Source organism: Pygocentrus nattereri, chromosome 1 (genome assembly GCF_015220715.1).
Source record: "Pygocentrus nattereri isolate fPygNat1 chromosome 1, fPygNat1.pri, whole genome shotgun sequence".
Lineage (NCBI taxonomy): Eukaryota > Metazoa > Chordata > Actinopteri > Characiformes > Serrasalmidae > Pygocentrus > Pygocentrus nattereri.
The window spans coordinates 44,020,078-44,081,025 of record NC_051211.1 but is presented as its reverse complement, the minus strand read 5'-3'; the positions used below and the strand labels follow the sequence as shown (position 1 = coordinate 44,081,025).

The following is a 60,948-nucleotide window of genomic DNA, read 5'->3' as shown; positions in this document are numbered from 1 at the left end:
AACAATCATATCCAGACTGTAGCACTAGCACTTCAAAACTAAAGATTGGTTTACTTAACATAAGATCTCTAAATTCAAAAGCAGTTATAGTGAATGAAATCATAACTGATCAGAAATTTGATGTGTTGTGCCTCACTGAAACCTGGATTAGACCCAATGAATATTTAGCATTAAACGAAGCCACCCCTGCAGGCTATAATTATATACACAACCCCAGATCGTCCGGTAGAGGAGGCGGGGTCTGCATAATTTTTAGAAATTCCCTAGCTGTCAATCAGAAACACTATGATAATTTCACTTCTTTTGAGCTTCTTTACATCAATATAATTAATCCAATTACAAAACAGAATGCATTTTCTTTAATTAATATTTACAGACCACCAGGACCCTATGTAGAATTTTTAAAAGAATTTAGTGATTTCGCTGCAGATTTAGCAGTTTGTAGTGATAAAGTAATTATAGTAGGAGACTTCAACATTCATTTTGAAAAAGTTGATGACTCATTAAAAAAGGCTTTTGCATCAATTCTAGACTCAGTTGGTATTGCTCAAAATGTAACCGGACCTACGCATTACTGTAATCATACTCTGGATCTGGTTTTGACCCTGGGTGTTAGCATAGATAACCTAGATATTCTTTCTCAAACCTCAGTAATCTCAGATCATTATCTTATTTCTTTTAAACTTCATCTTAGTCATAATATACGTACATCCCCCAGCTACTCTATGAAACGTTCAATAACGCCCTTTACCGCTCAACAATTTACTGATAACCTTCCTGATTTATCAACCATAGTGTACTCTCCAGGTAACCCAGCAGAACTAGACAAACTAACTGATTGTTTAGAAAATACCTTCCGGTCTACTTTAGATGGTGTAGCACCACTTAAACACAAAAAAGAGAGACAGAAAAAACTTGCGCTGTGGTATAACGACCAAACTCGTACTTTAAAGCAATTAGTACGAAATTTTGAGCGAAAATGGCGATCAACCAAACTGGAAGTATTCCACTCTGCTTGGAAAGACAGTATTGTTGAATATAGAAGAGAAATTAATAAAGCCCGCTCAGAGTATCTGGCCTCTCAGATCGAGATTAATAAAAACAACCCTAGAGTTCTCTTTAGTGTTATTTCTAAACTGACTAAAAATCAGGCAGGTACTGATCCTCAGATTCCAGCAATCCACACTAGCAATGCTTTTATGGACTATTTTGATAATAAAATCGAAAATATTCGGGACAAAATTCAACAGATAAATAGCACATCTTGTCTGTCATCTGGTGTGGCTGATATAGAACAAAATCCAGCTACCGAAGTCAGGTTGGAAGTTTTTAACCCACTACATCAGTTAGAACTGGAGAAAATTATCTCCTCATCAAACTGCACAACCTGTACACTTGATGCAGTTCCCACAAAACTATTAAAACAGGTATTACCAGACATAATTAAACCACTATTAACAATAGTAAACTCATCATTAAACCTGGGGTATGTTCCCAAAGCCTTTAAACTAGCAGTAATTAAACCTTTGATCAAGAAACCAAATCTTGATCCTAGTGTACTATCTAACTATAGACCTATTTCAAATTTACCATTTATTTCTAAGATTTTAGAAAAGGCCGTGGCCCAACAACTTGGCTCTTATCTGCAAAGAAACCAGATCTATGAAAAATTCCAATCTGGATTTAGGCCTCATCATAGCACTGAGACAGCTCTAGTTAAGATAACAAATGATCTGCTTCTTGCCGCTGACCAAGGCTGCGTTTCTTTACTGGTACTTCTTGATCTGAGCGCAGCTTTTGATACAATAGATCATAATATCCTCCTAGAAAGATTAGAGAAAATGGTCGGTATAACTGGAACTGCCTTATCGTGGTTCAAATCATACTTGACCGATCGTTTTCAGTTTGTGAGGGTAAATAATATACCCTCCAATTATACAAAGGTTAGATATGGAGTTCCACAAGGCTCTATCTTAGGACCGTTATTATTTACGTTATACATGCTCCCCCTGGGCAAAGTTATTAGAAAACATAATGTTAATTTTCATTGTTATGCAGACGACACGCAGCTCTTCATATCAGCCAAACCTGATGACAAACAGAGAATAAAGAAAATGGAGGATTGCGTAAAAGATGTGAAATCATGGATGTCACACAACTTTCTTCTATTAAATAGTGATAAAACAGAAGTTCTTCTATTAGGCCCTAAAGCTGCTAGAAATAAATTATCACACCTAATGTTGAATCTGGCCGACTTCTCAGTCACACCTGGTTCAACAGCTAAAAATCTTGGCGTTATCATAGATTCAGATCTAGCATTTGATAAACACATATCTAATGTTACTAAAACAGCTTTTCTACATCTCCGTAACATCGCCAAGCTAAGAAATGCTTTATCCTTACATGACGCAGAAAAATTAGTACATGCCTTCATTACGTCAAGGCTAGACTACTGTAATGCGCTACTGTCAGGATGTTCTAGCAGTAACTTAAATAAACTTCAGCTAGTTCAAAATGCTGCAGCCAGGGTCCTTACTAAAACTAGAAAATTTGACCATATTAGTCCAGTCCTATCAGCTCTTCACTGGCTTCCAGTCAAATTCCGCATAGACTATAAAATTCTCCTGTTAACGTATAAAGCCCTACATGGGCTCGCTCCTGAGTATCTGAGAGACCTTATCTCCTATTATGAACCACCACGATTACTTAGATCACAGGGTGCTGGCTTCCTAGTAGTTCCCAAAATTCAGAGAAGCTCTGCAGGAGGAAGAGCTTTCTCTTATAAAGCGCCCCAACTCTGGAATAATCTCCCCGATAATGTTCGGGACTCAGACACAGTCTCAATCTTTAAGTCTAGACTAAAAACTTACTTGTTTAGTTTAGCTTTTGGTAGTTAATGTTAATTCCCTTTAGATAAGGCTGCAGATCCAGGGGTTCATGGACATAGTGAATTGTGGGTAAACTGAGATGCTGGTGCTGCTGTCACTCACTACATGCAGTCACTCAGGTTTGTGGACGGTGGAGTGGGTGAATGCCAGTGTCTCAGGGAGCCTCCGTGTCTATGTTACCTTCTGGCTCTCTCCCTTTAGTTAGGCTGTCATAATCAGACCTGCCGGAGTCATTAGTCACACTCTGATCATTTTTTACATTTTCTGTTCTTCATAAATACAGTCTAAACTAATTCCTAAATCTTTCCTTCCTCCGAGTTACTGACTGTCCACCGGTCCGGCCCAATACTGATGGATGTCCCACCCTCAAGTCCCCCTGTCCCCCTGATTGACCAGACTGATGGAAGTTTCTGGAACGCAGCTTCTCCACTACAGATCACATCCAAATCTATATGAACTCTAATTGTTTCCACTGTTGATTATACACACCTGAATATATTAGAACTGCGTGGATGTAAAATTGACTTTTCAATGTTTAACTTATAAGTTGTCTGACCAGTGGTAGGATGGTCCCCCCTTTAGATGTGAGTCTTGGTCCTCCCGAGGTTTCTTCCTCCTCCAGCTCTGAGGGAGTTTTTCCTTGCCTCAGCGCTCACGGGGGTTCTGTATATTCTGTATATTCTGTATATTATGTTCAGTGTTTTGTCTGATTCTCTGTGCTGTGATTCCCATTTTTGTAAAGCTGCTTTGTGACAACATCAGTTGTAAAAAGCGCTATATAAATAAATTTGATTTGATTTGATTATATTTCTGATTCTTTAATACCATTGAATAACATATAGTTGGATGGGTAAGATCCCCAAATCTCTTTTTTTAACCCGTTTTTTTAATCTCCCTTTTGATTGGTTGTAACAATGCAGCCAAAAGTTTAGACACCCCTGGCCAAATTACATATTTATTTCCACCCCCAATTAACAATTGGCAAGGTGAACTTTTCATCAAATGCTTCTCCTTTTTTTCTCTGAACATATTAATATTAATATTTCTCAAATATTTAAAACATGTTAGCAAAAATTAAAATGTGTGCTTTCTCATACTGACATTTCAGGATTATTTTTTTAAATGCTTTGAATAAAAAGGCTGCACAGAATAACATTCATGACGAAAGCATTTAGGCTGCATTACAAAACTTATCATATTGCTTACTCTTATACATGTGTTCATCAGAAATACAGAGCCCATAAACCCCTCTGACCCAGAAATAGTGCAAGCTGCAGAAGAGGTCTAAGGGCTTCTTTACTTTGCACCTCATCAGCAAACACTGAGGAGATGAATACACTTGGCTGTTTAAACTATGAAGCAGACAGACGCTGCCTTCTGAGATTACTTTAGACTAATTGGTTCTTCTGGTCTCTTTTAATAAGAGCCATTGCTAAACAGTGAGAGGCTGTTGCCACGGGGAACATTTGAACAGGTGTGTGATGACATATTGTAGAACAGTGAGTGGATGTCACATCTACAAAACAAAGCAACAGAGCAGCTGTGATGGAAAATCTTCCTACTTCCCTTCTGCAGCAGGGATCCCAGAGTCTCACAGTGATAATCCCACAGAACGACACATTTGTCTGCATGTTCTTTTAATGACTGCTGTAATGTGTGGGAGCGATGAGACGGCTGCATACGCTGAGATGAGCAAGATTTATCAAGGGCAAATCCATAATCAGCGTCAAAACGGTCCAGGGTCAGAGAGCCAACATGGATGGAATGGGGGACAGACATGACGAAAAAGGAAAACGGAAAAAACACAACGGAGGCCGGAATAAACAAACACCAAATAATATCAAACACTTCAAACAATACAAAGACCAGCAAACACACAGAAGAAAGCACAGGGCTTAAATACAACAGGGATAACAATGGTTAACAAGACACAGGTGGAAAACAGGTAGTTACAATGAGGGGCAAGGTCTAGAAACAATGGGGCAGGACCGGGAAGAAACAAAACAAAAGCACGTGGAGGACTGGGAGGGGCCAATCGTGACAACTGTTTTGTTATGCTTTTACATTTCACTACCTCAGTGACAGGGCTGGGTATCAAAATTCAACACTTTTATGATATCGACCAAATTACTTCAATACTAGGAATATAGAAAAATTCTGGCATTCAATCCCAAGCTTCAGTTCCTAAGTAGTTAGTCTTACCACTGTCAGTGAAGTAATATGTACGTTTATTCCAACATCTAGACTGGTGATTGGCTGACTAAGTAATGCTGTAAGCACATCATAGATCTTGCAGTGAATATTTTCTCTTTAAGCACCTCAAACTTTATGGCTGAAGCCACACCCACTTTCAGTTTGATTGCAGATGGAAAATAAATAAAAAATAACTACTTCAAAATTCAAAACTGATGCATACAACTCTATGACAATTTTTTTTAAACTATTTTTTTGCTAAAAATATAGAGATAAGTGTTTATATATAATATTCATTCTAAAAAAGAATCAGCATTGAAGCCAAAGTACTGGTATTGGTTACTGCTGCTGAAACATTTTAAATGGTACCCCAGCATTCTCTCTCTGGCTCTCAACGAAGGCGGTCGCACTTTCCTCCTCTCCTCTCCCTTATCTCTCCTGCTTTGCTTCTGTGTCTAGTCTAGTCTGAGCTCTTTACTGAGAGACTCTCTCCGCGCTGTTCTTCAAACCTCTCCAGAGGAACACTGCTGCGAGACCCTCTCTTATCCTCCTCCCCCTCTTCCCTGGATCTGCTGATTGTTGACTCTGCCTGGGCCCGATCAAGGTTGTCTCCATGGCGTTTGCTGTGTTATCGCCATTCCACCCTGCGAACTGTGAGATACCTGGACTGGGATGCCGAGCAGGGCGCCTTCTTCAGGCCCTTCCTCCTACCCCCTCCCCTTTCCAACGCCTTCGCCGCTTTACCCCCCTGGTATGGTATGACGGGTCTGTTGATCAGCGCCGGATTATGGCTGCAGATCCGGATGGCCGCTTACTACGCTGGATTTGTCTGCACCCCCCGCCCCCATCCCCGTGGCAAGTTATGGACTTTGTGTGTGTGGAACTGTGTGCTAATGCTGAGGTGTTTTTTCTCTGTTCCTAGACTGAGTTCCCTTAGGAACTCAGTCTGGGGGGGGGGGTTTGTCTCCTCCCTTACCCAATGTATTCTGTTTCTCTGTTTCTCATGCCGTCTTCCTGTCCTGTCTCCCCCCTTGTCATATTGTATGTGCTCGGACGGGTTGATCATAATTTCGCTGTTTACTTTGGTGACTATGTGACAATAAAGGCTTCATTCATCATCATCATCATCATTCATCCCACTCATTCACAGAGTAATTTTCTCTTACTTAAAGCCAAAAATACAGAAACTATGGAAAACTGAATGTTCCTCACTTTTTTGATTGAAAAGACTTTGATGTAGTTTGTGAAAATTATTACCATTCCAATGTGTAATATGTGTGTAATGTGTCCATACAGTTTGCATATGCCATGGCTGAAAAAAAATGGTTTAAACTAGTTTTAATCAATTGTTTTTGTGATGGCATGAAGAAACAACATGTTTGCATTTATCCTCCTATTCAGTCTACAGCATTTTGAAGTTCAAAAGACTGTTTAAGTTTAAAGGGTTGCAGTTTGGACTGCTTTTTGACTGAGGCACAATACTGAGCAGCCATTTAAAAAATAGCTCATTTATGTATATATCAGTCATAACACAGCAATAAAAACACAACAGCCTATTTAATGTTAAGGGATAAAGAGAGGTTGGAAATGGTCATATGAAATTAATTATGACTGCTTTTTATACATAAAACCACACAAATATTAGAAGTGAACCTCTCTCTCTCTCTCTCTCTCTCTCACACACACACACACACACACACACACACACACACACACACACACACACACACACACACACACACACACACACAGACACACACACACACACACTTAAACATGTATGTATACTACATCTTGCCACTTTATAAGAAACACCATGCATAAGTTGTGTTAGCCCTACTTTCCTAAAAAAGGTGTTCGTTGATTGTTTTTGCTTCCCTAAAAAATCTTTCATTGATAGTTCTTTAAAAAAACATTTTAAGAAAGAACATGTGTGAATGTAAAGAGTGTAGTGAACCTTCACATGATGTAAAGGTTCTAGGAAACCTGCTTAAATTGTTATCTTTACATCCAGTGAAGGTTCTTCACACAATTTACACTGTTCTTACCTTAAAAAGTTTCTTCCCACTCACAAATCTCTTTTACAAGCAAGTTTCTACAGATCTTCTACTGCATTGCTCAAAGAAGCCATTATAGCATCTTTTTTAAAAGAGTGTGGCTCTTTCTCAACAGCGAGTTTAAGATCTCACCACCCAAATAACACAACTCCAGCATTCAGAAACTGACCAGTGATTTTTGTTTCTGAAGAGATACAAAGGCATAGCAAAAGCACGGACCTCTAAAGCAGTTGGAAATAGCATTCCATAATAATAATAATAATAATAATAATAATAATAAAAAATGTGATATTGTTTTGATTGATTTGTTCATTCATATTCAACAGCAGTATTCAAACTTTTGCATTTATGCATAACTGTACACACAGTACGGAACCAGTCTGTCCTTATGGACAACAACAGTCCGCCACCATGCCTGGACCTGATACTCTATATTGCTTCAGTGCTCTTTCACCATGCAGGGGCCCTCCCATGGCAACTAAAGCTTGTGGCAATGTCCCTTCCTGCAGTGCGAGTTTTATAGCAACATCCCAGATGAAAGGGACCGCTCTTGCCAGCGTGAGTTGGACACCTGTTTCTGGCCCACATGGTTCCTAGAGCTTGGGGCATGGAGACAAACCCCACTCTGGGTGCACTTTCCACCTCTGACTCCAGTAGGTGGGCAAAGACTAACTCGCTGAGTGCCCTGAGCATGTGGCCAAATATCAGGAGAGCTCAGGTTCCCCCAGCGGGACCAGAGGTAGGTGTTGATCCCAATCGTGCTGGTGCTTGGCTGCAACAATGGCAAGCTGAGTAGTGACCATTTGATTGAACTGCTCTACAAGGTTGTTGCTCTGAGTATTGAACAGCATACTCAGAGTTTTGTGAACACCCAGCTGACTACATACCTCTGCCATGACTGCTGACTCTAACTTGAACCCCTGGTAGCTGTGGAGCTCCTTACCATGAAAATAGGATGCATGGATGAGTACGTTGTAGAGGCAGAGGATGAGAGACTGGTTCTTGGAGACAACATTGAGCATTTGCTCCATAAATGTCACATGTGCTTTTCGGAGGCTGAATGCCATTACTGTTAATTGCTGTAGCCTGTAGTGTGAATGCTGTCTTCTCCCGGGTACCCAGAGCGAGTACCATCTGCCATTACTGGTTTTGCAGGTCCAAAGAGCTTAATATCATGAAGCCATCTAGCTGATCCAAGATGTGGTCGATGCACAGCACCGGATATGAGTTGGGCTGATTGTCGACACGGAAATGCCAGCTGCAATCCATATTTCTTGGCTAGGACCACTGGTGGCTACTCGATGGTTCAATGACCCCTGCTGCCATCATCTCCTTTATTTTCTGCTCTACAGTTTTTTGTCTGCCAGCAGAAGCCAGAACCCAGTGAGAGCTGAGCTGAAATGTAACCATGCTGCACTAACTCTGTCCATGTACAGTCCTTTTCTGCAGCTGTGAAGATGTCACTGTAATGGTTGATGCTACTTTTATTTGCTGTCCATGACCCCCAGGGAGGCACATCTGCACCAGGCACTGGCTGGGCTCTGCCACAGGCCACTGTCACAACACCTTGCGATATTTGGCAGTCAGCCACTGCCACGATGTCTCTTTCGCTGCAGACCATTGCTGCACTGTCTTTTTCGCTGTCTTCTTTTTCATTGGTTTCTTTTCTGCCAGCTTCTCATCCGATTCTCTGTCAATCAGTGAGTTTGTTGATCTTCCACTTGGCCTCTTCTAGCTCAGTGGCAAGATCCCACTTTCTGACACCATTGTAGCGTCTGGCAGAAGAAAAATCACAGGAGGTTATATATCTGCTTAAAGATTTGCTCTTTTACTAGTAAAGGAGAAAAAGCATCTGAAAAGCAACCAGAACAGCAGGCAGGTCACTTCTAGCCATACACATTATCTTTAGGGTTAACATACAATTACATACACTGTCCAACGCAATAAAACACACACACGCATCTTACCCAGAGATAAACAACATTTACAACAACACAAACAATAAACATGTTGATACACCGTTATACCGTCGTCCTAAAGCCCTTTAAGTAAACCGAGTGAGTGGGAGCTGCCACATTATTTTCAATTGTGAAATTTATATTTTCATATTTTACCTAATTTATTTATTTAATTCTCACCTTTTCTGTTTTGCTAGTCGTTAGATTACATTGCTCTTTGTGTCATTGTTTAGCGTTATGTATGTTTATGTCAAACAAATAATCAAACAAAAAATGAAGAAAGAAATAAGCAAGCGTTTCTCATGTACTGAAAGCGATCCTCTGTCGCCCCCTGGCGGTGAGAGCTGCTCGGTGTTTCCGAGAAGCCTCCGCTCCGGAGCGCGGCTCGCCGGAACATCCGGCTGCTGGGCTTCAACATAAACAGCAATGGCGGAGGCAGCGGCGGCACCTACAGCGGCTCCAACAGCGGCGGGAGGCTGGACGAAACACGTAACCTGCAGGTCGGTTAAACCCTTCGAAATACAGGTGTTGTCTTAATTTTAAAATGGCCGTGTATTTTATGTGGAGTCGTCGTGTCTTCGCCGTAGAGAGACGCCGACAACATCGTCTTTTGTCAGGGGAAGAGAAGTGGATGTGTTTGTTGTTGTGATAACCCGATAGTCAGCGAGGCTCACCGGAGCAACACAGCGCCGCGAAGTAAACAAGGCTTCTGCAGTGTGTGGACTGCCGAAGCAGTGGAGGGAACACGGCTGAGTGCGGTTTCCTTCTCACTCCGAGCGCCAGTAGACCATAACAGACGACACTGAAACCGTTTTAGTCGTCGTCGTCGTCAGTCGGTTCGTTTACAGAAATTTGCATACGACTAAGTTTTTAGTCTTAGTCCTCGCTTAGCAGAACCCTATTGTCTATAGCTGTTCCACCACCGGCTAACAGTTGTAGCAACCAATGATGTTTGTCGAGTCTTTGCAGCGTCTTTTGTTGGCCAGAATCAGTCATTTTCTCATTTCTGGTAGAAGTATTTATTTATTTACCCACTAACACATTTAACAACGGCACTACTTGTGTCTAAGTGTCTCGCTAGAATGTCCATCGACGTTGTAGCAGTGAAGATAGAAATAAGGTGGTTTTTTTTTGGTGGTCTAAAGATCCAGAAGATTCATTAAGTCGAAACATACCAGCTTAAACCGCAAAGCATCTCTGATTCATTTACAGTACGCTAGCTTTCTTCTACTGGACTCAGCAGACTGTGGGCTGTAGTCTTGCATGTTAACATGGATGTACAGTAGGAGATTAAAACCAGATCCCAGTTTCTTGTGGTTGTCACACACGCGTCTTGTTTTTTTAAAAGGTATTTCATGCATGGTCTTTGCAAAGAGGGAGACAACTGTCGGTACTCTCATGACCGTAGCAGCAGCAAGCCAGCCATGATCTGCAAGTTCTTTCAGAAGGGTTGCTGTGCGTTTGGAGACCGTTGCAGGTAAGATGTGATATTTTGAATGTAGATTACAAAAGGAACAATGTTTTCTGTGAACTGTTTTGGTACATTTGGCAAATATTGAGCACCATTTACATTTTAATGAGGTTAATCTGAAAGGAAGTTGAGTTTCTAGTGTTTGTTGCTATGGTAATGACAATATGCTGGATTGTATCCGTTGACTTGGTAGTATTCATGTTGTGTCCTGTTTAAAATGAGTCCTATGGGATCCTTTTGCAAGACGTCACCCTGGATTCAGGTCTTTGTATCATTTTGTGGATGCTGGCTGAAAGCTGCTCAGATGGCATCATTTATATTGTGTTGTAATTAGTTATCCTGGACAAACTGATGAAAAATCAAATCTAACATACTCATGTATCAGAGTTCTGCCAGCACTGTCCTGCATACTGATGATCAGGAGTGAATTGCTTGTGAGGTTTCTGCGAACTGTTGCTTCACAGCCTGTGACATCTGAGATGCTTTCTTTTACTGTCAACATGTTTTTCGGGGTTATGTGTCCATACTTACCAATAAGGATTGGTTGATGTTGCTGGCCTGCACAAGTTTACACCCTGACTTTGGTCTACTGTGATAGAGGGCTTTGCCTTAAGTGATGACCCTGTATTACAGGTTGCCTAGGAAAACATTTTAGTTTCCATTTTTTATGTCCAGTTAATGTGATCCTCTATCTTGGAATGCATGGTCAACCTGGCCTTTGTTGTTGACGGCAGAGATACAAGAGCGCCGCGCTATTTTTGATAAATCCCAATGTCGAAGAGTTGCATCTGCTATGTTGCTGAGACACAAAGTGTACAGATAGTGTCTCTTGCTGGAAAGCAATTACTAAAAAGTGGATGGATGTAGAAACTGAGAATTAGCCTGCCAGCCAGACAGCGGCGGCAGTGTTTGCCTCGTATCCGTCTGCGGTCAAGTGCATCCCCATAGTAACTGCTGCTAGCAGCTTTGCAGCAGGGGAATGCCTTTGTGTGCTGTGGCCCGCTCTATGACAGCATCGCATAATGTCAACCCACTCTCTCTCTGTCTCTCTCTCCACATCCCCCCACTCAGTGGAGGTTGTGTTTTGGGTCGTCTGACGACGTCTGCTTGTGTCTGATGGGGCTTTGTTGTTAGGGTAGGTAGGCATTCCACTGCTCAGCTGCAGTCAGCACCCCCCCCCTCCCTCTTCATATGGAGTCTGTCCTCATTATTGTCTTGGTGGGAGGGAGTCTACCAGCTTGCATTAAAGGGGGCCGTAGAAACAGCGGCCATGTAGACTATGCCTGACTTCATTATGGATGAATTCTGTCTTTATTTTTCTCTTTTGTCTCTCTCTGTTTGTGGGTCTCTGTACCCCTACCCCCACCCTTTAAAACCCTGGGGGCCAGACAGCGCATACTGCAGCCTGCATTGAAATTACATAACCCTATGTGTTAACATGTTCTTTTCCTCTCTCTCTCACTCTCTCACTCTCCCCCTCCCGTCCCTTCACTACTGCTGTTGCTGGGTTCACCCAGTTCACTCCGCCATTCTGCAGTAGCTGCCTCCACCAGTCCGTCATGTATTTTTACCCTTTCCCCCTCCTCCAACAACACCACAACCATCACATACACATATAGGGATGGAGTTTCATTAGAAGTTTAAGGGAAATGTTGGTTGTTTTGTAAAAGGAGGAAGGAAGAAGCACATCTACATTGGTTACACTAGTGCCGTCACCGTTGTGCAGCTTGCATCAGTGCATCGTGTCCGCTTCTGTTATCCTGTATATTTGCTGTATTTTGATTGTGATGGTCATCATATTTTTGTGCCCTGATTACTGAATGAAGAATCAGATGTAAACTACCATTGCCAGTGCTACATTCAGGATGTTGGTAATATGATGTCCTGTGTTTTGGAATAGAAATGCTCACAGCATAGGTTGTGCATGCAATGTAATTTGTATGCAACAATGCAAGTTTTGCGAAAATGCAAGTCAGAGTACAGAGTTTTTGCTGTTGTCCTGGATTCTCATTTAATGCGGTTTTTGAAGTTGGGGCCAACGTTGGAGCCTCCTTTGTTTAAATCATTCACATCCTGACTCCTTCCTTGAGTGCTGTAATAAATAGCCTGGCTCAAACAAGTGAATGAATAAAAACAATCAATGTGAATTCTGCATATATAGGGAAAATATATATAGGCATCTAAATCCATGTTGTTAAAAACATCAGAGTTCATTACTGAGCTAAAATCAGCCATAAACATTTTAGCTGAGCCTTTCACAAAAAAACATTCAACTAAGTTGTGTACTTGTTTCTGCTGTATGAGCTGAAATAAGCATCTGGTGAACATTTTATCAGAACTGAGGTGTACTATTGTGTGCAATGCTGATTCAGAATTAGAGAGGATATTCAGAATAAGAGAAATGTTCTTCTCTAACAGTCACAGTGAATGAAGTGGAAGGGACTAAGAACTTGGTTTGAAATGAGTGGTTCCACTTGCAGAACTGTTGATCCCCTGTACTGTTAGCAGTGTTGGCATTCCGTGTTATTTACCTAGTCATATCTTTATCACAGTCTTTATCATTTAGCAAACGGTCACACTTGGCAGCTCCTATTATTAACTGTAGTTTTAAGATTGTCACGACAAGGCCTTGCCCTCCAATGCAACCACAAGTGCAAACGGTTTCTCTCTCAGGTCTGTGTAAGCGAACTTGATGGCATTTCAACAAAATATATCCAACCCAGAGGCGCACACACAATGCACAGTCAGTTAATTAATTAATTTATTTTAAATTGATACAAGTTAAATTTTCACAGTGCTTCTTGTGCGTGCATAAAATCAAAAACAAGTCCGATCCAGTTTAGCTTTGTTTGTATTGTGGGATAGCAGGAGAGCTCTCAACTTATGTGTGCTGTATCCCCTTTTTGTGTTATTGTCTAGTATTGTCCAGTATTGGCCCTGCTTTACTGAATCAGAATAGTTCACAGTGGTAATGATATGAACCATGTGTCATTCGGTGCCCTTTAAAAAGGTGTCTCGCAAAGTTATTACACAAAATGGTTATGAAAACATTACCTGATGCACACTGTTTTATGACTGGTTGAAAGGTTTGGTTATTTTGGTTGAAAAGCCATTGCTGGTGCGGAGGTGCATGCAGAGTGTTGTAAGGAGAAATAGTACTAAACGAAAGTTTTTTATTTATATATATATATATATTATAGCATACACCTACAAACTTGTGTAGTTCCACTCTTCATTTAGGATGGCCAATAAAATGTCTTTTTCATTGTGTACAGTGCAACCCCTGGTTCCTATTATCCATTCTGAGGAAAACGGAGTGGGTAGTTTCTCTAGAAAGTAGTGTTTCACATCAAAACAAGATAAAATAACTTTCATGATTGAATAATGCAGAGATGTTTAAAATGTTTCATGCTATTAGTGCTCTTTCTTTTTTGTCCTCATAAATTTATATTTTGACATTTTATTTCTTCTATCTACTGCCTTCCAATGAAAACAGCTCATCTATAAAATATGAAGATGACTATACAGTGTCTGAATGTAAACCCATGGACAACAGTGGTTTTTGTTATGTGTCCTAAGGCTAAGTATTTCATGGCAGGGACAGTAATATAAATCTACTATTCGACTATAATCTTTGCTTAACGTTTGCTGTAGGTATGAACACACCAAACCGGCCAAACAAGAGGAACTCCCTGGCCCCATGCCTTCGGTGCCGCTTCCTGCTGCCCTCCTTGCCCTTGCTGGTGCCCCTGATTCTGTGCCCAGTGGACCAGGTGGCATGCCCGATGCCCAGGAAAGGCCCCACAGCTCCGGGGCGGTGGACTGGGTCAATGCCGCTGAGTTCGTGCCAGGCCAGCCCTACTGTGGGAGGGGTGAGTGTGGCATTGCAGACTCTGTAATCACTAACTGGGTACTTGGTTGAGTTAAACGTGCTTTTTTGGCTAACCTTGATGCGTAGGTGATTACACCATCAGGAAGGTATTTTACAAGGGAAGGTTTCTCAGTAAAGCTGGATAACTTGAGACACAGTGAGGATGGTCCAGTAGGATGTTTCTTAGCTCTCCTCCTGTGAGACAGACTAGACTTTTGGCTTAAGTTTTCTGGTTGACTGCTTTTTGTCAAATAACCACCTGAAAAAATAACACTGCAGTGGAACTGTAGTGTCATATTTCAAATACAAGTAACCCCTGTACCTTTCCTGTATTGACTCAGATAATTGGAGAACAGTGAGAAGTTCTTTACTGTCTCCTTTTGTAGTGTTTCATATTGAAAGTGCAGCTTTTACATGTACATTAAGGTCCCTTATCCTGCTTATGATTGTCTTCCTTAATTATCCATAATAGGCAATAAAAATGTTTTTGCTTATGTAGACTAGGGCCATGAATATGCATCAGTGGTATTGTTTATTAAACATGCTTTCTCGGGTGCTTCTTGATAATGACTGCAGAAATTGGCTTGTTTACTCAGTTAAAGGAATGATTCAGCAAACACTGTACAGTTTCAGTAAATGATCTAAGATGTGTTTGGAGTCCTGCGTTTATCGGTGATAACAAACATTAGAAGCTGAAAGTCACTCAAATCTTTTCTGTACTTAGGTTTTGTGAATATATCTCAACCCACTTAAACAACATCATGTCTTCGTTAAGGATTTGCAGACTTGGTTACTGTGGTTTAAGACACAGTATGATTTACTGTGAACTACAAAAATGTACAAATGTTATGGTGTAGCTGAATGCAGCTGTCGGCCAGTTTAGACAGCAGGGTGTGCGTGTAGGCAGGTGTATAAACGCTACAGATTGTTTGCGATTTGTCTTTTAATTTTTAAAACTGTTAATGTTGAATTTTGACTTGAAGATGTATGTTGATGAAATTAAACCGATATTAGCAACAGATATAGCAAATGTCATCTAGAGTGACAACACTTTCTAAAGTGGCTGCCTGCTGTGTTCAGCTACACAGTGAAGTTTTGTTAAGTTTTATAGCTCACAGTAAATCATGCTGTGTCATAAACTACATTGACAAGTCTGCAGGACCTTAGTGGAGACCTGGATGTGGTTTGTGTGGGTTGGGACGTTTGGAGGATGTATGTATTGAAAAGATATGGCTGGCAGTTGCCTTTTAGTGTTTTGATAGTAATATTATCCTCGTAGCTCTAGTTTTAACTTGTAGGAGAAGCATGTGGACACCAAAGATCTCGGCTAATCGACTGTATCTAGGGTAAGTTGGGAAGTTGCAGCTCTACTAGATGTACAACAGCCCATAGGCAGATACTGAAATACAGTGCTTTATGACGCTCCCTAAAGTTCTTAATAGTAAATCTATTGTGATGGACATGCCTGTGACCATTATAATGGTTACCAAATTCAGTGGTAATGTGTAACTTAACTGCTGGTTGCATCAGGATTAATGCTCTAAGTCAGCCAAAGACTGTTAGGCTTTGGTTCTGTAATGCCTAACCTTTTAAATGTTTAACTGCGCAAAGGATAGTAAATGTTTATAACATCTAAATGAGGAATTCATTCAAGATGTGGGTTTGCAGTGTTTAGAAAAGCTACCACGTTGGATTATATCTGTGTCACTTTTCCACAACCTGGCTCCCCAGTGTGTATAGACCCGTAACTCCAATAAATCACATTGCTGTATGTTGCTCTCTGGCCTAGCTTTCTTACTAGCCTCAGCACATTGTTCACTGCAACATAGAAGGAGATGCTGTATGTTCAGAAGAAATTTGTCTGAACATTTTAGTTTCTAAAGCACTCTTTTTCTGCAAGGATACAGAGTAAATTAGTTGCCACTTTCTGTTCTGAAACTGCAGCCAATTGTTTTTTTTGTTGTTGTTTATTATTTTTCATTCTTGTTGGAAAATGAAATGTGTGCTTCAAATGGCTGTTCTGACTGTAAATTAAATAAATGAAAGGGTGGTCTCTGAATTTGCACAATATTGTATCATGATTTGTTTCCTGAGATTGAACACGGTGCAAGCCATGAGAAATGGTAAAATGAGATGACATTAAATCAAGTGCTTGTTTCTGTGCAGTTAATTTGCACTCATTGTTGATGTTTATAGCCTTTCTTTAATTTATCCTTTTTTATGATCCAAGCAGTTCCTTGATGTTATACAAGTACTGATTGTACTCATTATACACTCAAATGTCTGTGACGTAACGTAGTCACAGTTACAGTAATATCATAATCCGAATTCAACTGCGTGTTCTATGTTAGAGCTCACAAAAGGAAACCTTTAGAAGTTATGTTTGGAAATCGCTATTCTTAAGTTCACACCACTTGTACTATGTGGTGTATATACTGACACACTTCTCCCGAAGCGCAAATCGTTAGGCCGTGTAACCTAATTGTTAAATTGTAAATGCATTGTGATTCACTGGCCTCGTATTGAAATGGTTTTGAACTCTCACAGTGTGGTGCCCTTGGCTGGAGTCCACCAGAGTGTTCTCTTGTTCTTGTTGGCGAAGACTAAAGTTTTCCCCGCTCATACAGTGACCTCATCAGTGAAGAACTGAAAGCTCAATGCTCTTCTCCTTGCATCGGTGTTGGGTAGCAGCCAGATGCTCTTGCACTGTTAGGAAGTGCAGGTTGGCTCATTGGCTTAGCAATTCCTAGGAAAACGAATGCTTAAAGAGCCACTAAAGACTGTCAATAGTTTGGAACATGGTGATTTATCATACCTCATGTCTTGCCAGCAATACATTGAGAGGCTCAATGACTTTGTTGCATAGTTTCTGAGCGAGCATGCAGACACATTCAGAGCAGGATTCAGATCGCTAAGGGCTTGATTTGTTTCTTCAGACTAACTATGAAAGGTGTATGGTATATTTATATATATCGCTGTTGTTGGAAGAAAACCTCGTACCTCCAAAATGGTTACTTTACATTAGAAGGAAAAAAATCTACCTTTAGAATATTTTCCAAGTGATTTTGAGCGATTTTCTTTTCGTCCGTTTATCATGAAATTTACGTACAACATAAAGGGCAACAGGCACTTTCAAATTATGTCAAAAACTGAAAAACGGTGAAAATGGAGATGCAAAGTTTTCTTCTGACAACAGTGATATTAGTATTTATATTTAGTATTTCCTTACATATTAAAATTTAAATGCTGTAGTAGCAGTGCAAAATCACATTATTAGTGGAGGAGAGCGCTTTTTAAGTTTTTGGTTTAGTATGAAGTTTAAAACTACTCTGCATGAATGTTCTACAAGCTTATGAGTTTGAGTTATACAAACTTATAGAGACTTGGGAGCTTCTCAAAATTTTCATGTTTAATATTGTTCCCTGCAAATAGAGGTTCTATTTTCTGTCTAATTGAAGGAGAGATGTTGCTGTGTTTTTTTTTTTTTTTTTGTTTTTTTTTTTTTTTTTTAAATAGCAGTCTGTTTTAAAAGCACGTATGATTTAAAAAAAAATTCTGTGTGTGTCTGCAGCTATGAACTAATCATGGCTCATAAGATTAATCTATTTGGAAGCACTGCTGTGGGTGTGATTGTTCACAGTTAGGTATTATTTTGCACATCCAGCTGTGCAGCAGTGTGTTATACAACCTTTGATGAAACTCTTCGTATTCTAGGTATGATGACATGCAGTGTGACCTGTTTTGAATGTTAATGTAAATGTGGTGTAACACGTGTGTCCGATCAATAGAGCTAAACAGTCTGGTTTCTTTCACAATCGCCATAAGGAACAGCAATAATACTTTTAAAGGCTATGGTAGATTACTGTGAGATGATGGGATGTGCTTCTGTTGGAACCACAAGTCTGATTTAAGCTTTGTTTTCTGGCCTCTAGAAAAGGTCAGTTAAAAAAAAAAAAAAGTAAACATCACAGGAACTCACTCATTTAATGACCTGGCATTTAACAAACATTATGGCACATTTTCTATGATATGGTTTATTTTTTCCCAATATGTTTAACTCAGCAAATGAATAGCAATTGTGCACTAAAATTTGCAGAACACCACCATATTTATTATTGTTCTCTGTATAGGATGTGTTTATCATTGGACTGTTAGTGTCCAAGCCTTTTCATGCAACTGTATATCACTGAGCTAAATGCAAAGAACCAGACATTCAGTAAAAAGTAAATATCTTGTTTTCAAAAAAGTAGTTGATATTTTGGGAGAGATTTTGGTGCCTGATTTCACCTGGAAGCTCAACAGTTGCATAGATTTTAATTTTTTTAAATTATGTCAGTAGCACACCTGATTCAGATTCAGTGCTGATTGGCCAAACTAGGTATTGGATGTCAACTACAATTCTTACCGGGCCTGCAATTTTGGAAAGGGTTAAATGAACACATTGGTATATATGAAATCTACTATCTGTCTCAATTATGTTTTTGTTATTCTAATATTATAATTTTTCTGAGAGAATAATATTTTACTTTGTTATTAAATCATTGCTAAATTAAATAGCTTTTTAAATCTCATTTTTTGCACAGTACTGTATATGCACAAAAAAGTGACTTACAAAAATTGGCTGAAAACTGTTTGGAATAGATGGAAAGTGATTGGTTGATGTCATTTAGCAGTGCTTTGTAGGAATAAGTATGTTGTAAATTTAGGCTTTTTTGCCTTTTAATCAGTTTTTCAAAACTTTTTTTCTTCAGAATCATTTAACAATCTTATGTTTTGTCTCATTGTTTGGGTCACTTGGGTGCTTAAGTTTCCTTATATAATGATTTTACAAAATGCTTATGGAGACAATGATTTTTACTTTCCGACCCAGGACTGCTGAAAGCGTGCAGCTTTGTAATTGTCAAAATGATGAATTTTTAATTGTGTAATTGCAACAGACGAAAGGTAACAGTCTATATACCCTCTTTCCCCTCATCTCTTCCTGTGGTGCTCTCAGCAGACACTGTGTTTGTGGAAGGTCCAGGACCACTCATTGAGGATGAGTATGAGAAAGAACAAGCTGACAAGGAGCTGAAGAAGCAGCTGTGCCCGTATGCCGCAGTGGGTGAGTGCCGCTATGGCCTCAACTGTGCCTATCTGCACGGCGATGCGTGTGACATGTGTGGCCTGCAGGTGCTCCATCCGTCCGACACTGCTCAACGCTCTCAGCACATCAGAGTGAGTTGGGGCTTCACACTATTTAGTGTATGCAGGACAAGTTTTATTCTTTTAACATGTATTGTAAGCTACCAGGGATTGACGTGAGAACGTATACAAATCAGTACTGAAGTATTTTTGCCCCTTTATTATTGATTATTAGGCAGCACAGTGCACAGAAAAGTTGAGAATGCCATCATAAAATGGCTTAATGTAGCCTATACTGGTTCATTACAATGTGCCTGGACTTTTCAGATTGGTATGAAAAACATAGGTCTTCAGTAGGGATGGACATTTACTATCATTGTCTATCAGTAATTAAATAGTATTCATTGGTTTAATTAGGATTCAAGTACTTGAATGTCATTTCACCATGATCAGCTAGCAGCTAATAGCAAAACAGGCATAATAGACCAAGTAATAATACTACTAGTAATTAATATTTATAAATTAATTAAGATTAATATAATTAACTAGCATTGGAACTTGTTGTGTAAGAAATGTGGTATTTGGTGAAGTTCAGTGTTTTGAGAAGTTTGTTTTCAGTTTAAGTAGTGCTCTGTGCTGTTTTTGTAGGCGTGTATCGAGGCCCATGAGAAAGACATGGAGATTTCGTTTGCCATTCAGCGCAGTAAGGACATGATGTGTGGCGTGTGCATGGAAGTGGTTTTCGAGAAGGCCAACCCCAGCGAGCGCCGATTCGGCATCCTGTCCAACTGCAGTCACTGCTACTGCCTCAAGTGCATCCGCAAGTGGAGGAGTGCCAAGCAGTTTGAGAGCAAGATCATAAAGTAAGTGCTTTGGAAGAGACATAGAGTAAATGTTGTGCTGATGTATCTCATTGCTGTATAATTAATAAGCCATTACTCTGTATTTGTACAGCCACTACATAATAAGGTTCTTATGTGTTGCATCTAACAGAGGTCTAATATGAGTTTGGTGTCCTTTGCCAGGTCCTGCCCAGAGTGTCGTATCACGTCCAACTTCGTAATCCCAAGTGAATACTGGGTGGAAGACAAAGAGGAAAAACAGAATCTTATCCAGAAGTACAAGGATGGCATGGGGTACAGACAGACTGTTGGTTGAGAGTAGCTCACAGCAACCACACAGTCGCATTACTTTCAGCATATTACTGAAGAGCGAAACTTTTAAGCTTGTCACTAATTAATCACAATGGCACTTATTCATCAAAGTTGCATACAGTCAGTTTTAAAAAAATGCTTAATTTGCAGCTAACCAAAACTATTATCTGTAATACCAACAATAATACAAATGCAAAATAATAATACCAGTAATTTGTGCACATAGTAGTCTAGTACAAAAATGGATTTACTTATTTTACAGGCACATTGGTTTAAATATAATGCTGCAACTACTCCATGTTCCATTTATATATATGTATGTATTACACTTTTGTTTTGCGCTACTGACTCCACCCCAAAAATAAAAATATGCATATAATATAAACACAGCTAGTGTAGAAACATCTCATACACTGCGATAATACAGCGTTCAAGTATATTATTTTAGGAAAATAATCACATCACATTTGCATTCACAGCATTTAGCAGATGCTCTTATCCAGAGAGACTTACAAGAATTACATCATTCTACAGTCTTAAAAAAACTAAGATTAGGTGCACTCAATAATCTGATCATGATCAGATTTCTGCAGTTGACTGATTACTATTTACATGACCATTTGAATATAGTTAGATTCATAGATCAGAGTAAGGTTTAGAAATCCAATAAAGAGAGCTGGATTTGTCTTATCAGATTTCTAAGTGCATGTAAACTCTTACTCTGATTTCTTTTGGATTTCTTAGTGTTACTCAAAGTGTTTTGCTGCCATCTTACAGCAACACATAAACCAACTAGATGCTTGACGAAATGAAGTATTGAAATATTATTCATCTTAGAGATGATGCATGTTCATATTTTTAGGTGAAGTAGCGCAATTGAATAAAAAAGCATGTCGTTTGAGTTTTACTATAGGTTTACGTCACATCATCTTCTGCGAATTCAGTGGACGGTTGCAAAGCAGAAATCTGATTACTGCTTGGCTCATAGAACCAGAGTTTTCCCATTATCTTATTGGATTATTGAGTGCATGTCGATTCAGTCTTTGTAATTTTAATACTATAGAGTTTGGTCAGCCTCATAAGCATTACACTCACTACTTGACTTCAAACTCCACCTAGGAGCACAGCCATTGGCTCATGAGCCATGAATGTTGTTGTTTTACTGGCTGCCTATTAAAGCATCTGTATGAATAAGGACATGCTTCATGTAAATGATAAGTTAATAAGGTACTGCTAAGCTGGCACTTGAGTTCATGCCCTGATGGTAATTAATCATTGGCGCTCAAATCTCTGCTCGTTTCTACATCATAGGACAGTTTCATGAATCGGATGCAGAGTGGTTTGTACATCACTAAAGGTGGTCAAATCTATGCTCTTTCATTTAATGCAAATTTGATGTATAAGCCAGTATGTTCAATTGAAAAAGAGGTAGTTGTCAAATTAGAAGGCATAACATGGATGGCAAAAATAGATATTTTAGATATTTTAGTAACGCTGCCTTTGTTTGTCCCCAGGAGTAAACCATGCCGATATTTTGATGAGGGCCGTGGAACCTGTCCATTCGGAGCCAACTGCTTCTACAAGCATGCCTTCCCTGACGGACGCTTGGAGGAGGCCCAGCCTCAGCCTCAGAATCAGCCCCAGTCTCAGCGAAGGCAAACTGGCTCCAATGGGAGGAACAGGGTAAGCTCTTGACTTTCATGACCTGACATTTAATCCACCTTCCCAAAACTGCTTATGTCATTACTTCTGTTCTGGAGAGAAAATGCCCTTGTTTTCTCTTCTGTGAATGATAAATATTTATAGCAAAGTACAAAATTAAGGAAACATCTTAGAGGAAACAAACTACCTGCATAGACAACTACTGTCCAAAAGATCTCAAAAAACAAGTAACAGTATTTGTGAAATGTCTCTATTCGGCATGAGTGGTTTACCATTTATCATTAACCTCATGGTAACAAGAAATTGATAAGTATTTGAATAGGTGAGTGTGTGTTCACCCTACCCAATAGGCCACTAACAGCACTTCCAGAAAAATATTTAAAATTTATTTTAGGCTTATTAAAAATGATTAAACAGGTGATTTTATCATGCCTCCACATTTCATTGAAACCTTCCATGACCTCCAATAAGCATTCACTGCCATGGTCAAAACAAACAAATGATTTTATTCCACAAACAACAAATTCAAGCATAGATTTTTACTTTAAACTCTTTAACGAAAACCTTAATGCAAACGATATGTTGACATGAACTCAATATGCGCCCTCTGTTTTGCCTGATTGAACATGATTTTCAAGCCTATCCTTAAATTAACCTGATTTGATGTTACAAATAACCTTGATAAATAATAAAAAAATAGCTGGCAATGGAGAAACTGTTTTTGAAAAGTACCAAAGGTTTAGTTTTTTAAAACTCTGCATGTTTTCATGTGGATAAGATTATTGTTGTTTCCAGTGTGTTGAGCATACTTGAAGATACTGAGTCTCTGACAGCGCTGATGACTGGACTGTTTCTGTGTGTAATATCAGAGTTGATTACATGATGATGATAATAATGTATATATGTATGTGTATATATCGCTGCTGTTGGAAGAAAACCTTGTATCTCCAAAATAGTAACTTTACAGGAGAAGGAAAAAACATACTTTACTTTCAATGTAAGTCAGTGGAACCAGCATTTTTCCCCATGTCATTTTGGGTAATTTCTTTTAGGCCATTCATCATAAAATTTACAAACAGTGTGAAGAGTAACAGCTACTTTCAAATTATGTCAAACTGGAAAAATGCCGAAAATGGAGCTACAAGGTTTTCTTCCGACATCATTAGAGTAGAAATAATTTGGATAGCAGTGCAGACTTCTTGTAGAGTCAGCCTACCTCCATCATAGTATATGGGCTGGCAAGTAAGACTTGTTAGTTAGCATTTTTGAGGACTAAGCAAAGGATGGATCTGTTGCTTTTTTGTTTTGCAAATATTTACAATATAGGTGTCAGAGTATTTTGCAAAAGGAATTTTAATGAGTCAGAAAACATGTATGACATGCAATATTTGGTTATGGACAGCCTGCTAGCTGCATTTTTTTCTTTTTTCTTTTATAGATTAATCAATTAATAGATTTTAGTTTAATTGCAGCACTACATAATAAAATAAACTACATTGGTCCAAGTTAAAGATGACATCACCACTTTTTATGTTCTAATACTGATACAAAAATGGAAACCCTAAATATTGGCCCGTACTGATCCAGTGTTTAGCTTTAAAATGTTTTTTTTTTTTTATGGGTGCACCGATGTAGGAACTGTGAGCTGATGCCATAAGTCAACATTGTTCATGTACATATCTACCACAGCTGATTACATTCGTCCAATGGTTTATATTCGTCCAAAAATTATATATATGTACAGTATATATGTGTGCATAATATTGCAGCCTAATGTTACAGAATTAACAGTAATGCATTGTAGTCCATTTGTGTGCCACATATTTGCCCGAGTTAATGAACATGTAATGAACATATATGAACCGTTAAAAGGTCATATGCATAGATTTAACAACAATCAACAAAGTTGGTTCTTCACAGCTTTTAAGCTTTTTGTCATGGGACTAACTACTAGGCCTGGGCGATGTGATCTGATATATAGGACAAGTAACCCGATTGTGATGCGTAAAAAGCGATAATTGCAGTTTTGGGAGAATTGGAGAGGACTAATTTGCCAACTAATTTGCTGAACAGCTTGGAAAATAATTTGAGAAATTTGGAGTTCATAGATTTAAGAAATTGTTATTTCTCACTGGTATGCACTGTAATGGTGGCTTTACCACACAGATTCCCCTTAATTGTTTTTATGTGAATGGAATCAATGCTGATGTGATTTGGAACCTAAGCTTTCCTCATAGTGACTGACGGCAGTAGAAATATGAGCTAAAAAGACAAAGTTGGTGTAAAGCAGCTAAGTTTACTCAATAATTGACGACGTTTTAAAACTAGAAGATATCATGCTAATTCTTTAGTTTTCACCCAGGCCTACTATGCAGACTAACTTCATTTTAAAATCGTTTCATGAAATATGGCCAGTCCATGACGCGCTGCTTTCGATCTGCATGCTGTTGTCAAGCTACGTCTCTTAGGCTGTTAATTTTGTGAACACCTGTACTGACACATTCGTGCTTTGCAGAACTCAAGGCGTACGCCACTCTGGGACCTCTTTGATGAGCGGGAGAGCAGCGACTCCTTGGATAACGACGACGAGGAGATGGTGACGTTCGAGCTCAGCGAGATGCTCCTCATGCTACTGGCTGCGGGAACTGATGACGATGTCACCGACTCTGAAGACGAGTGGGACTTGTTTCACGAAGAGCTGGACGATTACTATGAGCTCTCCCTATAGCACTCCTCCATTAATGCCTCCTTTCCCCTCTCTCCCTCACTAATCCTCCCCACACCCATTAATTACTTTTGACCCCCCCCTCCCTACTAGAAACTAGACTGGACTGTCTCGTGTGAGTGATGGGCAGTAGCGTCTTTTTCCCCATGTGTTGTGGCAGTGCCTTTCAGCAGGCCATTAAAATGATGAATTCAGTTCAAAGTGAAATGAAATCTATAAAAGACCAGACAAGAGAAAAAAGAAAAAAAAAAAAAGAAACGAGAAACAGGTCTGTGTGCTTGTGCTAAAACCTTTTCTAGAAAACCTCCTCCATTCTGTGAGTCTGTCTGTGTCCACTTTATGTTCTAAAGAAAAACATAAAATACAAAAAAAAACAATTTACAAAAAATGTAAAAGTTACAAAAAGACACTAAGTTATACATTTAAGAAAATTGGATTATCGCTAATAAATCTTAATGGTTTTATTCTGAATTATAGGTTTGACTTATCATCTACCCAGGTATGGTCCTACTTAAACGGGATTCAGAGCATACAGCAGCTTTGTAAGACTTCACTGCAACTGGTGGTGGCTGTGATGCTTTCTGGAATATTCCTCTTTTCTCATGCACTGACTTTGATAGGGTGGGTGGCAGAGGTGAGCTTCCTTGATGTCAAATGCACACATGCACTCTTAACGTTCATAAAGACAATTCATGTCACTGAACATTTAAAAATCTTATTTCTCTATCTCTCTCTCTTTTCTTTCTAATTGGCCTTAAGGTCAGTTTTTAACCTACCTGAACTGTACAGGTTCAGCAGCACCTGTGGTATCAAATGGCAAGTCTCTCCTAAGAACTGCGTGTAGCGATACCTTTGTGAAATTGGACTCCCGAAAGCAGACTTAAATGCATACAAATATGAAGCTGAGTGTTTCATCACTTTAACTGTCTATTAATTGTAGATTTTTGTTTTGCTTCAGTATTGCATATTAAGCTCGGCTGTCAGTAGCCAATCCACAAAAACCCAGTTGTTATTCGGTTCTTGTCGAACTTGGTTGAATTGCATATGTTTATACTGAAATGTGCTTGTTTTCTATGGTCCAGAACCATCCAACATAACTTGAAAATTAAAAGTTTATTATCAAAGTATCAGTTTATCTTGTACATTTGTCCTCACAAAATAAAAAACATTTTCATAACAAAGTATTGGAATTTGAGAATTTTCTTATGCTGGCCGTGGACAGGATGGTTATTTTGGTGATTTTTGGGCCTCTGGCTTTTATTCATGTTCTCGTAGCTCTCCTCAGTTACCATCCTGCTTCTGATGATGTGTCTTGAACGTGGGAGGAACTGTTTGGGGTGGTGCTTTGGGGTGGGCTGTTTTTCTTCCCACTTTCTGACTAATGCAAAAGGAAGCCAGATAGCTGACTTTACAGCAAGGAAGCTGAATATCTTGTGTGTTTTATTAGCTTCTGCATCAGAGGATTTCTCTAACTTTATACAAGAGACCCCAGTGGTTGTATGATGTATTACCATAACACATGCTGGGTATTGTAGGTAGAGAACATTGGCAGATTATCCAAAGAAAAGAAATTTCTTGAAATTCTTTGTCTTTGATTTCTTTGATGTTAAATCATGTGTAATGTGACCTAACAAATCACCTAACAAGGTTAAAAAGGTCCATTCTGATTTCAGGTAGACTAAATACATTTAAATGAAATCATGACTATTATATCATTCACAGCACTATATAGTTAGATTTGTGCAGTGATCTGGCTTCATATGCACATTGTCATAATCATACACAATCAGAAGCAGCTGTGCAAGTCTTGGCTAACTGAAGTTTAATTATTGGAATAACTGAACATGCTGCTAACATCACAAACTGAATAATAGATGATTATGTACTTTGATTTGGCGAGGATAGGATTCTGTGTCAGGACCAAATAAAATACTATATAAAGGGGAAATTCACCAAACTACTTTTATATATAAGCAAAATAATACAAATAAATATTCTTCAAGAATTTAGCAAAATATAAATATTTAGGGCACAATATATAAGCATTTTGGCATTTTCCTAGCTGAATCCACCCTGGTGTCACCCGACTGTATGCCCCTGTGGGTATCGACCTTTGACTCCTACAGTGTGGTGCTTGGTTAGTGGTTCAGTATTTAATTGCTTACCTGTCAGCAGTATCTGCAGATGCCGACGGTGGCTTGGAGTAAAATAACACTGGATAAATAAACAAATATATATATATATATATATATATATATATATATATATATATATATATATATATATATATATATATATATATATATCCTTCTTTGTAGTTGCCCCCTGGCATGATTCAGCTGAGAGATGAAGTCTAAAAATGCATCAGCTCGCATTTACAGTGCTATTACAGCAGGTAGGAGCCTCTCAGAGCGGTAGTAAGTGGCTCAGTCCACCAAGGACAACTGTATCTGCACGCATAGCGGAGAATAAGTGTAGCTCGAACAGCTTCAGTGAAGGTGTGAAAACAGTCGGTCATTTCGCTTCCGTAGCCGGAATAGGCAAATGATGCCTCCGTGTGACGTCACAGCGTGTCTCTACAGTTGTAAACATCGCTGTCAGCAGTGACACACTGTACCACCACGGATTGCACAACGAGACGCAAAGACGACATTTATTATTATTATTATTATTATTATTATTGTTTGCTGTTGTTCCCCTTTAAATGTTGCGATTAAGTGTTTCTGGAAATTGCTGGAAGAGTGCAGTGATTCTCTCCAAGTCTTTTATCTTTTAAAGGGGAACGCCTTCAAAAAAATCCACATCATTCAATTTTTGAGATGTAAACGAAGTCATTCGGAGTGATTTGTTGTGAAATTAGAGAAACTAACCGAGTCAGAAGTGTTCACAGTGATGGTGATAGGAACCAGACGTCCACCTCTATAAGCTCCCACACAGCAAGTTACTCGAAATGGTTATTAGTACATTGCATGTCTGAGACGCTGTGTTAGGATAGTGTTGAGATCAGGTTGTGTCTTCCATTCTATTTAAATCTTTCGGTTTTAATCCATTCATGGCAGGCAGTTGTGAGGCAAAATAGTCCCTAAAGAAATCTATGGGTATTTTACCATCATCAACATTACACATAAAAACTCAGGAGCCTCGTGTAGGTTCACTGTTGGTTTCGGATAGTAAATAAAAAGGCCACATTTGTGCAGCAGACAGCGACCCCCGGTTCCTGTCGCCACCACTGTAAAGAAATCTGAGTTTCTACAGCGCACATTTTCACGTCAACCCATTCTTAATGTTTACATCTCAAGGACTGAATTTTGAAAAATGGGTAAATTTCCAAGGGGGGAAAGGCGCTTGACAAGAGCTCCAGCCTTCTTTGTCATTTTTCTCCTCCCTGCATTCCAGAGAACATGCAGGGATCGTCTTGAAGCGTTTTTCATTCATCTAACTATAAACCTCATTACTCGAGTCCACAAACGCTGCCGTACTGTTTCATTCCCCCCCTTGCTCCATTCCGACGTGCTCCATACCGGGACTTAGCCCCCCTCCTCCGCCGCCCACCCTCAGCCCTCCCTTCCTCTGAGCGCCTGTCAGCACGCGGCCGCAGACAAAACAAGCGAGCGAGGCGAGGCGCGGCCACAATGATCGCGCAAATCGCCAAAGACAATCCCGCGGCCAGCTGTCCCCGAGCCGAAGCGGCGCTGTATCCGGACTCGCCCGCGTCCTCGGCGCCGGAGCACGGGCAGCTCTTCCTCCGCAGGCCCACGCAGACCAGCACGGGCAGCGCCAACCCGGAGGGAGGCAGCACGCAGCCGCTCGTCCCCTCCGCGACGGCCGCCGCTGTCAGCTCGGCCGCCTCGCGCACCATGACGTCGTCGGGCGAGTTCGCGCCCTCCGCCGCCCCTCTCTTCGTGCCGAGCTCGCGCAGGAACCTGCTGTACAAGGTGCTGTGCTTCGTGGTGCTCGCCGTGCAGGGGGCCGCGCTCGACTTCTACCTCATCGCCTTCACCGACCTGTACTGGTGCTCGTGGATCGCCACGGACCTGGTGGTGCTGTCCGGCTGGGCCATCTTCTTCGCCAAGAACAGCCGCAGCAAGCGCGAGCGCGCCTGCGGCTTCCGCCAGAAGGGCTCACTCTTCGGCTGCCGCCTGGGCGAGTTCGCCTTCGCCTACCTGGCCTGGCTCATCTACGTGATCGCGTGCGCGCCCAAGGTCGTGCTCATCCTGGAGACGTCCATCCTGGAGCTGATCGCGCTGCGCGTGCCGCTCGGGGTCACGGGCTTCGAGCTGGCCGTGCTGCTCGCCGCGCCGCTGCTCTTCTGCCTCATCAACTCGGTGGCGGAGGACCCGAACGGTGCCACGCGCCATCACTCGCGCGGCTGCTTCACGGCCACGTGCATGGACGTGCTGGACAGCTTCGCGCTTGTGGAGGCGTTCGTCAAGGGCGAGCTGCCCGCCGACGCGCGCTACCTGAAACACGCGGTGGTGGCGGCGCACGTGGTGGCACTGGCCGTACCTGTCGTGTGGCTCTACGAGCTGACGGCGTCGCGCGCGCGCTGCCGCTGGGCGTGGGCGCGCTTCCTGACCGGCGCGCTGGTCAACGCGCCGCTGCTGGCCATCCGGTGCGTGCTCGTGCTGATGTACCGCGCTCCCGTATCGCTCTTCCTCTTCAAGAACGCCTTCTTCCTCTGCTGCGCGTGCCTCGACTTGGTTGAACAGTGCGTGAACGCGCGCAGCGCGCGGCGGCTGGCGGGCAACGCAGCCCAGGTCTCGCACTGCGTCTCGGAGAACGACATGGGCCCGCACGGCTACGTCAACACGCTGGCGGTCAGCACGCAGCCGTAGAGGCGGCGAGACGTCTACCAGCTCCCTTCTTTTTCTCCAGAGGTCATGGAACATCAGCCTTATGGATGACGTCGCGTTCCAACATCTTCAACAGGTGCTATAACCAAACGACACGAGGTGCCAGCGAAGAACAGCCCCGCCCTATTAACACCACCCACCCCCCTTGCATTTCATCCTTCCATGCCCACCCCCTCACATACAGCCCCTACAGACCATACCCCACCTCTTACACCCACCACACCAGGGGTTTCAAACTCCTGCTCCTAGTGGGCCCAGCTCTGCAGAACTCTTCTGACATTGGTGGCTGGCTTCCCAGACCTAAGAGTAAACCTAGATTATATGAGACATGTCTGGGAAACCAGCCCTTAATGGTGAAACACCAATGATACTGCAGTTTCGGGTGAGACTAGACTTAATCTACGTATGAGAAATCAACTTTATCTCTATCAGCTTCTTCCATCTCAAATGGCTCCGTGCTCCCTATATAGTGTCCTACATAGGAATTAAAACACTTGCTCCTGCACTCAAACATCGCATAATATGACTAATGAATGGCCATTTGAGATTAAGCCACGTGTGCACGATTCCATACTGGACCAAAAGTGCAATTTTAGCTGTAGAAGCCTCAATTTTAAAACTTGCATACTGCAGCATAAAAGAAGGAGGGAGCCATTTGAGATATAGATTCAGAGTTCAGCTCAGGAGGGCTTAGTTCTGGAGATGATGAGCTGAATCAGGTGTGCTTAATGAGGTAGAACCATAGCCAGTTTAATGGTAGCCTGGCCACTTGGTATTTATGCCATTATTAAAAAAAGACTATGAAACGCTAGAGGGCGCCTGCAAATGATTACTCAGTGAATGGAGTGCAGGATGATGTAAAGATGAAAAAAACCTTTCTAGCCATTTTTGTGTGAACATCCTTTCATATTGGAAGGTAGAAGGATGTACTCCTTCTAATAAATAAAAGAAAACTCAGCAATATATTTCTGCATTTCTACAGCAAATAGCAAACTAAAAAGCTCATTGGCTGAACAAAGCAGTTTGCAATCACTGATGTCATGAACATACATTAGACACTGTACACTTGAAGCTCAGAAATATGACAGCAGCATTGAAACCTTTGATTCACACATTAAGCATTTAAAAACTGATTTTACACAACTGCTCCACAGGAACCCATTCGTTTTGGACTTGCTTAGGAGTGCCCTCTAGTGACTGAGAAACCCGGAAGCAATTATTAGGTGGTAGTTTTTCCTCCCATGAAATTTCCTGGTAGAACCCTAAACTCTAAAATGCTGCAGCCCACCAGATCTGGAGTCTGACACATGTCCTGCATGTTCCCTTCTGTATCCAAACCCACCCTCTACATACCCCACTCTCCACATCACCCTACTAAAGGGCAGTGTTTACAAATGGCAGAGAGTAGCAATTGCATTTTATTAGCATTGTGACAAAATGAGAAAAACAGAGTCAGGTGTCCATTAAAGTTGATCTTGGATTAGATTTGCTCAAGCAATTACGTTGATTCTAATCTGATGGGTGGTTGCTACGTCCATTGCACTGATATATGGAGAGCTGTTTTCTGACAAGAAGCATGCAGACAGCAAAATCCTCCATTGACATTTTTAAATATTGGACAACAGCATGATGCCAAGAAGAGGCTGGTGAAATGCCATCAAGTACTGCTATTCCTTTTACTTCAGCTGTATTACCTCACAGCCAGCATACACTGTTAATGTCAACTGTAATGTGATCAAAGCTAATAACAGAGCATCCAGATAATGGATTATGTGATGGATGTGACATTATTCTGCCATACACTTTATTGTGAAATGCTGCCACTGACCCCAACCCCCATACACCCCTAACCTACCCACTCCATTTCTCCCCTTCTGTACCAAAATCCATCCTCTACATCCCCACATTTCTCCTGCCGGAGCCCCTACTTCCCACTAACTCACCAGCTCATCTTCGTGAACAATTCTTTGCTCATTAGTGCAGTTTTTTTTTATTTGCACTTGTATTGTGAGGCACTTTAATTAATGGTGTGAGAACCAAATTGTTACAGATGTGCTGTATGGAAAAGCCAGTGCTTTATTTGCTAGGCCTACATTGAAAATGTCTAACATTTCAAACATTTTCTACTAAATGTGAGGTAAAGTCTCCCAGTCATTGACATGTCGGACACATCGTCTGTGGATGTATTTTTAAAATGCACTTATCAAAGGTGTACCTTGTGCCCTGCTAGACTCGGTGTGTGTTCCAGATAGTGACCGTTTTGTATTGTTTACTCTGTTCCAATTTGAAAGGAATGCAAAGGGTGGTACTTGTGAATGAAACAAAAATGCATTAAGGTGTACGATACGGGCTTGTGATGATTGCTATTACCTTTAGCGATAAACACTGCTACTTTGTGAATAGCGCTACCTACCTAGGAAAGATGTAATCCGTCTTTTGAACTTATGCTCCTCTAACAGTGGCCTCGACGGGCTGTATTACAGTAGTGGCATCTCATCAGTCTCTACCCAGAACTAGGCTACCTCTCTATACACGATCCTACTGCTCATTTTTCAAGCCACGAGCCAGCTGATTTATCGGTTCTGTTTCCGATCCATCATTCATTTCAGCAGATGAAGGCTATTTAGGCTACCGCAGTAACACAGCTCTGTGTGCAGGAAAGCAGATCAATGGAATGTAAGTAGTTACAGTATAAATTTGCCTGTGCATGCAAAAAAAATGTATCTAGCTCAGAACTTGGATAAACAGAGTCAGGGTTCAAGCTGTACCATAGTAGGTCAGTCACAGGAAGCAAGGAAAGAAATGTAAGCAAATCTCACTCGAATGGAAAACCCCTTCTTTTGTAACTCTTCAGTTTTACATAATTGCACTTGTCTAACAGGCAGTGTTTCAAACCAGGGTGCTTTCAAAACCTGTCTGGTTGGTACAGCTCCAAATAAGTTGTGGTGATATATCAACGCTGTCATGATAAAACCTTGTAACTCCATTTTTTTGTACGCCATTTGAAAATGCCAGCTGCCCTTTACGTTATGTGAACAATTCAGGACGAACTGACCAACAGAAAAAGTCAAACTTGGAATAAATTCTTATGTTAACCTATAAATGATTTGTCCTGTAAAGTTACCAAGGAGGTGCAAGGTTTTGTTACAAACAGCGACAATAAAATGGATGATGAAGGCAGATTGTTAGACCAGTCACAAACTACTGTGCATCTTAACTCCGTCATCATTCACACTTTCAGATTAGAGAAGGAGGGGATGGGGAGTTATATATGCAGGCCGAAAGTGCATTAACAAAAGTGGGATTTTTGTGCCTCACCGTGCAATATGAATATGTTTAAAATACTAATTTATTAAACATGTATATCAGAAGTTTACTTGTGGGCATATGAACTTTTCATTCTGTGTCTATCTGCAGTGCATACACCTTCAAATGTTTTACAGAAGACTCTGCCACAAGGGCTTTAAATTACTCAGTTTATTTACATTATGTTTGTACGAGACATTTTTTGCACTATTAAAATCCTGGCATCTTCTTGTTGAAAGAGAAATGGCAAAATATGCCAAAGCTTAAAGGGGAATTCCACAGATTTCTGTGTAATTAAGAATGGTTTGATGTAAAACGTGCTTAATCAGAGTTGATCACAGAGGTGGTGATGGGAACGAGATGTCTGATAAATGGAATGCTTTTCTAAAAGCTCTCTCACAGAAAGATATAACTAGAGAGGTTGCGAATACACTGCCAGATGTCTGAGATACTGTTTTAAGATTTGATTATGGCCTGAATCATATTAGCCATTTATTTATTGGGTACAGTAGGAGCATCATTATAAAACATATTTTTTCAGAATTACTACTGTTCTACCATTATTAATATTATGTGTATTATCATTGGAGATGTGTAGGTTCATATTGGATGGTAAATTAAATGGCTATTTGCATTGTAAGCATCACACCCTTAGTTCCTGTCAACACCACTGTAAAGAAATCTGAGTCCGTTTTCTCTACGATGAATTTCAGATTAAACCTCTCTGAATGACATTGTTCATATTGACATTAAATTGCGTCAAAAATTGGGCAAAACGTTGGAATTCTTCTTTAAACCTGGAATGAGGGAAAGGTATTCTTCTCTTTTCTTTTTCAGACTTCTACAGTAAATTCCAGTAAAAAAAAAAGCACACAACAAAGACAACCAAAGAATGCTGCTTTTGAGTTATGTTATTAGGAATGTACATTCAAAGGCCCATGTGATGAACACCTTATTCTTCCAGACCTACATAAATCTAACTACATGAAGAGTAAAAACTACTGACCTACTTATACATTTGCTTTTACATGAAAAGGTAATTATCTATTATTTACAGAGGAATACATGCAATAGGACAGAAATGAACATTGTGTACATTAAAACTTGTGTGTTCCTTGTGATGAAAAATGAGTTCCCAAAATAAACTTTGTGCTGTGTCCATATAACCAAATCAGTGTACAATATTTTATGTAAAAATGATAAATGAAAGATGTACAGTTTATAACCATCTATATGTCATTAAGTATGCTGATAACATGTTACATTAAAATATGTTCCATATATATTTTTGTTTTGCCACAAGTTTCTATGAACATTTCATTTACTGATTGTAAAAGAATACAGAATCAAGCTATGAAGAGCATCCAGCTGAGGTAATGAACAACACTTCCATTTTTGGTGATGAACAGCAATAACAGTCACTTGCATTAGTCCTAATCAAGAACCTGCATTCACAGATGTAAGATTATGGGAAAGGAGGCATGCTATATTGGTGTGGAAACCTTTCTGTGGAAACCTATGAAAAAAAGAGTTACTTTGTATTCCAGTGGACAACAATAGCTACAGTTATATCATCGCTGTCTTATCAAAACCTCATAACTCTGTTCTTTTGTACACAAGGCCAGCTGCCTATAAATAGTGTGAATATTTTATGGATATTTAAAGAGGAACAGGCTAAACTGATGTATAATTAATCTCAGTATGTTGATGAACATTCAAGTTAAGACTGTAAAATTACCATTTTGGGGACACTGGATTTTGCTACACCAGCGATGATATGCATATTGGGACTTTAATGTACTATACTGCTGTTGAGAGTATCGCTGAATGCTGTGCATACTATATGTAACTTATGGCTTTCACAAAAATATATTGAGAGTAGCACTCACACATATGCTTTCAGAAAACAAAGGTACTTATCTGTCGCTGGGATGACACACCTTCAGGACCTTTACTTAGGTAACTGTATATTTCGCCGTTATTATAATTATATATATATATATATATATATATATATATATATATATAATATATATATATATATATATATATATATATATATATATATATTCTTTCATTGACTCCATACAATCTGTCTCAACTTCAGTATGTTTATTTTATCCTTCTATTCTAAAATGTGGGAACATAAATGCAATATACTTTAAAAACTCATTTAAGGTACACAACTTTAATTTAAAGGAGGTTTCCACCAATATTTCTACATAATTCTATCATTCAATTCAAACAAAACAACTCAGAGTGGTTTGATATGCAGTGGTTCCTTGTAGAGAAATTTAAATTAGATTTCTATACAGTTGTGGTGATAGTAACTACAAGTTGTGACGCCTACAACACAAATTCATATTCATTAACATTTCATATAATGCCAGCATATTAGTGTAAACCCACCGTTCATAACCTTTTTATGTAAAAACGTACTGTAATGGAGCTTTTTGAGGTGTTAAACACTTCAGACATCTGGTTCCCATCACCGCCACTGTTAATAATTATCTCAATTTCTCTAGAACGGAGCATTTCATATCAAGCCTCTCTGACTGCCTTTGTTTATATCACATGTCATGATCCAGTGCTTGCAGGCCTAAATGCTGCATGCTTCAGTACACTCGTCATTAAATGCGCCTGATTCAGCTCATCAGCTAATTACCAAACCTTCCTGAACTGAATTCAGAGCATTAAGTGAGGGTCAACACTAATCTCTGCAGCACCTAGGCCCGGAATGTCTCCAGTTTGATATGCTTGGTTTACATCTTAACCATGTAATATGGACAAATGTTGAAACATCAGTGAAACTCCCCTTTAAGACAATTGTTGAACTTCTGAGGGTGTATTTACATTGTACCTTGAGCAAAAATGTTCCCATACAATGCATTATTTTCTGATAAGGGCCCCAAGTGTCTATCATATCTTACAATGACAAGTACATCAGCTGTCCATCGTCTCTGTGCAGAAGCCAGATGAGATGGGACTGTTTATGTAGAGAATTTCTTGTAACTTGGCCAGAGCAGCAAGGGGGGATGGATGAGTTTCTTCCCTTACAAAAGAGCCTCTGGAACTGTATCCCTGATCTGACCATCTAGACTGTCTCTTTCCCGAAGCCTCTTCCATCTCACTTTCCTCCACCTCCTCTGGCTGGTTGTGATCGTCCATTGAGGGTGGAGGAGCTAGCACCTCGCAGGATGCCAGGGAAAGCTGAAGCTGCATCAGTTGCTGGAGGGCATCCACATCTTCCACAGAGCAGTTGTCTGCTTGTGATTCCCCCTTTGCAAACACATAATTTCTGTTGGACAGTAAAGGTTCCTGTAGTGCAGGTTCAGCCAAGATGCAGGGTTGACTCTCTAAGACAGGAAGGTACACATCAGCTGGGAATATGGCAGGTTCCACAGATGGAAAGGGGGAACAAACTTGACTGTGCGCTGATTGGATACCCAGCACAGGTGGTTCTACAAAGTCTAGGTTCAGAAGGGGTATTTCAGGAGTACATATACTTTCAGTCATTTCCACTTTGTGCATCTCAACCCCGTGCTCAAAGACAGGGGGTCCGCTGTTGAGCACAGGCTCACACGTAAGGATCGGCAGGGTGCACTGATCAAGAAAAGGGTTGCTTGCCACGGCCAGCTCCTCGTCTTCACTGTCAAGGCACTCTTTCTCAAACCAGTCTGGATTCTCCAGTTGGTAGGCTTGGAAGACTTCTATTGCATCCCTCAAGGCTTTGCCTGATGGGCAGTTGAAGTACTCATCAATGCCAATGCCTTTGATGGTGTGTATCTTCCCTCGCTGATACTTCTCCAGATCCAGTATTCGGAAGTAAAGCTCTTCGAAGTGCTTCATAAGCTTGTACTTGACCGCCAAGTCAAACATGGACGGAACATCATGCTCCCCGCTTACATCCTCGAAGTATGCCACCACATACTTGCCGTATGAGGCAGGGCGTTGCATATCGGGGGTAATAAGTTGCAAGGCGAGGGTCAGCATGTCCCCCATTGATGAGAGGACGTCTTCCCGTAAGCGAACTTGGGGTGCCCCACACATGGCCCCCCACTTTGCTTGCACTCCTCTTGAACAAAGGACCAGCACCTTGTTGGAGGTTTGCTCTATCAGTCGCTTCTGTTGTTCGGTCCACGGCAGGCGACCCATGACTCCGATTGAGGTTGTGTCCAGTAGGTCCAGGTAGACCTCTACACCGCATTTGGCCCTCAAGAAGGCAGAGAGCTTTAGTACTATGTCAGTATACTTAGGGTGGTCTCTAGAATAGATGATCAGCACTGAACGCTCAGGAGCTGGAATTGGATGGACCACGCCATTTGTGGGTTTAACAGGTTGTATTTTTTCACCTGTGATGCAATATACAGTACAGGATCAATGTCTGTCACCAATCATGGCAAAATCATAGCAAGAGCAACATGAAACGAAGATGAAATCTTAACTTATTTTAAGCAGTATTGCTAATCCTGTATTGATTTAAGACCATTTAAAGACATTTATTTAAAAGCAAAGTTTCTGAGCTTAAATTGTGTTCAAACATTCTCATTTCATGAAATTTTGTGCAAAGTTTAAGAAAATGAAAAACAAGATTAATGTACTGGTTATTGCTAATTTTAGATTATTGTTATTTTGATATCAGATCAATTTAGTGTTATTTAAATCTAACCACAATGCTATTAACCATAATTACTGATTTTAAAGAAAATACATTTCCAGCTGGAAAGATCTTTTGTAGTTAATAAATACTCTCACCATACTGGCAGATAATTTTGCTTTATTGCATGATTTGGTTTTATTTTTCTTATTTTTTGACACTGATTTTTTTTTGTAGTTAAGGATAGGATTTTTAAATGGCCATTGTTTATTCTGATCTCTTGATTTTCAGGCTACAAATCAGCAAGCTTAGAATTTGTAACTAGTCTCTACATTGTGAATCAATCACTGCATCCGAGCATTTATAATGCTTTTCACATAGTTTTAGATGTTTCAAATGGTGTATTACTGATCAGCCTCTATAGGATCAGGATATAATGTTAGGATGAGACAGTTTAATTTGGCTTCAACAAGTACACATGTGACTAATGTCTCAGGCAGCGTAAAATGTAAGACTCAAAGATATAAATATCTTGGATTGCTTACCCTTCTGCTGCCTCCTGCAGCACAAACAAGCAGCAAAAACAACAAGACCACAGAAGAGGAGAAAGAGAGCAGCAAAAATCAGCCAAATCTTGGGTTCTTTGCAGGGGATGTCTTGCTCTGTTCAGGAACATTAACATAAACTTAATGTATTAAAAAAACACACAATTCTACATTCATAACATTAGATTAGGTGATCCATACTTGGGCATATGTAAAAGCCACGGTTCTTCCGGTGACAGTCATTTCTACACTTCTGAAAGAACGGCTGGATCTAAACAAGCAGACTCGCTTCAATTATTATGTCAACATGTGTGTAATTGGTGGTAAACAATCTATAAATAATCTGGTGCAAACTCTTATACTAACGCACCTGAACGTTGAAATCGCAGCATGTCTGTGGCCAGGCCTCAAGGTTAAATGTAACATTTAGGAATGACTTGTTGTCCTGTGGTGGATGAAGATGTTTTAAGAAGTAGGTTTAATAGAAGTTCAAAAGTACAATGTTTCTGTAATGGAACTACTAGTGATTTTTCTTATTCAATTAATTACATTTTTGCAGGTCACACAAGGATAAGAAGGCAAATACAAATGAAACATTCTTGTAATGTAACTCTGTACCTTGTTGAGGATCGTTTTGATTTGTCCGTCTTCCCCACATTTCACAAAGACATGATATCTTTCAGAAAGCTCTCCTGTGTTGAAGGAAATGAGGAGTGTCCTGCCATCTGGTGCTGTGCGCTCCATGGTAATATTGGGTTGCCAAAACGCTCCTGTGGCACAGAGAGAAAATTAAAATTGCACACAGAGGCACATCAGCAAAAAAACTGGTAAGGCATGCCAATGAATTGTAAAACCATTACACTATAAATACAGTACCATTCAAAACTTTGGACGCACCTATTCATAATTCATTTTTTTTTACTATTTTCCACATTTTAGAGTCATGGCAAAGATAAAATCTACAAAATCTCACACATGGAATCATGCAGTGATAAAAAAAGAGTTAAATCAAAACTATCTTTCATTTAAGACTCTTCAAAGGAGACATTTTTGCCTTGATGACAGGTTTAAACACTCTTGCCCTCATATGCTCAGCGCCTGCCGAGGCATCAGTGTAATTTATATCATTGCTGTTGGAACAAAACTTTGTATTTTCGTAAAAGGAAAATAAATGGTAATGTAACAAAGTAATTTTGGGCCAAGTCTATTTTCAGATCATGTAAAGAGCAGCTAGTGTTTTTAAAGAAAAAAAAAAGTTTCAAGTATAATGGTGTGAGTTTTTGATTTGACAGTGATATTTGCCTTAAAAAGCATACAAAACTAAAAAATCTCTACTTTTTTTACCTCATTAGTTCATGTTCCTGAACACAATGCATTATGCCATATTATTCAAAAGGTAAATAATGACTTTTGGCTGCCTATGAAACAGCGTAGGATTTTTGATGACATCACTATGCACCAGCATGTGGGAAAACATAACAGTAACGATTATTATTATAATATTACTATTATATTATATTTTCTTATGAAAATGACAAATACTAACAACTTGAAAAAAAAATAAAATGTTTTTTTTTTGTTAAATATGCAATGATTTCTAATGTACATGACCAAGTTCTCATTACCACAACACAGTAAGGTTTGATAATAAATCTGTAAATAATGTTTTTTGTCAATTTTCTTTTCATAATCTGTAAGCTGCTATTAAACTAGGTGTTTTAAAGCTAATTATGAAAACAATTTTGCTACTTCATCTCATTAATGCAGAAACACTGATGACATTTTTTTTTAAACTTGCCATGTAACATTTTGTGGTTCACTTCCTTACTTGTGTGTGTGTGTGTGTGTGTGTGTGTGTGTGTGTGTGTGTGTGTGTGTGTGTGTGTGTGTGCGTGCTTTTTTTCTGAGGATGAATAACATTTCTGTATTACTCTCACCTGTGTCAGTGCAGACTTTGGTCCACTTCATGGGAGGCTTACTGCAATCTGTAGTTATGGATACAAATTATAACAGCAGTCCCAAATGAAACACTGTTATCTGTAATGTGTGCCAATGCGAAGGTCAGATATTCATGGTTAATCTCGTAGAACATTAACTCTCATTAACTTACTTGGGACAATAATAGTTTTGTTGATGTTGTAGTTGGTGTAGCCTAAATTTGGCTTGGGGAGGTTGGCAACAGACACAAAGTATGTGAAGCCCGGGTCAACAACCATTCGATCCACAGACAAAGACCACTGAAATGAAAACATCACAACCAACATTAACAAAAGATGTCTACCATAAAAGCCATAAAAGACAGGGGTTCTTTTTGTTATTTTATATCTCACCTGTTCACCTTTGGGATTCCTCATACCCGGAAGCTGCTGGAGAAACGTGTAATGGATACAAAAGTGTTCACTAGTGTCTACCTTTGCCACTTGAAACTCAGCTCCTTTCAAATCTCGAATGCTCCCTGTAAAAAACAAACATATACTTTGCCTGTAATTCCTACTTTAAACTCCAAACATAACTCCATGTTGTCAATTTAAGATTTACCATTTAAGATCAGTAACCAATCACAATAAGGAAAAACACAACAGAGCTTGTTCTGAGTGGTCTAAAGGGATGGAATTTGGTGTAGCTGTACCTTAGATTAATGTCTAACAGAATCCAATCGAACAGTTTTGTAGGCACATACACTCTCAGAAATAAAGGTAATAAACTGTCACTGGGGCAGGACCCCTCCTGTTACTGGGGTGGTACCCTCAAGGGTACATCTCAGTACCTTTAATCAGGGAACATTATTGTACTGTAATCCATTGAAATTATATTTTCATATTTGTATTGACTCTACACACTCCAACTTTTCCACTGGGAGAAGTACATATACCTTATTGAAGGGACACAATTGGACCTTAAAACCACTGTTGTGCCTTTGAGAGTACATTTACATTGTTTGTACCTTGAACAAAAAATATTCCTGTGTTCCAGGTATGGATATGAATGGGTTAAATGTACAGCTCATATAGAATTGAAGCCAAATGTATATATGAAACAATAACAAACTGTACATGAATATCCTTCATATGCATTTTAAAATACCATAATCATTTGCCCTCTGAATTCTACTTACTTAATATAACTTATTAATGAACTTAATATACCAGCATTACTAAGTGTATGTGTTGGATCAGTGCTTATCTATGCAGTTCCTAAAGGCTATATTGTCTGGAACTGAGTGTGAGAATAAAGCATAGCAAAATAGGCCATATTAGTCAGAGCTGAAGAGAAAAGGGTCATTATCGTCAGTACAATGAAATAGGGAACGTATTATCAGAAATGTAGATGATAACTAACTATTTTGGTCTCATTTGTCAAGTCAAGCAGAGTCATGTCAATATAAACATTTTAATACTTACCATCGTCCATCACTTTCCATTGGGCCACAATCACTGGCACCAAGGCCCCATTCTCGTCCATCCTGATGTCCCAGTGCACCTTCAGGTCCACCGGCGCAGTGGGAGTGTAATCCTGCTGTTCCATCCATTCTTTGTAGAAGCATTTATCTGAAGGAGGCAATGAACTCTTTAATATTATGACTCATTCTGTTACAGTCAAACTCATTTTGTCTGTTCTGCTGTGTTGTGAACATACATACAAACATACATACATACATACATACATACATACTAATACTTACTAATCTCAGCTGTACACACCACCTCCTGGAAAGAAAGAGCAAAATGAAGCTTTTTAATGGCATCTTTCCTTTAAAGCATTCCAATTCTTCCTTCTTTTTTGAAGGCCCATTGAGGGATAAACATTGCACATTACCATAAATCATATGGCATCAGACCATACCTTTTCTACACACATAATACATACATAAAAGCATGATATCCTCAGCACAATATGTGGTAGTATTGCAGTTCAAAAACAGCAATAAATTTCATAATGTAAATTGTTCTTAGAAGGTATTTAAATGAATGCTATGGTTATATATTGTCACTGTCAAACAAAAAACTTGAATCTATATTTTTAAATTTTTATTTTTCTACATTATTTGGTCAGAGCAGCTGTCCACTACATCATGTCAACATCTTATGATGAACAGACCAATAGAAATGGTTCATAATTACCAGGAAAAACCAGTCAAAAAAATATCATCGCACCGACTTTAAATTAAAAGTGAAGAACGCTTTTGCTTTCTCCTCTATGTGTTTAATATAGAACCAACAAAGAAATAGCTCTTTGTAAGGTTAAACAGTTCTTTAAAGTTCTATATGTTTTTTTGAAAGAACATTTAGAAAATGAAAATTGTATAGCACCAAAACAGTTCAAGAACTTTTTTGGTACTATATAGAACCCTTTTTGCTAAGGGATATATCATAACTCACATCATTGCTATGAGCTATATCATAACGAGCAATGTGCACCTCCTGTACTGTGTCGGAATTTTTTAAAGAGTGTACATATGAATTTACAGTAGGTGAATAAATAATTGTACAAATTTAGCTAAAATCTTTAAAAATAATGAACAAATACATTCGTTTTCACCTTCCTGTAAATGAAGCTACTCGTAACTGAAGCATTTTCTAAAAATTGCTCTATACCACAAAGGTTCTAAGACTTGTAACAATGACAACAAAACCTCTTTTTGGCACTAAAAAGAAACACCACCTTCACTAAAACCACTTTTAGTGTACAGTCAACTTCAACAGGGGGAACAGGTACACAAGAAAACACGGTTCTTCAAGGGCTCTTTAGTAAAGGGAAAGGTTCTATATAGAACCATGAGTGGTTCTTGGTGAAATGGTTCTTCAGACTGACAGTGTTGTATATGGTTGTATACAGAACCTTTTTCAAACCAGTTCAGTACAGCACCAAAACAAGCCTGGCATCATAACAACAGCAGAACCCTTTTCAGCACCGCGTACAACACATTTTCTACCAATCTGAAGAACCACTTCACCAAGAATCATTCCTGGATGAAATGGTTCTATATAGAACTCACGGTACTAATATCGTCTTTCCTAAAGAACCATTGAAGAACCACCTGGTTTAAGAGTGCAGGGTAAACGGTAGCTATTTTGGAATAATTTATTGAACCTGAAAGGTGGTCAGAGGAAGATTTAACATCAAAAGTGGTGAAAAAATTCCCCGGACTTTCTCAGCGTTTCCCCAGCTGAGTTTCCTGAAAGGTTAGCTTAGCCTACTTACCTCGACTGCACAGCTCAGAGAGGAGGCGTTTAAAACGCGAAGACATGAGGCTTCAGACAGAAAGACGAGCAAAAAAACCGCTTTCCACCACACAAAACTCATGATGTTGACATACTAACAGAGTAACTAGTGTAGCCTGAACTATTCTCGCCTTATTTTTCCACGTTGTTGTTGTGAAGCAGCGCTCGAGTGTGGTGTCCTGGTGTTTCTGCGCGAGACAAAATGATCTAAACTTCCTGGACTTTATGCAAATGCCGAAGCGCGCGGAGCACCTGCCTTACTGGAAAGACCTGCCTACGCTTTCTGCGAACCGCGGGCGGCGAAGATGAAAGCAGGCGAAACGGCGCTGACGTCGGTCAGGCTTACCTGCTGCGCTTCTGTTAAACAGTCCAAAAGTGTGTGGACACCTGCTTAGCCAGCGTTTCTCCTGAGCACAAGTGTGTCAGTGAAGTGTCTAACGCCACTTTGCTGCAGTTACAGCCCCTGAGAAGGCTTTACCTTTACCCTATGTTGGAACATTGCTGTGAGGATTTGATTGAGCATTATTGAGTTCAGCTACTGATGTTAGATGATCAGATCTGGATCAGTCCAGCTCATCCTCAAGGTACTGAATGGAGCTCCGTCACTCCAGACAACGCAGTTCAACTGCTCCACAACCCAAAGCTGGGGGGGCTTATAGCCCTTTGGCCGACACCTAGGGTCGTATGTAGCTGGGCCAGGGTTTTCTATTGGTCATTGCTTTTCTATGGAGATAATACAAGCTGTGAGTGCATAATTGAACGCCAGTATCATCAACGATGGGAGCTGCTGCAAGTGTCTGGATGCTTTTGGACATATAGTGCAACCTGCTCAGGGGGATCAGATTTGAATATTTATCGGCTTATCATGAAAGAATGATGTTGAGGTTGATTGTATTAATAATGCGTCTATAGCTGCAACAGCGCATAATAGATCACCTTTGTGGTTAGATGACCTGTGTGATCAATCATTGCCCAGGTGATTAGGCTGATTAACTCTGGTTTACGCTTCTTTTACTGTCCACAAGAGGGCAGCATTTCATCGAAATGTTTATGCCTATACAGCGCTTTGTGCAATGAGATAATAGCAGTAAGATAATAGCACAGATCAACTCCACATTATTATAGTTGCGCATTGCTTTGCATATAATGTTATCCGATTTATATTCTTCTTCTTCTTCTTTTGTTTATTTTTCTGCCGGATTTTTGTCCCGTAACTAGTCCCACAGTTTTCGAGACATCGACACCATTCCAACTCCAGGTTGTCCGGCCGATTGTGTGATGCGTGCTTGTATACAGCTTTTTGATCGGATGCACGGATTCCGAACAGCAGCCAAAAATGTGGGAATTTTCGTCCCATTGAAAATGAATGGGGAGGCTGTTGGCAGACTGCCAGACATGATGTCACAATGGCCTGCTCTCTCACACAACACCTACGCACAGAGCTCAATGTCTCACCAACTCCCAGCCTGATTCTCAGCAGCTCTGTGAAGGGTTAACTGCTTTTAAGGTGGAACTGCACCAAAATAGCGCAGAGGTTTAAGGTGGAACTTAAATTTTAGGTGGAACTAGCATAACAATACATTTAAGGTGGAACTTCAAATAGCATAGCGCTATGTTTGAGGTGGAACGGTTATTAACATTTTACTAACTTTAAGGTGAAACCTCAATTAACATAGCAAAAAATTGCTATGGTGGAACTGCTATTAACATAGCACTAAATATGGCACAATATTTAGGGTGGAACCTTTTTAAGGAGGCACAAAACTTAATGTGGAACTTCAGTTCACATAGCACAAAATTAAAGGAGGAACAGAATTTGTGGTGGAACGTTAATTAACATAGAAACAAATTTAAGGTGGCACAGAACTTAAGGTGGCACAGACTTTAAGGTGGAACTGCAATTAACCTAGCACTAAATTTGAGGTGGCACAGAATTTAGGATGAAACTCTCTTTTAGCTAGCACTAAATTTAAGGTGGAACTTCAGCTAACATATCACAAAATTAAGGGAGGCACAGAATTTAAAATGGAACTTTAATTAACATAGCACTAAATTTAAGGTGGCACAGTGTTTAAGGTGGAACTTTAATTAACATTGCAATAAATTTAAGGTGGCACAGATTTTAAGATGGAACTTTTTGTGAGGTGGTAGAGAACTTAAGGTGGAACTTGAAATAACATTGCACCAAATTTAAGGTGGCACAGTGTTTAAGGTGGAACCTTTTTAAGGAGGCACAGAACTTAAGGTGGAACTGCACATAGGTAGCATTGAATTTTAAGGTGGAACTTCTTTTAAGGTAGCACTGAGTTTACATGGACAATGAATTGGGTGAAAAATTGCATGATAATCTACTGTATTTCTGCTTGCCCAAACGACACTGTTTCGCATACACTACTTCAGGGCAGGCCCCGAAACACAAATTCACTGTTGTTCTGACCTGCACTCATCCGTTTGTTGTTTACTTCCATCCCTCATTTCTCCCATGGACTCCAATTCATTTTTGCCACCATTCAAACTCTATTATTTTTTTTTCCCAACAACCACCAATGTACATGTACTCATTCAGTGCAGGTCTACAAGATAAAATCCACCACGTTACTGACCCGCGCTCTTCTATATGTAGTTTTTTCATCCTTCGTTCCTTGTATCGACTTCCATAGTATCCGCTGCGCAACTATTCTGTGTTTCCTTCAGGAAAGGCAAATTTCTAGTTATTATTATTATTATTAACAACAACAACAACAATAATAATAATAATTATTAACAACAACAACAATATTAGTTATAATAATAATTATTATTATTGTTATTATTATAACAATATAACAATATATATTATTATAAATTATATGCTTTAAATAAAAGTGGCAAAGCAGAAAGTTACCAGCAAAGAATCAAGAAGATCAGAATTTTAAACTAGACCTGGAGAAACTCATTCACACTTTTATTTCTATCAGGAAATAAATTTCTATCAGTTCTCCTAACTGGACAGTCAAACTCAGGATGCAGCTTCCAGAGTCTCACTCTGAGTAAACGAAGGGAACACATCACCCCATTCTTAAATCTATCTATCATTCTTAAGTCTATCACAGAATGATACTATTACTGGTCTATTAATCGCTCAGTGGTGCAGGACGAGCATATTCATTTCATATGTTGCTGTAACATGGCTCGAGCACAATTCTCAGATCATTAGGAACTAGTCAGTTAGTCCTGATTAAGGTACATAGAGAACATGTGTTTAGCTGCTATGTTGCTCTTAAATGGAACCAGATGACTGAGAGCATTAGGAGAGCTCAGACACTGGAATCCAGGCTCAAAATGTTCCTTTTTAGCAGCTTTCAGCTCAGTTTAAACACTCTTTGCATTTTTAGCCCCATGTCTTCTGTAATGACACTTTAGGACACTTGTCCTAGTTTAACTTTTAATTTTTTCATTTTAATTAGATTTGTAATTCTATGATTTAATTTTTAATTCAGTGGTTTCTCTTTTAAATCTATTGTTTTAATTCTGTGATGGACTGGCGACCTGTCCAGGGTGTATCCTGCCTTTCGCCCGAAGACTGCTGGGATAGGCTCCAGCACCACCCCGCGACCCTGATGGAGAAGCGGCTTAGAAAATGGATGGATGGATGGATGGATGGATGGATGGATGTTTTAATTCTGTTGTTAATTTCTATTCTCCTTTACCTTTTTACACAGCTTTTAAACAACTGTATTTTCTTATTTGTTAAGCACTTGGAATGACAGCAGTGTATGAAAGGTGCTATATAAAGTTGCCTTGCCTTAACGGGTGAATCAATTGCATAATTTTCAACACTAGATGGCACTGCTTTCCTTTCCTTTTGCTTTATGACAGCATTTTCTTTCCTCTGAGGTTTTGACTGAAGGCATTTGTTGGCACTGACTTTTTTCTTTACCTTCAGATGAGGTGAAATGTCCACAGTCAGTATTGCCACCTGACTACAGCACGTTTACTGGTCATTGAGAGGCTACTTGGTGACAATTTCTCAGTAGTGGACACACATTATAATGAACCTTTAAATGCACCCTGAGACATATTTCAAATGCCTTTTGAACTGAAAGCCTACACACAAAATTAAGGTCTCTGGGACCAAACCATTTGCATTGTGTAAGAATGGCCTTCAGGTTGGAAGGACCAAATCACATTTCATCACTCACACACCAATGATTAATGGCTCACACACCAGTGATTAATGGCTTATTTCACAGTTCCCACATTCCTTTGTCTCTATACATCTGGACATGAAGTCAAGCCTGGATCATGAAAGAAACATCTCATGAATTGAAACAGTGCTGGCAGCCCAGGCATATGAGAGAACAGTAATAGTTCAGGGTCACTTGCGTGTGCGGTGCACTACTGAAGCAGACCCACAGTACGCTCAGCACGGATTATGAGGGTAAAGTCAGAACACAATTCCAATATCAAAACCCTGAGATTGGCTGTGTGATCATTATAAGGGCTACCCACACCCAGCCCAGGTGTGTGCAGTCATGTTTTTATAGAGTCACTAGACATAAGAAGGATTAGTGAGGTGTTAACATGTTGCGTTCTTGGTTTAAAGTCAAATGTTTGGACACTGTTCAAACAGGGTGTGGAGAGATGGACAAAGACTTTTGATTGTAAAAATAAATCAACCTTTTCCAGCTCAGAGTGATCTGTAAAACCTACTGAAAGCAGCCCAGCGTTCTCAGAGGGTCATCCCTGTGTCCTCAGGGTGCTGTGTTCCAGGAGCCCTTTATTTGCTCATGAAAACAACTCTTCGACTGCAGGACCTTATGCCACCCAGAGCCTGTTTTCCTTTGTAAATTTGGAAACATTCCTACGTTCCCAGAGCCCTATGTTCCCTTGGCCCTATGTTCCTTCATTGTAATGTTCCAGAAACCAAAACTATGTTCCCGTGTCATCACAATCCTTGTAAATAAAAAATCAGACTAACATTCATACCTCTGATATATTTGCAAACGTACATTTACTGACATTCTGATTGATAAAGTTTATGTATGCTACACTCTGACTTCCTAAAAAATGATTTGAATTACAAAGTTTGCTTTGCTAGCTAACTAGCTCACTGAGGCTAACCTAGCCAAGAGAAATGTGTTCCTATTTATTGTTATCCTCTGTCCTTTGGTGATCCTATGGCCTTAACCACTGCCTTAGGAACCCCTTTTATATTATCTTAATATATCAATTTGAGGTATGATGTACCATAAAAAGTACAAAAGGAGATATAGGACCTTTGAAACATAGCACCCTGGGAACACACAGCAATGGAAACATTATACCCTGGAATAAAGGACACTTAAAACATAGAGCTCAGGAAACATAGGGCGTTGGGAATATAAGATCCTGTGAACATAAAGCCTTTGGAATACTGGACACTGAGAACATAGGACCTGGACTACAGGGCCTTGGGAATATTGGACACTGGGAACATAGAGCCCTGGAAACTTAAGGCCTTGGCAATATAGAACCCGAGATCATGGGGCCTTGGGAATACTGGACACCAGGAACATAGGACCCTGGCAGCATATGGCCTTGGGAATGCTGAACAATAGGAACATAGGGCCTTTGGAATTCTGGACACTAGGAACATGGGACCCTGGAGTACAGGATCTTGGGAACATAGAGCTCTGGGAACATAAGGCTTTGGGAATATAGGACCCTGGGAACATAGAACCCTGGAGTACAGGACCTTGGGAATGTAGGACCTGGGAACATAGGACGCTGGAATAAAAAAGTTTTAGCCATCTAAGCACATTTTTAAAAAATTACCTCAGCAGTGAGTTTATCACGATATACATTAGAATAAAGTCATATTCATAATTCAAATAAACATAAAAACAATAAAAAGTAACAAGAATTTCTTGGGTCCATATTTTTCCTTGACACCTTCACAGCCGCCACAGAGTCTTGTTAATATCATCAATTACATCATGAGCTCAATTTACTGAAGCACTGATTGGTCAAACCAGGAGTTGCTTTTTAACTACATATAATACTGGGCTTCCTCGAGGAAAGGCTTGAAAATGGTTAAACACACACACTAACATCCAGAAAATCAATATTTCTTAGAGTGCTTGAAAAAGCACTCTATTGTTATCTCTCATACTTCTTGTTATTCTTATATACATACTTCTTATATATATATATATATATATATATATATATATACTTTTCTGTGATTAATACAGCCTGAACTGCTTAACATACAGACTCTGTTCAAACTGTGTTTCGAAGGTCTCGGCGTTGTGACTTGTGCTATGTATTTTTGGAATCGATCGGATTGGTAGTTTTGAATAAAATTAAGTTTAAAAATTAAACACCTCCCATAAGAATGAATGGCAGAATATTCAGAACTTCAAATTCTAACGGACATCGATGATGTCACAGCAGGCCACTCAGTCTCACAGACACATCGGTCTTGCAGGAAATCTGCTTTAAAATCCTTACACTTTCACCTAGAAACTCCATTTCAGTTTTAAATGATGGAGAAACTTGTCCTTTCTGAAATCTCAAAATATCTCATTATTTTATCAATTAGCTTTAGAGTTGTGAGCATTTGTTTGGCACTAGGTACAGAAAACTGCCCCATTCACTCCCATGTAAATTTCTCAAAAACAGAATCTGCTTATTTCAAGATTTTCTCTGTGATTAACTCGTCATGACTCAGACATTTTCTTCTCAATACACACAACATTACACCAAAATAATCCTCAAGGGATCTCACACCATCTATCTGGTTAAGCGATAGAGTAAACATTTCCCGAGTTATGACTGTTTGTTCAGAGGGTGCAAAACCGGGCTCAAACAAGGCCTCTCCACTAAGAGCTGCATAATAACAGAGTGACAGTTAATTTGAATGACTCTCCCCCTCCCCCCAAAACACATACATCTCTCCCTCTCACACACACCACACAGACACACACACCACACACACACACACAAACAGACACATACCTAAGGAGGTGCTGTTCACCTACACAAAAACACACATACACTTTTAGCTCTTTTCAAGCACTATCTAGTTATATATATATATATATACAATCATTATTAATTAATATTCTATACATTTTGTTTATTCAAATATTAACACTTTTCTCTGCAAATAAGCATGTATAAACATATATAAACACATATAAACATCAAACAAATGAATAGATTTTGAAAATGTGTCTTGGGTGCCTAAGAATTTTGCACAGTGCTGTAGGGCCATGTGAAAATTCGCCACTGGAAACATGGATATACCCCTGTTCTCACACTCACCCTGCTGAAAGTGATTTAGGTGTGTTTTGGTACTGCTTGTGGTGTAATTTGAAGACATGCACTTCAACATGTCATTCCCAATCCCACTCGAGACTTATTTCAGATGACAACCATCACAGAAAGCACACAGTCCTGCAATTTAACAAAGCCTAAATTGTTCATGTTCTCAGAAATTGGAATCTCATCTGAACTCATGATTGCAGAATGCACTGTGTCAAACATTACACTTAAACAAACCAGTCTAAGCACTGGAAGTGATGAACTCACCTTATAGTAGGTGAGAGAGGAAAGAAAAGTGCATGTGCTGTGGTCCAAAAGAGTGACAAGCAATGAATGGTCTGATTAGAAATGACTAGCTGCTGCCTTCACCGATGGGGCCTTTATTCCTTCAGTGCCACCACATGTCCAACTGTATGGTCTACATGCCAATGCAGCATAGAGTTGTAGCCAAGAAATGTCAAACATTCACTCCAACTATTTCAATCTTATCAGTGCATTAAAAGGCAGATGTGTGTTTCTGTTGACTTTAGCTTTCATAGGCAGTGTTCTTTCAGACGTAAAGGACAGTCTACCAGAGCAGAAAGCCACCCTTTGAGCATGATGAAATTGAGCTCTAAACCTGAATTTGAAGGACTAAGCACTTGCAAATTTAAACAAGCTGAGTGGACCCTCAAAAAAAATCTCATTACTCTACCCTGCATTATAAAATCCATACAAATCTATACCAACTAGAAAACCCAACAGTCCTTTCAACACTTTATGTAAGAAGAAATAGCCAATCACAGCAAACATCACTTAAAAGATCTCTTCACCTTTGAGATTACCTTTGAACAAGACACAGATATCTAATCCAAAATTTCTTGATAAAAAATCTGAATAGCCAGTGCTGTTTGAAAAACCAGGATGCACACCATATTGGGGCTTATTGCTTTAATAAAACACAGCCACAGCTCCCATATGTACAAATTCTTGATATGATGGGAGGCTTGTGAGATGTCTGGTCTTTACTGTAGGTCAAACTTATTGCAGTTATGAGCTCAGTGTCTTCCAGTGTATATGTGCATGTGAAGGGGGTGTATATAGCGTGATAAGCAGTTGACTTGTCTTATCCAACATAGACATACATATCTGGTTGGTTCCCCCCCTGTCTTTGTAGAGCCTGAAGTTACTGTACACATCATATGTCAGTATAAATTCTCATCTTAATAGGGCACTATGTCAGACTTTAAACATTTAAAGGTTTAATATTGCTAAAATATATTAAAGGAGTACACCAGTGTTTTTCAAGCTAATCTCTATCTGCTCAATCTATAGCATAAGGTCAATTACTGTGGGCAATAGTTTTCTTGTGCTTAGTAAAAGGCCAAAAACTGAGTTGAAACACACTGAAGCAGCTCCCCACTGGCTCCTATTATAAGTGTGTTTCGAACCAATAGGTTTTCTGTACATTTACTAAATACAGGGAGACAAAGTCAGTAGAGTCTTCTCTGAGAATCTATTTATATCTGTATGGCATTAATTGGTTTAATGGGCATTTTTGTTTACAGAAACCTGGTGTTTAATCTGAAAACAATAAAGTTTAAACTGCATAATACAGGGCTCCAGCTTTGGTGCTAATGTATCACATAGTAAGCGCCTTTCATCAATGTTCCATCCATTTTCTACGCCGCTTCTCCGTCAGGGTCGCAGGGGGATGCTGGAGCCTATCCCAGCGGTCTTTGGGCAGAAGGCAGGATACACCCTGGACAGGCCGCCAGTCCATCGCAGGGCAGACAGTCACTCACACCTAGGGGCAATTTAGCATGTCCTGGACTGCATGAGGAAACCGGAGAACCCGGAGGAAACCCACACAGAGAGGACCCTGGCCGCCCGGCCGGGGAATCAAACCCAGGCCCTCCTCGCTGTGAGGCAACAGCGCTACCCACCATGCCACCGTGCCGCCCTCATCAATGTTCCTTTGCTCTAATTCAACTCATACACAAATCCATAGGCTTATAAAGACTTCCATTAGCCAAACTGGAACTGAGTTGTGAAAACATTAGTCATCTTTGAAATTTGTAGTTGTATAGATGCTCCTTTCCCTAAGCAATCTGGCGCAATCACTTGGCAAATGCTTTAGTCTGATTTGACATGTGAAACTTTTATGCAACTACATTTCATTTGACATAGTGTAAAGCATCCTGCAACTCATTTGAAACTCAGCTGCAACAGTCGCAGGAGTCTCAATTTGTCAATTTTGTCAAACAAGTTTCTTGAAACAGCCTATCAAAACACTGATAACACATTGCATGATCTAATTGAACAACTTCATTTTAAAAGATTGAATTCACCAGATTAATGCACAAGAAAATCAAACAGACATGGTTGATTAAATCTTCCTGATGACCTTTTTGAAATGTTGATAGTTGTTTATATTTTATGCCTTTTTTCATTTGTTAGCCTGCTGTTACTGTGATTTATGTAGATAGACTGAGAATGACATGATGTATCAAAAATTCGAGCTGCAAATTTGTCTAACTAGTGGAGTAACTGAATATGTTGCATGCAATGTTTTGTTTTTGAATTGCTTTGTATGACTGTCAACATGCATGGTATGTTGCATGCAACTCACAACATGCAAAAAGTTGCATGAAAGATTCTCTATGTAAAGCCTGTTTAAGATAAACAAGAAAACAGCTTAAAGTTCTTTATCTTGGCAGTAATGTGTTTTTTGCTAGCAAAAACAATATAGAACATTAGAATAAATACAAATATACGTAAATAGAGTAAAATGTTAAATTTTTACAAAAAATATTATCTTGGCTAGAGGAATACAGTAAGAAAAACAATTTTGGCTCTTGACAATTTTGGTGCACTCCAGTCAGTCCATCAGCAACTCGTCTGATTTAATTATTTAATAAAGGATTGCTTAGCTCAGCTGGGTATTGGGTGGCTACTGTAAATACTGGCCTTCCTTAAGGAGAGCATTGGAGATTGTTAAGCTAACTCACAGACCAAAATTTCTGGTTTGTTTACTTATTTCAGTATATTTTGTCCAGATACAGAGGCTTAAACCTTTACACAGTACTGTGCAAAGTTCAGTGTGGTTGGTCCTTAAACTAGTCTAATGACAGAGTAACACTGAAACACTTGGTCTGACTGTTCAATTTCTATGCGCTGCAACCAAAACTATCTGATCGAATTGTAGCTGTATTCTACTCTCAAATTACCTCTAATCTTTTCTATTAATTTTCTGCTTTCTAATAAAGCCCTACTACATGGCTTGTATACTCTGATCTATTAAGTCTTTGAACTCTAAGCCTATTATTCAGTTATTAATCTTAAGACTTACTGTGCAGTAACTACTATGCATTATTCAGCCGTTACAATGAAACTAATATGTAAGTATTGTAGTTATGTACTACTGCGGGCCCACATATGGACCCTTTGGGTTTGAGGAGCTAATAAGCACACATTAACGAATTCAAGCCTTTTAACTCTTGGTATTCATTAGAGAAAAGCATGCCTCCCATTGTGTACTGCTGCCATTACTGGGTAAACGCCAGGGCCATATAGTCTTACACTAAACATACCGAACAGTTGATAATAGAGAAGTGTGACACTTAAACCTAAGCAGGTGGGAGAACGAGGCGGGGGGGTAATCAGGCTCTCCCCGACAGTGACTCCTCACTACTGCCAGAAATGCACTTAAGCCAGTGATGGAAAGGGAGTAAGCCATAGGCATTCTTCTCTGTAATACAAAGCACTGTCTGCTTTGCCAAAAAACAGCTTGACTAATTTAAAAGATATAGAAGAAAGTATGAATAATGCTGGTGTAATAAGTTTTTAATGTATATTTCGTCGGTTCATTTATTTTGGTAAAGATAAGTCTAATGGTTGTAATGTGATAAGTAAGATTCGTTACTTTAAAAAATGAAGATGATAAAGAGATGATAAAGTAGAACTGAAACCATATATATATATATATATATATATATATATATATATATATATATATATATATATATATGGTGCTACATTACAGTCAACAAGATGGCGATTTAAATAATGTAGGTATGAATTCTGTGACTTATACACCCAACTCATTAATCAACAGAACAAGTAGGTATGTAAAAAGGTAATTTAGTGGATCAAAAACATCAGGGAGAATTTCAAGAATTTGTCTCGAATGTTGCAGATGATGTTGCTATGAGAATATGAGAGCATGAGTAAAAGCATGTTCAACTGGTTAAACTCCATAAATTATACATGTTCTGTTTTACCGTGTGTTCAGTTAAATAGTTATATGTTGTCACAACAAAAACAACTTCATATGTTAGAAAGGAGGGGTGGCATGGTGGGGTGGGGTGGGGTGGGGTGGGGTGGTGGGGTGGGTAGCACTGTCGCCTCACAGCGAGAAGGGCCTGGGTTCGATTCCCCGGCTGGGCGACCAGGGTCCTCTCTGTGTGGAGTTTGCATGTTCTCCCTGTGTCTGTGTGGGTTTCCTCCGGGTTCTCCGGTTTCCTCCCACAGTCCAAAGACATGCAGTCAGGCCAATTGGACGTGCTAGATTGCCCCTAGGTGTGAGTGACTGTCTGTGTCTGTCTGTCTGTCTGCCCTGCGATGGACTGGCGACCTGTCCAGGATGTCTCCTGCCTTCCGCCCGAAGACTGCTGGGATAGGCTCTAGCACCCCCCCGTGACCCTGGCAGAGAAGCGGCGTAGAAGATGGATGGATGTTAGAAAGGGAAACTTCATAGGAAAAAGGCAAATGTTCTAAATGTAATGTAGTAAGATATCATTTTTATTGGTCAATTTATTTTGATATATTTACACAAAGTAAAGTACAGTGGGCATTATCAAACAGAGTAAACAAAATTACAACTAAAAAAACACGAAGATTGAACATGAACATTGATATGACACACAACTACAATATACTTGTAACTCTATATAATAACCATATGTCAAACACTTTTGCCTGTTATAGTGATGTGGTGGATACTTTTTGCCCTACTCTTTTTCCTTAGTTGACAATAATGTTTAAAATATGGAGCAAAATCTTTGATGAAAAAAATCTATGATGGTGATGTTCCATCCTCCTCATTCCCCCATGACTAACTCAAAGATTGCGGTCTGTTATGTAACCAGTGTTACGCTGTTCTTTCAGAAGTATCAGAAGTAGAACAGTCAGATCTCCAGGATGCATCTCAGGGTGAGAGGAGCCAAAGCTGCTCTCCAGATTTCAATCACTGCACATTAGATGTGGGATCATTTTCTTGTAACTGCCTCACAGGTTTTCAGCAAGGACAACTCTTCCAAATTTCCATTCCTCACACAGAAAAGAACAAAAATCTAAGCTCAAATGAGAATTTACTTAACAATCCTTCACCTGCAGTCATATGCAGATGTTTGGGCGCCCCTGGTCAAAGTACATATTTTGTTGAAGTAAAGTTACATATCCTTAACAGACAATATGCACATATTACTGCACAATTTCTGTTTATCTGCTGAATTAACACATTGGAGAAAAACTACAAATGCAAAATGTGGCCTGTGCGATAGTTAGGGAACATTTTGTATTTTATATGTCACCTCACAGGGCCTGGGTTCAATTCTCCAGTCAGACGACCAGGGTTCTTTCTGTGTTGAGTTTGTATGTTCTCCCTTTGTCTGTATGTGTTTCCTCCCATAGTCAAAATACATGCAGTCAGGCCAGTTGGAGACATTAAATTGCTGCTAGTTGTGAATGTGTATGTCTGTGTGTCTGCCCTGCGATGAACTGGCGACCTGTCCAGGGTGTTTCCTGCCTTCTGCCCAATGAATGTTGGGTTAAGTTCCAGCTCCCCCGTGACCCGGGAGAATAAGTGGCTTAGAAAATGTATGGATGTTTTTTCCCAATATGTTAAACTCATAAAATAAATAGAAATTGTGCAGAAAAACATGCTCCTTGTATAGCTGGAACAGTAAAAGAAGCGAACAGACTTTACTTGATTCAAGTGTGTACATCAGTTTTACATAAAAAAAAGAATATATATATATATATATATATATATATATATATATATATATATATATATATATTTTATTTATGAGGAAAAGTCAGTGCACAAACTTTTTTGGATAGTAGTATTTGCTGCTTTTTAAAACATATAAATAAATTCAACAAATTAGCAGGCACCGTGCATTAAACTGTGCAGAAGTGTGATCTCTGTATAGGATGTGTTCACTTATTTTCACTTATAAAATAAACAAAGCACAGGCAAACTATCACAATACAGCTGTGTTAGTTTCATAGTACTTACTGAATAAGTTAAAGTAAAATAATTAAAATAATTAAAATAAGAAGACTGAATGTTCTCCACTGTTCGCTCAGTAGCCTCTTTCAGCAGTCAGAGCTGACCTGCCAGTCCCCTGTTGTTGTTTGCTTGCTCATTCTCTCCTGGAATGGTTGTTGAATATTTTCCTGATGGCTATGAGTGGATTGCTGTAATCTATGTGTGTTCCCCCTCCCCCTTGCTCTCTCCTCAGGCCAGGAGAAGAATGGATCCCCTCAAGCTCTCCTGAAAGTGAACTTTGTCTCTTGGTGGAGAGTTGGCAACATAAGTAGAATTGGATAGGACAGCTCACACTTCAGTCCAATAAGCTCTTGCCCACCCATACACACACTTGCACACTCAAACTCACACACACTAACCGAACACTGGAATGACAATTGCTTCCACTTGCTTAGACGCTGTACCTGAATCTCAACTAGGACTGCAATAAAGAAGTAGGTTAAGAAGCAAAGCCCACTGGATAAACTGTGTGTATAAAAGTAGGTTAGCACAATAAACCAGAGGGACCTTCTCTCTCTTTGCCTCAATTGTTGAGCACATTAAATCAGATTCTTGCCTTTTTCTGGATGTCTTTAATACTAAGCAGAGGCCAAAGACCACCCTTTATTTTATTTCTTTTCCAATTTCAAAGCTGCTGTTAAGTAGAAGTTTTTCAGGAGATATTTTTGAGGAGATTAAAAATAAGATAATTCACTTACATTAAAAGTTGGGACTTCTAACAACTACGGAAGGCTTTGTAGACCACCAAAACTGTCAACATCAGATAAACAGCACTTAAAGCAATGCTCTTCTTCAGATCTGAAAAAATCCACAGCTGTTTCTGTCCATCTGTCTGCTGTGACAAGACAAATCAGTGCTCTGGGTCTGAAGGGATGAGTAGCTGTAAAGAAGGCTCACTGAAAAAAGGAAATAAAAAGAAGAAAATGGGCAAGTCAAACAAAGAAGCTATTGGTGTTTTCAGGACACAGAACTGACCACCCCAGAGTCCAGACCTCAGCAACACTGAATGTGTTTGAGATTACTTGATTCATGAGAAAATGCAACCAACTTCTAACACTGAACTTTGGAGGTGTAAAAAAATATCCCTGCACATTTTGTTGAAAATCTAAAAGCAAGTCTACTGAAAAGCATGGAAGCTGTAACAAAGGTTAAAAGTAGCAACTACACACACACACACACACACACACACACACACACACACACACACACACACACACACACACACACACCAATCAGGCATAACATTATGACCACCTCCTTGTTTCTACGCTCATTGTCCATGTTATCAACTCCACTTATTATATAGATACACTTTGTAGTTCTACACTTACAGACTGTAGTCCATCTGTTCCTCTGATACTTTGTTAGCCCCCTTTTACCCTATTCTTCAGTGGTCAGGACCCCCATGGACCCTCACAGAGCCGGTACTATTTGGGTGATGGATTATTCCCAGCACTGCAGTAACACTGATGTGTTGGTGGTGTGTTGTGCTGGTATGAGGGGATCAGACACAGAAGTGGAGTTTGGAGTTTTAAACACTGTCCACTCACTGTCCACTCTATTAGACACCCCTATCTTGTCAGTCCACCTTGTAGATGTTAAGTCAGCTGCTGCACAGTTTGTGTTGGTCATCCTCTAGTCCTTCATCAGTGGTCACAGGACGCTGCCCACAGGACGCTGTTGGCTGGATATTTTTGGTTGGTGGACTATTCTCAGTTCATCAGTGACACTGAAGTGTTTAAAAACTCCAGCAGCACTGCTGAGTCTGATCCACTCAGACCAGCACAACGCATACTAACACACCACCACCACATCAGTGTTACTGCAGTGCTGAGAATGATCCACCACCCAAATAGATACCTGCTCTCTGAGGGTCCAGGGGGGCCTGACTGTTTAGACTGTTTAGTATGGTTTGACTTTGCACAGTGAAGTATGTGGTTCATATATACGTCACACTATTGCTCAGAATGCCACTATCCCCATACAGAAATAACATCTCCAATACTTTCTTTCTCTTCTTCCAACTGGCATGGCCTACATCACCCCACCCCAGACCAACCTTCCAGGACATTATAGCAGCTGGGCTCAACTCTGGTACTGGAGACCAGAGTTAAGCATTATCTTAATTTTCTAATTACAGGCACTTATTAACTTTAGATTTAGATTTTAAAAAGCACTTTAGAATTATTCTAGAATGGCAAATAGAAGAAATCAGTAAAAGAGCACACAATTTCTTTGTGGTTCTTGCATATTTTATATATTCATAAATAATTGTAGATTTATTCGATTATTGTAGATTTATTAGATTATTCTAGTTTTTAATGAGTTCAGATGGAGGCACTGCACTCAACTGGTCTCAAGAACAATTTCTGAGTCTACCGTACTCCAAAGCAGTCAAAACAATGTTGAGCATGAGACAAGACCAAGACGGCTATCCAATGTATCCATTCCAAAGGATCCAGCAGATCTACACTGGGGATGACCAGGGTAACTATGCAAGGGCACCAAAAGCCTGCTCCAAAAAAATGCCCAGTTTTAAATGATTTTACACTATAAATTTAAATTTTTTTTAAATCTAATAAAAAATTAAATATACACTTTAAAATAACAGCTTTTGAAACATTTCGTTTATGTGAAGTCTACTCACACACCATAACAGTCAGACATAAATAATAGTCTAGCAATAAATATCCAAAAAGCAACATTAATAAGTATATTTGATGGACAGTGGAGTCTATATAGATGCATCATAGACATAATCATTTGGACATCTTATAGTAATCTTAGCGAGTGACCTGATGCCCTTAATTAAGTTAACTTTGGTTCAGTCAAGATATTTTGAAAAGAACTGAGAGAACAAGTTTGACATAAGCTGTCAAACATTATGGCATCTATGAAATTATTTTTATGGCAACTTTATTTTCCATTTTTAAGGGGACATTATCAGAATGCACCATTAACTCTACAGGTCAGTAGATCTCCAGGTTCACCAGGCAGCCGTGCACTATAGTATATCATCCATGGTCCCCATACTGATGTCTAAGATCTACTGGCTGCTTTCCACAGTCATTCTGTAGTTCGGCAGTACATTCCGAGCATAGCAGCAGTGGGTTGTCCCAGAATGGCAGGGCCAAACAGAGCGGAGCGGGAGCCACTGTGCCTTATCTCAGCGTGAATACCTGCACTTTCTCCGGTATGTTCTGCACCAGTTGAGACGCAGTGGGCTATCTGCACCATCTCTGTGCTCGGTTCCCGTCAGTAAGGCGGTTTGCAGTGCCAGGTGCTGAGCCCTGCTGATTCATTAAATGTGTGCTGGGCTCACTCGCCTACCAAGAACAGCTACTGTAGGTGGTCTCCACATTTGTGATCACTAGTCTGCTGAGGTTTTGTTTGGAAAAGCAAAATCCTTTCACTTGGTCACCCACAGACACACTTGGTGTAGTGAATATGAGCATAGAACAGTTGTTTACTTAGTAAAGCCTGATCAATTACAGTTCTTACACTTCTAAGCCATTCTCATTCAGCTATTTTGTGTTGATTAAGAATAACCTTTGAAAATAATGAGTAAATATGACTGGAAGATCTGTTAGCAGACTATACTGGAATATACATACTAAAATAATGGAAATAAATACATTTTTATCTGTGAACACAACTTGAGCACATATAGTACTGTTGAAAAATTAGAGACCTTCATTTTAAATTCATTGTCAATT

The 60,948-nt window shown here is 39.7% G+C and overlaps 3 protein-coding genes across 4 annotated transcripts; 2 read left to right on the top strand and 1 right to left on the bottom strand.

Moving 5' to 3' along the window:
- The first annotated feature begins 9,459 nt into the window (after nt 1-9,459).
- Nucleotides 9,460-26,284, top strand: mkrn1 (makorin, ring finger protein, 1). 2 transcript variants are annotated; one of them, XM_017695840.2, is made up of 8 exons: nt 9,460-9,596; nt 10,445-10,573; nt 14,222-14,439; nt 19,438-19,655; nt 20,211-20,425; nt 20,588-20,698; nt 22,231-22,399; nt 24,894-26,284. In XM_017695840.2, the coding sequence occupies exons 1-8, from the start codon at nt 9,523-9,525 to the stop codon at nt 25,104-25,106; spliced, it is 1,347 nt and encodes a 448-aa protein (XP_017551329.1). In that variant the 5' UTR covers nt 9,460-9,522; the 3' UTR covers nt 25,107-26,284. The 2 variants fall into 2 exon arrangements, with proteins under 2 accessions (XP_017551329.1, XP_017551328.1); XM_017695839.2 differs by having other exon boundaries at nt 19,435-19,655.
- A 2,323-nt stretch (nt 26,285-28,607) lies between these two features.
- On the top strand, nt 28,608-34,444 carry tmem121b (transmembrane protein 121B). The gene has a single exon (XM_017695838.2). It carries the CDS (start codon nt 28,736-28,738, stop codon nt 29,936-29,938), a length of 1,203 nt encoding a protein of 400 aa, XP_017551327.1. The 5' UTR covers nt 28,608-28,735; the 3' UTR covers nt 29,939-34,444.
- Nucleotides 34,445-35,339: 895 nt separating this feature from the next.
- il17ra1a (interleukin 17 receptor A1a) lies at nt 35,340-43,902 on the bottom strand. The gene is made up of 11 exons (XM_017695837.2): nt 43,607-43,902; nt 42,087-42,111; nt 41,806-41,952; nt 40,735-40,859; nt 40,515-40,641; nt 40,342-40,389; nt 39,023-39,174; nt 38,775-38,849; nt 38,606-38,675; nt 38,405-38,521; nt 35,340-37,614 (listed from the first exon to the last, which is right to left on the bottom strand). The coding sequence occupies exons 1-11, from the start codon at nt 43,706-43,708 to the stop codon at nt 36,206-36,208; spliced, it is 2,397 nt and encodes a 798-aa protein (XP_017551326.1). The 5' UTR covers nt 43,709-43,902; the 3' UTR covers nt 35,340-36,205.
- Between the last annotated feature and the right edge of the window lie 17,046 nt (nt 43,903-60,948).

Coding starts and splice junctions, on each gene's coding strand:
- mkrn1 (XM_017695839.2), top strand. CDS start 9,523: ATGGCGGAGGCAGCGGCGGCACCTACAGCGGCTCCAACAGCGGCGGGA. Junction 9,597..10,444: donor ACGAAACACGTAACCTGCAG/GTCGGTTAAACC, acceptor TTTTTTTAAAAG/GTATTTCATGCATGGTCTTT. Junction 20,699..22,230: donor AAGTACAAGGATGGCATGGG/GTACAGACAGAC, acceptor GTTTGTCCCCAG/GAGTAAACCATGCCGATATT.
- tmem121b (XM_017695838.2), top strand. CDS start 28,736: ATGATCGCGCAAATCGCCAAAGACAATCCCGCGGCCAGCTGTCCCCGA.
- il17ra1a (XM_017695837.2), bottom strand. CDS start 43,708: ATGAGTTTTGTGTGGTGGAAAGCGGTTTTTTTGCTCGTCTTTCTGTCT. Junction 41,953..42,086: donor GGTGTGTACAGCTGAGATTA/GTAAGTATTAGT, acceptor TGCCTCCTTCAG/ATAAATGCTTCTACAAAGAA. Junction 40,390..40,514: donor CAAAACTATTATTGTCCCAA/GTAAGTTAATGA, acceptor CCATAACTACAG/ATTGCAGTAAGCCTCCCATG.